This window comes from Chionomys nivalis, chromosome 25, assembly GCF_950005125.1.
Source record: "Chionomys nivalis chromosome 25, mChiNiv1.1, whole genome shotgun sequence".
In the NCBI taxonomy this organism is placed as follows: domain Eukaryota; kingdom Metazoa; phylum Chordata; class Mammalia; order Rodentia; family Cricetidae; genus Chionomys; species Chionomys nivalis.
This window is the reverse complement of record NC_080110.1, coordinates 27,137,559-27,209,402: the sequence shown is the minus strand read 5'-3', so window position 1 is coordinate 27,209,402 and position 71,844 is coordinate 27,137,559. Positions and strand designations below refer to the sequence as shown.

The 71,844-nt window shown below is 43.5% G+C and overlaps 2 protein-coding genes and 1 pseudogene across 2 annotated transcripts; all 3 read left to right on the top strand.

Moving 5' to 3' along the window:
* Positions 1 to 5,707: 5,707 nt before the first annotated feature.
* Positions 5,708 to 11,151, top strand: LOC130866432 (lysozyme C-2-like). Its single transcript, XM_057757885.1, has 4 exons — positions 5,708 to 5,843; positions 7,493 to 7,657; positions 10,555 to 10,633; positions 11,085 to 11,151. Exons 1-4 carry the CDS (start codon positions 5,708 to 5,710, stop codon positions 11,149 to 11,151), a joined length of 447 nt encoding a protein of 148 aa, XP_057613868.1.
* Positions 11,152 to 27,723: 16,572 nt separating this feature from the next.
* On the top strand, positions 27,724 to 33,522 carry LOC130866435 (lysozyme C-2-like; annotated as a pseudogene).
* A 6,590-nt stretch (positions 33,523 to 40,112) lies between these two features.
* Positions 40,113 to 51,978, top strand: Yeats4 (YEATS domain containing 4). The gene is made up of 7 exons (XM_057757838.1): positions 40,113 to 40,346; positions 43,648 to 43,767; positions 44,452 to 44,518; positions 44,614 to 44,708; positions 49,314 to 49,406; positions 49,640 to 49,727; positions 51,282 to 51,978. Exons 1-7 carry the CDS (start codon positions 40,296 to 40,298, stop codon positions 51,449 to 51,451), a joined length of 684 nt encoding a protein of 227 aa, XP_057613821.1. The 5' UTR covers positions 40,113 to 40,295; the 3' UTR covers positions 51,452 to 51,978.
* The last annotated feature ends 19,866 nt before the right edge of the window (positions 51,979 to 71,844 follow it).

The following is a 71,844-nucleotide window of genomic DNA, read 5'->3' as shown; positions in this document are numbered from 1 at the left end:
GAAGACAAGGACAGACACAAGAACCTGCTGGCCTAGAGTAAGAAAGAGGACAGAGAGGAGCAGAGGAAACAGCAGAGAACAGTTCTTTCTGCGGCCCTTGATGAACTTCAGAGCATCAGTGCTGACCCCATACATGGACCAGTTGGACAGAACAAAGGGAAGAAGGAAGCAGCAGAAGGACATCCCCAGGGAGGATGGGTGCAGTCACACCAGGAGCAGAGAGTTCTCTCGCGTGCCTGGGGCAAATGCACAGCAGAGACCAACTAGGCTGTTGCTGCTTAGGCTGAAATAATTACACGTTTGCAACACGCTAATCTGATGTTGTTTTTTGCTTATTTGTGTGCGAGAAACTGGCACAGTATCGGCAGTGTGGTAGAATATCACTGTTTACTGAGGTCTTTGGAGTACGTTGGAAGATCATTTCTGTTAGTGTTGAGCTGCTTCCTGAATCAAAGGGCAACTGGATCAGACTATAGCTCGAATTAAATGTACACGATGTCCAGAGATGGGATGGGGTCTATAGTCTTATGAAGGAAATTCTCTGCCTCCTTTTATCAAATTCTTACTGAGCAGTAGTTTCAACTTCAGAGACATTGGTTATTAAAAATCCAAAAATTGATTATTAATCTTCACATGAAAATATACCGGTTTTAGATTTCACACACCTGAATCTGTGCTGTTTCTTTCTTTCTTTTGCTTCTTTCTTTTTATTTCTTTTTTCTTTTTTTTTTTTTTTTGCAACCCGGGTGTTACAGGGACCACAGAAACACAGAAATGTCACTAGAGGGTTAGGATTAAGGCCTTTTGCCTTTGTTCACAAGAAGTCACCTGACCCAGGAGGCAGGCAGCTGCCACATTAACTGGTTTGTGTCCCCAGTGGTATTGCATTTAGGAAGTAGAAGGCCATTTTGATGCAGTTCCTCATGTCAACTCCATTTTAATATTAATGCAAACAAACAACTCAAAAAGCGGTCCTATAAATTACAATAAAACCAGACTGTGAATATGGACAGCCACTGCAAACCGAAACACTGAAGATGCTCTCACAGTTCCACAGGATTCCGAACAGCAGAAGCTAGAGAACCTGTTCAGGAAAACAAGAGGAGTACAATGCCTAGGACTTTCCAGGACCATCTCACTACCCGATTTTCATTCTCTTTCAAATCAGAAGAAGGAAAACTAATTCAACTATGTGTGGGAGTGACCTAGTTAACCGTAAATGGAAATTTCACGTTGATATTTTTGTAACTCATCATCTTGTCTCTGAACTTTAATTCTTCCTGAGTGTGGAGGCAGTAATGGTCTTTCTGGATGAAAAATAACAGGAAAAACTAATAATATTCCCTATGCAGGAAATTTCAAGAAACTACAGTCAAAAATTAAAATGAAAAAACAGGGGAGCCCTCAGAGTAGGTCCAGTCTCCTCCTGAGACAGACATTCAGTGGTTATAGCTGAAGCTGAGGTCATCATCCAGAAGCGGTAGGCTCCTCCCCTGTGCTTATTCACCTCCAAGACAGGGCAATGTGTGCTCACTTTCTGCAACAACTATGTGCCCTCCAGGAGGCTACTTACATTGTCCTGGGTCTCGTGTAGACATGGGTTGTAGAACATCTCTTAGCTCTCCTAGTCAATTTGTGCTTTTAATGCAATCATATTTTTATTTCATAATATAATTTGTATTTTCTCTCTAATACTTTATTATATCATCATATTGTGGCATCAAACTTGTTCTGTACATGTGATATTTTCCTTTATCTATGAGATACACACTATGGGCCTGTTTTGTGTGTTTCCTGAGCTCCTATTTTCTGAGTCCTTCTTTCTAAATCTTTCCTTTGACCTGTCTTTCACATGGAAGTATGTGTTGATTTTTGGTTGATTTGGTATAGCTTTAACACTAAGAGGTGAAATGGAAAATCTGTGACCCAGAACTGGCAATTTCATTGGTAGTTACAAGTATTAGCATCAAAATGTCTTTTTTCCTTCTGGAGATGATTATCACAGAAAGAAATCTTATTGAATTCTACCTGGAGGTAGTTATGACAGGCAGAAATCAAGCTGCTCCAAAGGGGTGGGTTGAAAAGGGTCCTGGCTTAGGGCTCAGAATGCAGGTTTTGTTTGACTGCCTCTTCTGCATTATCCCTTTATAACTCTCGTTTTACCCACCCTGTCTCTCCGTACTGGTGCTGCTTTACATTTTTATGGGAGGATGTGAACAAAGGTCCACTCAGCCATATAGGACACCAGCAATAGATGAAAGGAACAATTCACCGAAATCCAACTCAGTGAACCAAGGAGCTAGTGGGTTTACGTAGAAAACGTAAACAAGATATTTCTTAAAAAGTCATGAGTAACCTAACAGCTAGCTGCATCACTGAGTTCTCACTCATCATTTATGACCATACCGTGAAAGCTGCATCGTGGGGTTTTCCTTCTCAGATAACGCATATTATACTCAATAACGACCCAGGATCACCAGCAGTTGGGAAAGAACAGAAGGGAATAATGGTTGGAATCCATGATGAGGATTCCAGAATTCTCCCTTTCTCTGCCTACTCGAAGAGGTGATCATCCTATTAATATTGCCTGACTATTCCTAACTAGTTAACTCTGTTCATTGCCAAGACTGCCAGGTGAATGCTCTACAGCAAGATGATGATCATTTTCTGCCTGGAAGAGAGAGTCACACTCTAGCAGCTGGAGATCTACCTGTGCTAGAATGCACTCTACCACTGAGCTACAATCCCAGACCATCTGCTGTGCCTTCAGTCTCAAATCCAGAGTGTGCAGCTCATCCTCTCCAAAGAGTAATTGTGCCATTCTTCCTCTCAGGCTTCTCCCCGCAGGAAAGAAGAGCGAAGCATTGAAATGACTTCTTAGACAGCCTTCCCACCTGCCTTGTTGCTCGTGGGCTGCCATGCAGTGCTGCATCCAGATTCTCTTAGTGTTTTCCAGGTTGTAGGATGAGACCCAGATTGCCTTGTCTCGATCTCTCTTTCCGAGGGCACCTGGGAGTTGTTTCCCCACATCTCATATTCCTGTTCTTCATGTATGGCTTACACTGCTTGTGCTTCTTCATTGTTCCTGCCTTTTTCATGTATTTTTAGGTGAATTGGAGGAGTTGGAGCCCTGTGTCCAGGGTACTTCTTCAAACACAGCTTCCAAGAACCTTCTACAGACAATTGTCCATTGTGGCAAAGCACTGATCTATGAAGCTGTTTTCCACTGTGGGGTCAGAGTGAAATATTTGACAGACCCACAGTCAACTTCCAATTTCCTAGACCTAAAGTCCACAATGCTCATCCTAATTAATTCCCTTATCCTTGGAATCAAGATGAATAAACTATTAGTTATGAGCACATGTGTGTCCTCTTCCATTATAATACAACAAAATTATCTGGGAAACCTAAATATTCTAAAAATCTGATAAAATATGTATTTTCTACAAAAGAAGAGTGACATCTCTGCCCAAATTTTGTGTGCTTGTTGTTTTATTTTTAAGTTGCTCCCTCACCGTTTCAAAGGAAACAAAAATTATAGTTGAATATTGTCACTGCCTCTAACTCCTGTAACAGGAGAAATAATTTTTGAGATCAGCATCACCCCACCCCTGGCCTTTTGAAGTAGTCACACCGGATCGTTGATAGTGGTTTGATTCTGAATTCTGAGTAAATATTTGCTGATTCAACCCCCAAGAAAACATCAGTTCATAACCGTTCCAATGTTTGTAATGAAACATCATTTTAGTCAACAGACTACAAATAGTTGTGCAGATAACAAGTGTATGTTCTGGGGCACTGGGTTAGGACGGGCACAGAGGAGAGAGCTTGTGACCTTTATCTGGTTTCTGTCATTCTAAATTCCCCAAATCCATATCAGTATGTATTTTTAAAGAATCAAAATTACTCTGACAAAAAAAAATATGGCATTTTTAAATTTTTAAATAGGATGCTCAAACAATGTCTTGGAGACACAACTGGCACTTTCTAAGGCCAAGCAGACAGGAACTCCCATTGATGGAAATGGAGTTGGTCAAAAAGATGCCATTTTGTTACTTAGGAGCTTCCTTCCTAGGCTGACCCCATGCGTAATGCTTTGGGAATTCTGGTGGTGTTGTGGTCAAGAATGTGCACAGTTTCCCAAGCTGACAATGTCAGTGTCCCAAGCAACACTCAGTTTGTGTCTATTTCATTTTTAAAGTCCCTTTGTTTCCTAGTGATCTTTTATACTCTATCATGGAAATGAGTTGGGAGAGAGGAAGACACGGTTCTGTGTGAAATATTGGGAAACTTGTTCACATGAGTGTTATTTATACTTAAAAATATTGATTTATGGGTTGGTTGTCTTATTTAGTGTTTCAATTGCTTTGAGGGACACAACAACCATGGCCACTGTCACAAAGGGAAAACATTTCATGGCTTGCATTTTCCAGTCCATTATCACCACAGCCGGGAGCATGTTGGCATGCAGGCAAGTATGACGCTGGCTACATCTTGAATGCAGGCAACAGGAAGGAGATTGTCTCACTGGGAATAATTGAATGGCCAATACTGAGGCAGGAGAGAATAGGCGGATTTCTGTGCAGAGAAAGGAACATGAGTTTGTGTCTGGCATGGCAGGAGATGTCACTGAGATATGGAGAGAGCTGGACCTGCAGAGGAGAGGTAAAGAGTCATGTGGCAGAATGTAGACTATTAGAAACAGGTTAATCCGTGCTGTGAGAACTAGTTGGGAAGAAGCCTAAGCTAAAGGCCAATCTCTCATGCTTAATAGTAAATCTCTGTGTTATTATTTGGGGGCTGGCAGTCAAATGAAAGTTCGACAAAAAAGACTCCATACACACAGCACTGGTTTGAATTATTACTCTGACGTGGACCAGAAAGCCGGCTTTTAACATTATTTTTTCATATGTCAAATGATGACCAGTATATTGTTCTTCTATTCCTTTCCTTATGCTGGAAGATGACTTAAATAAGTATGTGGGAAAAAAAACTGGTTTCTGGGCATGGTAGCACATATCTTTTACCCTAGCACTCAGGAAGCAGAAGAGTTCAAGGACACCATAGTCTACATAGCAATTTCCAGACCAACCAGGCTTGTACGGTGAGACCTTGTCCCAGAAGGAAACCAAGCCAGTGGTATCCACCAGTACAAAATTTATAACACTATCAAGAAAGTCTAGAAAAGGAAACTGATCAAGAAAGTCTAGAAAAGGAAACTGACTAAACAAAGACATACCACAAAAAGTACTGAGATTCATATTGTGGGAAGTTCTGTGTAAGATAATTTCAAGTGAAAAAGACAATACAAATGGTAAATACACAGAAAACCATTTAATTTTAAAAGACTTTTTATTCGTTATTTTAAGCAGTAAAAATTCACACTTTGTTTTCTTTTATATTGGTCATATTCAAAATAAAATAAAATGGGCTTCCTGTTTAGGAGGAGTGCTATCTCCTGGTTCTTTGTAATCAAAGCATTGAACGGTCTCTTTACATCATTATCTATAGACCAGAACGCCTCTGTCCAAACACTGGGAGGAAATAAAAATGTTTTTGAAGTTTGTGGATCAATAAGAACTTTCTGCTTCACACAAAGCTCAAATGGTGGAGACCGCAAACCACTAGAGGATGATGGGAATTAAAAGATGCTTAAATACTGGATCCTGGCTACTCTGGTCAGCTGCTGAGCTGCATCCCAGACAACATGAAGGCACTTCTCATTCTGGAGTTCCTCTTGCTTTCTGTCAGTGTTCAGGCCAAGGTCTATGAACGCTGTGAGTTTGCCAGAATTCTGAAAAGCAACGGAATGGATGGCTACAGGGGAGTCAGCCTGGCAGATTGTAAGTCTCCACTTCTAGACCTTTCCATACATGCACCCCTTTGAAAACAGGAACAAGGAAGCAATGAATGAGAGGGAGCTGGAATCAATGAGTTTTTAGGATTCCTGTGTGCTTGACTAAAGTCGTCAACGTTTGTCTTTTTCCTCAGTGATACTGGGTTGAGGGTTTGTGAGAGGCATCTGTGCCATGCTAAACCAAGAGGACCTGAGGTGCTCTTAAGAGTGTCACGGGGTTTTCCAGTTGCTTCAAACTCAAAGTCCACAGCGGGCTGAGAAAAAGTGGGAGGACTCACTCATTCAGAACTTGAGTTCTCAGAGCCTGGAGTGAGTGGTATCTGTGTTTGTTGCTCTTACCATGGTATGGACCTTTTGAGAGAAAAATTATCAAAGGTTTTGGACTTCCTATGCAGGGCAGAGGAACCCCATTTCCCCCTAGTTGTTGCTTAAATGAGGTCTTCTAAAACTGAGAATGAAATGATTCGCTGTGCTTCTTCACTCTGGGATGTACATTCGTTCTGAAAAATGGAAGAAATCGATGCGTAAAAGGTGTTCATGGCTTACTCCATCTTTGTCATTTAAACTAGTGTGCTTTTCAGATTACTTTAAGTCAGTTAATACTCAATAACTAATTATCAATGAGTGAATGAGCCGAGAGGTATGTGTGGATGGATGGATGGATGGATGGATGGATGGATGGATGGATGGATGGATGGATGGAGGAATGGATGGATGGATGGATGGACAGATGGATGGGTGGACAGTGAGTGGGTCAAAATTGGAGGCATGGGCAGATTTTATTGCAGAATACCCTTTCCTATTCTGATGTTCTTGTTTTCAATATTATCACCAGCCATGTGTGAAGGTACACACTCCTGCAATACAAACAATGGGACGCTGAGGCAGGAGATCGCATGTTCTGTGCAAAATAGGATACTTAGTGACACAGAGAAAAGAATTCTAACTTAACATGCAAATTTTCCTTCATTATTAGAACATTAGATCCTCATTTTTCTAATAGGAACATCTTCTATTAGTTTATGTACTTGATATAAATTTATAAAATCCATCTAATTACTCTTTATGATTCCACTTTAGGCAGAGATGTCTCGAGGATAGATGGGAGAGGGAAAAGCAATGGTAGAAATAACTATTTTATTTGGGGAGCATGATTTCACTGTATAACACTGGCTGGCCTGAAACTTGCTATGTAGACCTGACTGATCTCAATCCCACAATGATTCATCAGCCTCTGCCTCACAACTGCTGGGAATAAAAGTGAGCACCACTGTTACCGGTTCATCTATTTGAGTATTTTTAAAGAGCCTCATCCTGTTTGTTATCAGTGCAAATTGATTTGTCCTCAAAGAGATTCTCTTTGGGGCACTTGAAAGTCACTTGCTGACTAAGTACAGCAGTTTCACCTGCTTGGAAGTCAGAAACAGAAGGATCACTTGAGACCAGAGACTACACTGAAGAACTCAGACAGACCTGGTTTGAACCAGTGGTAGCAAATTTTATAATTTAACCATATAGTTGTAATTATCAAGTAAATCACTTGTAAAATACAGCAAGATCAAAGAGCTAATTTTGGTATCTAATATAAATCATTTGCTGTTGCTGCTTATTGATGAATATTCTTTTTCTTTCTAGGGGTGTGTTTGGCTCAGCATGAGAGTAACTTTAACACTCGAGCTACAAACTACAACTCTCGAGGCCAAAGCACCGACTACGGGATATTTCAGATCAATAGCCGATACTGGTGCAATGATGGCAAAACCCCGAAAGCAGTGAACGCCTGTGGGATATCCTGCAGCGGTAAGACAGGGCAGGATTAGTTCAGAGAGCAAACAGCTCACCTGCCCTAGGTGCAAGAGCAGAGATTCTGTGCAGGATACAACACTGAATGAAACATCAGGAACCTGGGCAGACTGTTAGAAAGCCATTGTAAAGCACACCAAAATTAGCCAAGGAAGACATTAGGCTTAGGGCATAGTATGGTGATAGAATGCCCTGCCTACCAATAAGAGAGCCCTTGATTTCACCTGGGGAGTCTGAGACAGGCAGACCCATGGGGCTCACTGGCCAACCAGCATAGCCTAATCTGTAAGCCAGTTCCAATGGTAGGACCCTGTCTCAGAAACAATGTGTTCCTGCTTCTAGGGAACAGCTCTTGTAGCTGTGCTCTGACTTCTAATACACAAATGTACAGGCTCACTGGTGCACATACCACAACACACAGAGACACACATGCTAAATTAGCAGAAAATTAAGAAATAAAGTGAGAGTACTATTAAAACTCTGTTTTTTTAAGCCTATGCTCACATGCACATATGTACAAATTAATTGTAAGTTGCCTTATTGGTATTTTGTCCTGAAGATTTCCATTTTAGCAGTTTACCTAGGGGTTGTTATGGATATTACTGTAACATTATTTTTGATAAAATGAGTTTTATTATAAAGATTTCTAACATATACAAACGAATATATTACTATAATAAAGACCATATGACAGGGCATGACTAAGTCACTGGCATTTTGTTCAATTGGCTTCCATGTGTATGTTTTTATGCACTATTCGTGTTAAGAGATCTTTGAGTGAATTTCTAATATCAAATTTTGCTTTGAAACTTTTTAATTGACATATCCAAACTATATAATTTATTGATGAACATTATCTCATCTATCAAAATAACATGGATTTATGTATTTAGGAAGAACTTTATTTTTAACAAGAAAAAGAGCTGACAAGCTTCATATCAGGATGGAGGCCTGGGATGGTACACTTGAATTAATAGCATGATGGAACTAATATACAATTTCTGTGCAGGAATTAAGTCAGTCAATGGTGTTCTATTTTTCCAGTGTGGGAAGTGAACTTAAGACTTCCTACATTTTAGTCAAGCACTCTAAACAGTGAACTATTAATTCCTACTCTGTTAAGTTTGGTTTTAAAATTTTTTATTTATTTATTTATTTTTATTTTTATTCTTTTTTAATTAAAATTTCCACCTGTCCCCGTTTCCCATTTCCCTTCCCCTCCTCCCAAATATTGCCCCCTCCCCCCACTCCCCTTTCCCTATCCCCACTCCTCTTCTCCTCCCCCCACTCCATTCCCCCTCCCTCTCGATACTGAAGCAAGGAAGTCAGGACCACGAGGGGTGCACCCACCCACTGTGACAGTGGAACTGATTTATTGGGAGCCCACCAAGGCCAGCTGGACTGGGACTGAATAAGCATGGGTTGAAACTGGACTCTCTGAACATGGCAGACAATGAAGGCTGATGAGAAGCCAAGGACAATGGCACTAGGTTTCGATCCTAATACATGAACTGGCTTTGTGGGAGCTTAGCCTGTTTGGACGATCACCTTCCTGGACGTAGATAGAAGTGGGAGGACTGGTCTTCCCGCAGGACAGGGTTTTAAAAATTTTTAAGAGAAATAGATGGTGGAACATTTTTATAGTCTACAGCACCTATCTTTAAAAACATCGTGTAGACTCTTCTACAGTCACTGAAAGGGATTAGAATCTACAGGGATAGAGGAATATCACTCCTGGGTTGAGAGCTCAGAGTTCATATAACTGGAATGCTTTGGACAGCACTCTTGTAGAGTGTAAATCTATGCTGTAGGTCCATGTTCTCACATAGAAACTTGTAAAGAGTTTTAACATTTATACACAAATTAGGTGATACTTGCCCAGCTTCAGGATAAGTTTGTTACTCAAAGCTACATCCATAGTATCAAATACTGCTCTGAATTCTTATTTTAAAGAGTGAATAAAATTGCAATAGCAATATTCTCTATACTGAAAACACCACACTTACGTTTTGAGTATTTTTTTAAAGTTAACTTATGTTTACAGTGTTCTACGTGCATGCCAGAAAAGGGCACAGAATCATAGTATAGATGGCTGTGAGCCACCACGTGGTTTCTGGGAACTGCATTCAAGATTCTTAACCCTGAGCCATTTCTCCAGCCCCAAGTCTTGAGTCTTAGAGCACCTGGCTCCTTTTATTTTACTGGTTATAAATTGCTAGGAAGAGCTTTATTCACACAAGACTTGTGCATTGTTTTCTTCCTTAAAGTATTCATTTATCTTTACGTGTGTGGGTGTTTTGCCTTAATATAACTGTGCACCACTTGTGTGCCTGGTACCTGTGGATGCCAGAAGAGGGCTGTCATTACCTGGAACTTGAGTTGCAGACACTAGAGAGCTGCCATGTGGGTGCTGGGAATCAAGTCTTCTGGAAGAGCATCCAACACTCTTAGCCGCTGAGCCATGTGTGCAACCTATATTTCTTTACTATCAGTTTCCACAGGTCATTCCAGATGACAGTTCCAGTGTGGTGTTCTCTTTTCCAGTGTGAGAATGAAGAGGAACTTCCTTCACGGTAGCTGACAGTTCTAGAGCCTCCAAGGACTCCTCATTACTTCAATGTGTTCTCTACTTTTTATCAGTGATGCAATATTAAGAACACTCTACTCTCAAGTGTATTCCATCACCCAGGGTCCTGAGAAATGAGAAATAAAATGACTTATACCATGTCAAGTGGATGGAAACGAGAGACACTCTCTCCAATAATCACAGATCATGGACAGCTGTGAAGAAATGTCTTGTTATTCTCTGCTGAGTGCCACAGAAGAAAGCTGCCTGCATCTGAACTAAATGGCTTCTCTAACCGTCCTTGTCATTCCCCACCCCTGTCTTTCAGCTTTGCTCCAGGATGACATCACTCAAGCCATCAAGTGTGCAAAGAGGGTTGTGAGGGACCCACAAGGTGTTAAAGCATGGTATGTGGGAACTTTGGAAGGGGAAACTGCTGGCTCTGTTGATCTATGCAGGGAGCCTTAATGAGGCCCAAGTGTCATTCTGAGCACTGCAGGCACAGCTGGGGCCTTTCTCTACACCGTTAGTTTTAGGGATTTTTTTCTAATTCCGAAAATCCCAAACATGACTACTTTCTTGTCAGGCCTCCAGACTGTGCTCTTGATGTCACATTGACAGTGAGGATGCAGGGCTCTGCTCAGGGTTTGGAGAGGATCAAACCGCAATGTAAACACAGCTCCACCAGTCTGTCGCAGTTTCTGGGTGCAGCTGTAGCCTTTGCTTCACACTGGATCTTGGCCCAGAAACTGATGCCTGTAGCGCCACCTTTACACTATTATCCCGCAAATGTTTGAGTCTGTGTGTGACAGAGGAGACAATTTTAACCATTTCTCCCCTTTCTCACTTCCTCCACAGGGTGGCATGGAGAAAGCGCTGTCAAAACCGAAATCTCACCCCGTATATTCGGAACTGTGGAGTCTAACCACGGAGTGTTTTTACTTCAGCTCATTCTGTCTCTTTCTTGCTCTAGAAGTAGTTATGGGAAAGGTCACACTTCTTTGGTTTCCCCTCAAGCAAGCAGGTTTTAAACAGAAATGGCAGCAGCAAAATGGAGACTGTTTCTGTGAGGCTTAATGCTGACTAATGTGTTCTTTGTTTTAAGCAAAGCCTCCATTTTTCGATTAGCCAGTGCAGCGGATGCTGGTGACAGCGGTCTAACACTTCAGTTGCCACACACATCTCTACACCTCCGTTATCTACCTATGAATTAATTCACATTTAGTTTCATCAGAATTAATCTTCATCTCCTCCTTGTTACATAGAGTTATAACAGATACTTAAATATGTAGTAGATCTCCAGTAAAATGACAGCTGTGTGAGCTCCCAGGCCTTGTGTGTGATCTCAGCAACCAGACAGTTAGAACAGACACTGTGTGGGGCAAGGTGGGTTCTTAAGGAAACAGAACTCTTGAGTGAATAGAACTGAGACTATGTCAACTCAGAAACTTGTTGTCACGAAATGTGTGACTTTTTTTTTTTTAAAAAGTATTGCTTAGAATTGTCTCATTTATATTGGGTAAAATTTAAATTCTCAACTCACGTGTCAGTTTTATCCCTTGAGAGAACGTTCCCATCCTCTTGCCGATCATGAGGTGTTCCAGAGAGATGGGTGGCTGCGCTAGCCCTTGACTTTCTTCAAGTAGCTTCATGCATATTAACTAACTCTGAGACAGATGAGCTTGTATCAGCAAATCTAAAAAAATTGTAAAAAAAACTACAAGTAGCCATTAAATGATTTTCAGTGCACAAGTTGTCTTTGTATCTTCTCATATTCTATCTATGGGGAAATTGTTTATATATTGGAAAAAGGAACATGGTATTCATAATAAGGTCTACATACTCATTCAAGGTTAACCAGCACCTACTTCATCACCTACACATAATCAGCATCTACATTCTCATCTACACATGGCCCACTGTGTCTGTGTTCTCAGCTACACATAACCACTTGTACATTTCTCAGGTAAATTGCAGAAGCAAGCTGACTAATCTCCTTGACCCTAACAGGCCCTTGAGAAAGCAAACCGCTTCTCACTTTAGAGTCTGTTCTAGCCCAGCCTCATCCTCCACACACCCTACATCTCAATCCCTTTGCTCCATCTGGGATTGTGATTTCCTTACTCAGTGTGGAAATGCCCTGGGCTGTATCCCCTACTGATTTTACATTTACTATTGATGTATTTATTCACTGTATAGTCTCTGTCCCTCGAAGCACTTACTCACTCTTAACCATGATCTGAAAATATCAAGTGAAAAATGCCAGAAGCAGCTGGGTGGTGGTGGCGCACGTTTTTAATCCCAGAACTCAGGAGGCATAGGCAGGCGGATCACTTTGAGTTCACAAACAATTTGGTCTACAAAACTAGTTTCAGGACAGTTAGTGCTGTTAGACATAGAACCCCTGTCTCAAAAATCAGAACTAAAACAAACAAACTTTTTTAAATGCCAGGAGTAAACAATTGGTGCTGTGGGAATTTCGTGGCCTTGCTACCTGAGGTCAAACTCAGGGTATACATGATGGGAGGGAAAGTGGACAGCTGCAAGTTCTTGTCTGAACTTCACATGAGCACCAAGGCACACATGTTCATGTCTACACACACACACACACACACACACACACAAAGTTTTTAAAATTTAACTTAAAAAAAATTTTTTTGTTCATGCGTATTTTCCTTGCGTGCATTTCTGTTCACCATGTCTATGTATTAGGTATCATGTTGGATCTTCTTTTGTCAACTTGACAAAAGCTAAAGTCATCTTAGAGAAAGGAACCTCAATTAAGAAAAAGCCTCCATATTTTGGGGTGTGTGTGTGTGTGTGTGTGTTTCCATATGGAACTGAATATTGTCCTTTGAAGTTCTGTGAGAAATCTTGGTGGGGATGGCAATGAATCCACAGATTGCTTTTGGTAGGATGATCATTTTTTCTAAGTTACTGATCCATGCCATGGAAGATCTTTTTAACTTCTGATATCTTCTCCAATTTCTTTCTTCAATGATTTGAAGTTTTTTATCATACAAGTGTCTTACTTGTTTGGTTCAGATAGACCAACATATTTATATCATTTGAGACTATTGCGAGAGTTCTTGTTTCTCTGGTTTCTTGTCAGTCTGTCTGTCATTTGTATATGGGAGGGCTACTGATTTTTGTGAGTTAATTTTGTATCCTGTCACTTTGATGAAAGTGTTTATCAGCACACATGTGGGAGACTTTTAATGACTGCTTCTATTTCACTAAGGATTATAGGTCTGTTTAAATTGCTTATCTGATCTTGATTAACTTGCCATTTAAAGTGGTATGTATTAGGAAAATGAGATATTTCTTTTATATTTTTCCAATTTTTAAAGTCTGTCCTTATGATTCTCTGTATTTGATTGACATCTGTTGTGATGTCGCCCCTTCCACTCCTAGTATTGTTAATTGGGATCTTCTCTCTCTGCATTTTTAGGTAATGTACATCATGGTTTGTCAATCGATGATTTTCTCAAAGAACCAACTTTTGGATTCATTGATTCTTTATAATGTTGTTGTTGTTATTTCTATTTTATTTATTTCAGCCTGAGTTTGGTTAATTTCTTGCCACCCACTCCTTTTGGGTGTGGTTTCTTCTTTTTGTTCTAGAGCAGTGGTTCTCAACCTTTCTAAAGCTGTTGACTCTTTAACAATTCCTCGTGCTATGGTGACCTCCAACCGCAAAATTATCTTCATTGTTGCTTCATAACTGTAATTTCACTACTGTTATGAATCATAACGTAAATAAACACTAAGTTTTCTCATGGGCTTAAGCAACCCCCGTGAAAGGGTCATTTGGGCACCAAAGGGAACACAACTCACAAATTGAGAATCACTGCTTTGGGGGTAACTTGTAGAATCGATCATTCTAGTAGAATGACTAGCCATTTCAGAATGGCCACACTACCTAATCCTACCCAAACAGCCACCACATGGGGTGCAAGAATTCAAATGACAGAGACTCCTGGAGGACAGTTCATTCAAACCACCACAGTGTCATTCTACTGTGAACACAAACATGGGCATCACTGGGCATTTCTCTTGTTTTAGTAGGTTATCTCAGGGACGAATCTTACTGGCTCCTTCCTGCCTGGGAGAAAATTGTGTCCAACAGCCTGGACACTGGAAATCACAATGTCCCCGTGTGGGCTTATTCTCTATGCCATGCCACGGAGGTCCAGCCTCACCAACACTGGCAAGTGTGACTTTGCCAGCCTTTGAACTGCTTGGCCTGGCGGAGGATTAACAGGGACCAGACTTGGTGACTCCCATTAACCATTCTAAGCATAGAGTAATGTTGCAGGTAGTGGGTAAGTCTATTACCTTTTTTTGGACATAAAAGCTACCTACATTTTAACATCTCACTTGGGTCCCACCTTCTCCTCACCAATTTCAGTCATGGGGGTAGACGGGACACACTCCTTCCCACTTATGACCCTCTCACTGTCCTGCATTCTTGCAGGATGACTCTTTTTCTTTTTTCTTATTTTTTTTTATCTTCCTCTTCAACCTTCTCCCATGGTCCCCATGCTCCCAATTTACTCAGGAGATCTTGTCTTTTTATACTTTCTACTTATCATGTAGATCAGATCTATGTAAGTCTCTCTTAGGGTCTTCATTGTTGCCTAGGTTCTCTGGGATTGTGATTTGTAGGTTGGTTTTCTTTGCTTTATGTTTGAAAACCACTTATGAGTGAGTACATATGATAATTGTCTTTCTGGGTTTGGATTACCTCATGCAACATGATGTTTTCTGGCTCCATCCATTTGCCTGTACATTTCAAGATCTCATTATTTTTTTTCTGCTGTGTAGAATTCCATTGTGTAAATGTACCACATTTTCCTTAGCCATTTTCAGTAGAGGGGCACTTAGGTTGTTTCCAGGTTCCAGCTATGACTAACAATGCTCCTGCATTGTTGGTGGGAGTGAAAACTGGTACAGCCCCTTTGATTACTGGTATGGTGATTTCTCAGAAAATTAGGAAACAACCTTTCTCAAGACCAAACAGTACCACTTTGGGGTATATTCCCAAAGGATGCTCAATGGTACCACAAGGACATGTGCTCAATTGTGTTCATAGCAGGGTGATTCTTTTCTCATTCTTTCCTAGTCACACCTGCTTGCCCTGCACCTCTACTTGGTCAAGATATTCTCAGCCGCTTCGGGGCCACATTCACCTTGGCCCCCACACCTTCTCCTGAGACCCACTTTCTTCTCACCTTAATAGCCTCACAAGTTCCTATCCCAGACTGTCCTGTACCTACCCTCCCTGACCCAGTAGAACCCCAAGTATGGGATACTTCCACTCCTGTGGTTGCTTCTCAGCACCAGTCAGTCCTGGTTTGCCTTAAAGACCTTTCATCCTTTCCTTCCAGACCCCAGTTCCCTATTCCTGAAGCCCACCTCCAAGGTCTAAAGCCTTTTATCACCTGCCTCCTATCTCAAGGACTTTTAATTCCTAGCAACTCACCCTGCAACACTCCCATCCTTCCTCTGTGTAAGCCTTCTGGTGCTTACTACTTAGTTTAAGATCACCACCTCATAAATGAGGCAGTCATTGCAATTCACCCAGTGGTTAACAACCCATACAATCTTCTGTCTAATGTCCCTACTGCCATCTCCTACTTTACTGTTCTGGACCTAAAAGATGCCCTCTTTACTGTCCCTTTACACCCTGACTCATACTTTCTCTTTGCCTTCACCTGGGAGAACCCTGACTCCCAGTCCTCCAGACAGCTTACATGGACTGTTCTCCCTCAGGGTTTCCCGGACAGCCCCCATTTCTTTGGCCAAGCTCTGGCTCAGAAGCTCTGAAACTTTGACCTGGGTCCTAGCGTGCTTCTCCAGTATGTTGATGATCTCCTTCTCTGCAGTCCTACATTGTCTCTGTCCCAACAGGCTACCTCTATGCTCTTAAACTTCCTCGGATCCCTGGGATATCGAGTCTCACCAGCTAAGGCTCAGCTGTGCTCTCCCACGGTGGTATATTTGGGTGTTCAACTCAGCCTGGGGTATAAGACCCTCACTCTGACAGTGTACAGGCCCTGCAGACTTTACAGCCCCCAACCACAGAGGTTCAGATCCTCCCATTTTGGGGCCTGCTAGGGTTCTTTAATCATTGGATCCCTAACTTTGCCATTACAGTCAAGCCTCTGTACCAGGCAGCCAGAGAAACCCCCACGGGGCCTCTCACCCACCCAGCCATCATCCACCACCATTTCTCTCTACTAGAGATGCCCTTCTAACAGCCCCTGCTATTGCTCTTCCAGACCCCATGAGACCTTACCACCTTTAAACAGATGAGAAGATAGGAGTGGTTACAGAGTTCTAGCCCAACAGCTTGGGTCTCGCATTGGGCTGTCACCTTTTTATCCAAACAGCTGGATCTTATCTTCTGTGGATGGCAGCCATACTTAAGAGCTCTAGCAGCAGCTGCTGAACTCACTGGGGGGGGTGGGGTGTGGAGCCAGAGGGTCCTCAAGATCACCCTGTCCAGGCCAATCATGGTATATTCCACCCACTGCCTCTCAGATCTTCTGAGTCATTCCTCTCTCTCTCTCTCTCTCTCTCTCTCTCTCTCTCTCTCTCTCTCCCCCACCTTGGGCCTTCACAAGTCCAGGTTTTTCACTTACTGTTTCTAGAAAACCCACAAATTACTTTGACCTCCAGGGCTGCCCTAAACCCCACAACTCTTCTTCCTGTTTCCTCCCCTTCTGGTACCTCCTCTTACTCTTGCCTGAGGCTGTAGAGGCCTTAAGCTCACCTTGGCCAGTCTTCTAGTCCAGCCACTTACAGGTGCGGAACTCACCCTGTTTGTTGATGGAAGTTCCCTTATAAACAAATCAGGAAGGTTCCAGGCAGCGTCTGCAGTAGTCACTTCCAGTAACACAGTTGAAGTGACCCGCCTGCCTAATGGAACCTCCTCACAAAAGGCCGAATTAATTGCCTTGACTAGAGCACTCCAAATAGCCAAGGGCCAATGGGCCAATATTTATACTGACTCTAAATATGCCTTCTTAAATGCCCATACCCATTTTGTACTCTGGAAGGAAAGGAGCTTCCTTATTACCAAGGGTACTCCATACGTAACAGACCCCTTATAGCCAATTTCTTGGAGGCCCTCCAGCTCCCTGCAGAAGTAGCCGTAATTCACTGTCAGGAACACCAATCCTCCAAGGACCCAGTAACCTTAGGCAATGCCAAGGCTGATTCAGTGACCTATGGGCTGGCCTCCAGCTCCTTTGATTCCATAAAACATATCTTGTTTTTGACTCCCTCCTATCAGCCCTGTTACCAACCAGAAGAGAGGAACAAGCTCATTAAAGAGGGGGCCACAAAAACAAAGGATAGATGGTTCTACTTAAATAACCCTCTCATCCTTCCTAGAGATCAGGCATTGTTGATCATTTCACATATCCACCAGACCTTATACATTGGCCCCAAAGCTTTGTTCCATATTTTAGAGCCCCTCTTTGACCCCACCCATCTCAGAGATCATATTTTATAGGTTCACTCCTCCTGCCCGACATGTGCCTAGGCCAATCCCCAGGGGACTCTCCATGTATGTCAGTCTCTGCATTAGCTTCATGGACATCAACCGGGTAAAGACTGGCAGGTTGATTTCACCCATATGCCTACTCATAAAAAACTGTTATCTCCTAACACTTATAAACACTTTCACAGGGTGGATAGAAGCATTTCCGAGCTCCAGGGAAACAGCAGATGTGGTGGCTCAGGTACTCCTGGACCACATCATTCCTCAGTTTGTATATATAATAAATAAATAAATATTTTTAAAAAAGAATACCTAGTTGATTTTTCAATATATAAAACATTTTTCCCCAGAGACAACATATGGGAGTAAACACACACAAGATTTGCATTAAAAAACATTTAATGGTATTTGAAGTTCTTCACAATGTACTTTGATTTGCTGATACAAGCTCATCTGTCTCAGAGTTAGTTAATATGCATGAAGCTACTTGAAGAAAGTCAAGGGCTTGCACAGTATCTAATCTGTCCAGAAGACCCTGTGATCAGCAAGAGGCATGAGAGCATTCTCATAAGGGTTAAAACAGCCTGACACATACATGAGTTAAGAATTTATATCTCAAGTGACATAAGTACGACAGCTCTAGAAAATACTTTTTTGAAACGTCACACATTTCGTGAAAACAAGTTTTTGAGCTGAGGCAGTCTCCATTCTACGCACTCCGAGTTATGTTCCCTTGAAAACCACACAGGCCGCACACTGTGGCACTAACCATCGGGTGCTGGGTCCACACACAAGGCCTTGGAGCTCACCCAGCTGTCATTTTACCCAAAATCAATTTGTCTCCTTAAATATTGGTTGTCCTTGTATCCAACAAGAGAGAGATGAGATTAATTCTGATGAGACTGTGAATGACTTCATAGGTGAAGAACTGATACGGAGATGTGTGTGATGATCTAATGATCTAAGTGTTAGATTCTGTCACCAGCATCAACTGCATTGGCTCACCGAAAAATGGAGGCTTTGCTTAAAACAGTGAACACATTGGTCAGAATTACGTCTCTTAGGAATATGTCTTCATTTTTTTCTCCAGTTTCTGTTTAAAACCTGCTTGTTTGAAGAGGAAACCAAGGAAGTACGACCTTTCCTCTAACATCTAGACAGATACAGAAAGAGCTGGAGTGGAAACACACAATGGTTACACATCACAGTTCCTAATACACGGGGTGAGATCTCAATTTTGACAGCGGATTCCCTATGCCACACTATGGAGGAGCGTGAGACAGGAGAAAATGGTTAAAACTGTGTCCTCTGCCACACACATACTCAAACATTTGGGGAGATATAGTATAACATTTCCACTTATGGTGACTGGGTTGTATTCCAAGATCTAGTGTGAAACACACTTAAAGCTGCACCCAGAAAGTGCTGGTGACTGGTAAAGTATGTCTACATGGCAGTTTGAGCCTCTCCAAACCCTTAGCAGAACACAGGACGCTCAATGTCAGTGTGACATCACATGCACTGTACAGTTAACTGATCTACAGGTAGTCTGGAGGGCTGACTAGGAAGTAGTCATGTATTGGCTTCTCAGAAATCAGAGACATTCCCTAAAACTAACGATGTAGAGAAAGGCCCCAGCTGTGTCTGCAGGGCTCAGAATGACACTCGGGTCTCAGAAGACTCAGTGCGTAGATCAACAGAACCAGCCGTTTCCCCATCCAAGTTCCTACATACCATGATTTAATGCCTTGTGGACCTTCACAACCCTCCTTGCACAGTCTATGGCTTTAGTGATGTCATCCTGGAGCAAAGCTGAGAGACAGGAGTGAGGAATGACCAGGACTGCTTTAGAACCCATTTTCAGTTCAGACTCAGACAGCTTTCTTCTGTGACACTGAGCAATACATACAAGAAATTAATTTCCTAGCATCCGTGCATCTGTGATTATGGACAGATTGTAATTAAAGACATATTCTCTTGATTCTATCCACATGACATGGTATAACTCATTTAACTTCTCATTTATGAAGTCCCTGGGGGCTGGGATATACCTGAGTGATAGAGTGTTCTTAGGATTCCAGCACTGATAAAAAGTAAAGAACACATTGCAGTAAGGAGGGGGGACTGGAGGAGGTGGCACTGTCATCTACCATGAAAGAAATTCCTCTTTCTTCTCACACTGGAAAAGTGAACATACTGGAACTATCACCTAGGACTGCAGTGGAAATTCGTCCTAAAGAAAACAGCAACCAGACAGTGATGGTGAGCATCTTTAATCCCAGCACTTGGGAGGCAGAGACAAGTGGATCTCTGTGATTCGAGGCCAGTCTGGTATATAAGTGAGTTCCAGACAGGTTCCAAAGTCAAAGAGAAACCCTGTCAAAAAAAAAAAAAAATAGAAAGAAAGGCAGGCAGGAAGAAAGAAGAAAAGGGAGAAAGGAATTTTATTCAACCTTTAAAATAAGAATTCAGGTCAGTACTTGCTACTATGGATGGAGTTTTGAGTAATGACCATCTCATGAAGCTGGGCAAGTATAATTTAATTTGCGTATAATTATAAAATCTTTACATGTTTCTTTGCGAGTACATATTGCATGACATAGCTCTACATGAGCCTCCAGCATAGATTTCCCTCTAGAGGAATGTCGGCACAGGTTTCCAGTCACATCTCCTCTCTGAGCACCTAGTCAGGAGTGATATTCCTCTTTGCTTCTAGTCTCTAATAACTATCCACGACTGTAGATGAGTGTACAAAATGTTTCACGATTTCTCTCTCTCCTTTTTAACAACAATTTTAACAGAGTAGGAATTAATAGTCCACTCTTTAGAGCACTTGACTCAAATGTCACAAGTCTTGGGTTCAATTTCCACATTGAAAAATAGAACAGCATAGAATAATTAAATTCATACACTAAAAGTTATATGTTACCTCTATCATGGCATGAGTTCAAGTTCTACCATCTAAGTCCTCAATCCTGATAAACCTTGTTTGATTCTCATTAAAAATAAGTTTTATCTTAAATACATAAATTCATGTTAATTTGGATCACATATGTCTGTCCATAAATTAGATTGTTTGAACATGTGAGCTAAAGAGTTTAAAAACAAAAATGATATTAGTGATTCACTCTAAAATCTCTCAATACAAAGAGTACATCAATACATACACATAGAAGCCAGTTGGATAAATGCCATTGACTCAGTGGTAATATCTTTATTTGCATAAGATAGAAATCATTTTAATTAAATTCATGGTGTGGGAGGACCTTCTGAATATGTGTTGTTTTTATTGATTAATAAATAAAGAAACTGCCTTGGCCTGTTGATAGGGCAGAGTAGAACAAGGCAGGGAAAATTATACTGAATGCTGGGAGAAGAAGGCAGAGTCAGAGAGAAGCCATGTAGCCCTACCAGAGACAGTCGTCAGAACTTTACCTGGTAAGCCGCAGCCTTGTGGTGATGCACAGATTAATGGGGGTGGGCTAAATTAATATGTAAGAGCTAGCCAATAAGAAAGTAGAGCTAACAGGCCAAGCAGTGATTTAATTAATACAGTTTCTGTTTGGTTATTTTGGGTCTGAGATGCCTAGCAGCAGGGAAACAAACAAGCGGTCTCCTACTACACCCACACATCCAACCACCAATGAATCCATACATACAAATCTCTGCTTACTCATCGGTAGACAATCAGTTATGAGTCTTCACTGCCTTAATCAATCAGAAAAGCACACTAATTACGATGACATAGAGAGAGTAAGCCACGAACAACTTTTTGTCATCCATGTCTTCCATTGTGCAGAATGAAAAGCCATCCCAAAGTGAAGAAGTGTACAAATAACTCCATTCTCAGGTTCAGGATACCTCATTTCAAGAGCAACAAGGGGAAAATGGGATCCCTTAGCCCTGCATAGGAAGTTCAAAAATTTGGATAAATTTTTCTCTCAAAAGGTTGATACTATGATAAGAGAAATGAAGATAGATAACCAATCACTCAGGCTCTCGGGACTCAAATTCTGAATAACTGAGTCCTCCCCTGTGAACTATTTTCTCAGCACCCTGTGGACTATTGAACACGAAGCAACTGGAAAACCTAGTGGCACTCCAAGAGCACCTTGGGCCCTGCCGCCTTAGCCTGGCACAGGTGTCCCTTCATGCCCTCCCCCATTATCTCTGATAGAAAAGTCAATGCTGATGTTTTTAATCAAATTAAGTCAAACACACGGAAATCCTAATGCTTATTGACTGAAGCTCCTTCTCTGCTCACTCATGGCTTCCTTGTACCTGTTGTACATGGGGTGCTTATCTGGATGGGTCAAGATTTATAGTTTGCTAGGCTCATTCCCTTATAACCATCAATTCGATTTCTTTTCAGAGTTCTTGAAAACTCACAAGGTTCATCGTAGACCTTGGCCTGGACAGTGACAGAGAGCAAGAGGAAACTCAGGGTGAGGAGACTCTTCATGTTGTCTGGGAATCAACTCACCAGCGGCCCTGAACTCCAGGTCCCAGCATTTAAGCATCTTTTAACTCCTTTCATCTGTGAGTGGTTTGGGAGCTCTACTTTTTGAGGTTTGTGCAAAGCTGAAAGTTCTAATTGATCCAAAACGTAAAAGCACTTTTTATTTTCACTCAGTGTTTCAACAGAGAGCTTCTGGTCTATAGAGAATGATGAAATGATACCGTTTAAAGACTTGGCTCACAAAAACCAGGTGATAACACTCCTCGTATACAAGAAGCCCATATTATTTTATCTTGAATGTGACCAATATGAAAAGAAGTGGTTGGGTTTTACAGCTAAAAATAAGGTGTGACTATAAACCAACAGCCTCTTAAAATTTAATTTGTTAAATAAAAAAGATCACTAACTATCTCCTCGGTGTATGTCCTAACCCAGTGTTCCAGAACACACAGCTGTTATTTATACACCTTTGTGCATTCTGTTCACTAAATCTATTTTTCATTACAAACATGTGAACAGTTATGAACTTGTGCTCTCTTGTAGGTTGAATTGGTAAATATTTACTCAGCATCCATAGGCAAAACACTATCAATGATACAGGGTGACTACTTCAAAGGCCAGTAGTGGTTCCAATCTCAAAAGTTATTTCTGCTGGTACAGGAGTTAGAGGCAGTGACTGTTGTAATATGAGCGGTCTACAAGTGACAATATTCAGTTATAATTTTTGTTTCATTTGAAGTAGTCAGCAAGCAACTTAAAAATACAACAGCAAGCAGACATGATTGGGCACAGAGATTTCACTCTCTTTTTGTAGGAAATATGCATTATGACACTTTTTTTTTTGGTTGTGTAGCGATCCCAGAAAGATTTGTTATATTATAATATAAAAGAACATACAATGTGCTCATAATTAATACTTTATTTATCTTTTTTCCAAAGATAAAGGAAATTATGATGAGCATTGTGGGCTTTAGACTTCTGAAAAAGGAAGCTGACTGCGGGTCTGTCAGATATTTGCCTGTGCCCTCGGTGAAAACCTGCTTCAAAGGCCAAGGCTTTGTCACAATGCACGATAGTGTATAAAATACACTCGGAATCTGTGTCTGAAGAAGTGTCCTGGACACAGGGCTCCAACTTTCTCAATTTATCTGAAAATACATGAAAAAGGCAGGAACGAAGAAGAAACACAGGAGGTATAACCCATACATGAAGAGCAGGAGTTTGAGATGTGGGGAAACAATCCCTAAGGGTCCACTGAAGGAGAGATCAAGGAAAGACAGTCTGGGTCTCACCCTCCAAAGTGGAAAACAGTAGGAGAAAGCACTGCATGGCAGCCCACGGACACCAGGACAGCTTAGAAGGTTGTCAAAGAAGTCATTTCAATGCTTCACTCTTCTTTCCCATGAAGGAGAAGCCTCAGAGGGAGAATGGCACAATCACTCTTTGGAGAGGATGAACTGGACACTCAGGATCTGAGTCTCAAGGCACAGCAGATGGGCTGGGATATATCTCAGCGGTAGAGTGCATTCTAGCACAGGTAGAACTCCAGCTGCTGGAGTGTGACTCTCTCTTCCAGGCAGAAAATGATCATCATCTTGGTGTAGAGAGATCACCTGCTGGCCTTGGCAATGAGCAGAGTCAACTAGTAAGGAATAGGCAGGCAATGATAATAGGAGGTCAGCACTTCTAGTAGGCAGAGGAAGAGAGAATCCATGGTCCTCATCATGGACTCCACCCATTATACCCTTCTGCCTTTTCCCAACTTCCAGTCATCCTGGGTCATTATTGGGTATAATAGGCGTTAGCTGGGAGGGGAAACTCCATGATGAACTTTCATGATGTGGTCATTCATGATTGGTGGGAACTCAGTGATGCAGGTAGCTGTTTCACTTACTTCTGACTCTTTAAGGAATATCTTCTTTACGTTCTGTACCTAGCCGTGGGCTGTAGTGATAACCGTTAGATAAGAATGGTGGTTGATGTGACAGGTGCTGAGATGTATTTCAGGTAAGCAGGTACTTTTGATAATGGCGGCCACCACAACAGGGAATCCATCTCAGGATGGATTAGAAGGAGGAGTACAGGGAACTCATGGAAGTCCTCACTTATACAAGTTTCCTGAGGGGTTCGGTGTTCTAAGACATGTGACGTTACTATCAGAAATGAGGCCATAACTCAAGGGTGTGGGTGAACATCAGGGCTGTGCCTGCTTGCAGAGGCAGAGATTAAAGAAGGAATATTAACTTTACACTGTTCTTATGGCTAAAGAGAGATTGAGACCCATGTATTGGGGAAGGTGTAGCTGCTTTGTCTTACAGTGACCATGTGAAGAGCAGCAGGCTAGGACCTAAAATTCACTGATTTAGTTACAGGATATGAAGGAAAGAATTCCATAGGACAGAAAATAAAAAGACGTGTGGGTCCAAAGATAGGGTCATTCCCCCTGATCTAACTTCTTCCAGTTGGACTGCCATGCTGTGGGGAATCTTCTCCCTCCTCACCTTCATCCTGTGCTCATCAGATGTTGGTGCTTGGACCACAGGTTTGAATCTGTACTCCTGCTTTAGAAGACATTATACACAAGACTCCAAATAGCATGTTAAAGAGTATTCTAGATTAATTGGATCAGCATGTAGATTAGACAGGGGCCTTAAATATAAGAATCAAAATGTATATTAAAGGAATAGCCATAGGTATAAGCCAGGAGATCTTAGAGTTTTGAAGCCTCCTGTCCGGTGACACTGATGCCTATTGTCTGATTCTGATACTTTTTTTATTTTTATTTTTATTTTTTTGATTTTTTTCGAGACAGGGTTTCTCCGTAGCTTTTTGGTTCCTGTCCCGGAATTAGCTCTTCTAGACCAGGCTGGCCTCGAACTCACAAAGATCCGCCTGCCTCTGCCTCCCGAGTGCTGGGATTAAAGGCGTGCGCCACCACCGCCTGGCTTCCGATTCTGATTCTTAAAGCACAAACAGTTGTCTTTTGATTCTCTTACTTGACTAGACTGGCATGACTCCTCCCACTCCGTTAGTGGGAAATATAGTGTCTAAAGTATTTATCTAGCAGCTACACTGAGCTAGGCATGCCCGGTACCCAGACATCAGGTTGAGGGAGACCCAAGGGACACATCATCCTCCTTGTCCTCACAGAAGTTATGGGAAGTTCATCATGCTGACTGGAACATGATTCATGGTGTGGTGACCTCTACAGAAAGAGTGACAGCGTTTATGGGAGGCAAACATGTGGTAATCCTGGGAGAGAGGTACCCCTAAGCCTAGGTTATAAGCAGCCTGTGTTTCATGCTAGATCTTGGCCCAGAACCCAACCACCTTTAGGGTCACTTTTACACTATTTTCCATCAAATCTTTGAGTATGGTTTGTGCTCAGGATACAATTTGAACCATTTTCCCCTGTCTCGCTTTCCCTCACTGGGTGGCATGGAGAATCCATTGTCAAAGCCACGATCTCACCCAGTGTATTCGGAGCTGTGATGTGTAACCATTGTGTGTTTCCACTTCAAATCATTCTGCCTCTTTCTTGCTCTAGAAGTAGTTAGGGGAAAGGTCACACTTCCTTGGTTTCGCCTTCAAACAAGCAGGCTTTGAACAGAAACAGGAGCAAAATGAAAACGCTTTCCTAAGAGGCTTCATGCTGACTAATGTGTTCACTGTCTTCTGCAAATCCTCCATTTTTTGGCTAGTCAATGTAGCAGACGCTGGTGACAGTAATCTAAAACATTGATCGTCACACACATCTCTATACTTCGGTTCTTCACCTAAGATGTCATCCACACTAACTTTCATGAGAATTAATCTTCCTTTCCCCCAGTTGGATACACATATAATAAATATTTAAGGACAGTTGATCTTGGGTAAAATGTCAGCTGTGTGAGCTCCCAGGCCTTGTGTGTGGGCTCAGCACCCAGACAGTAAGAACAGCCACTGTGTGAGGCAAAGTGGGTTTTTAAGGGAAGAGAACTCTGGGTGGATAGAAATGAATCTGCTGGGCTCGAGAGATGGCTCAGTGGTTAAGAGCATTGCCTGCTCTTCCAAAGGTCCTGAGTTCAATTCCCAGCAACCACATGGTGGCTCACAACCATCTGTAATGAGGTCTGGTGCCCTCTTCTGGCCTGCAGACATACACACAGACAGAATATTGTATACATAATAAATAAATAAATAAATAAATAAATAAATAAATAAATATTCTAAAAAAAAGAAGTGAATCTGCCTCAACTCAGAAACCTGCAATGAAATGTATGACCTTTCAGAAATATTTTCTTAGATTTGGCCACTTATATTGCTTAAAAAGTGATTCTTAACTCTTGTGTCAGTCTGTAAGCCTGGAGAGAATGTTCCCATCTGATCATGTCATGAGGCATTCAGGACTGACTTGTGACTGTGCTAGCCCTTAGCTTTCCTAGCCTAGCTTCATGCATTTTAACTAACTCTGAATCAGATGACCTTGTACCAGCAATAGTAAGGGTGTTGAGAAAACTATAAATAACCATTAAATTATTTCATTGCACGACTCATCTTTGTATACGCTCACATGCTCTCTCTGGGGAAATGTTTATATATTGGAAAAATCTACATGGCACTCTTAATAGGGCACACATGCTCATCAGAGCATTACTTGGGGACTGAAGGTCAAAAAAAATGACACAAAGACCCGATACACAGAGCTCTGGATTAAACTGTTACTCTGGGTGTGGACAGAAAGCTTACAGGGCTTTAAAGTCACTGTTTCTTTTATCAAATGATGACCTGTATACTGGTTTTCTATTCCTTTGCTTATGCTCAGACAGAACTTAACTTAAAAGGAAAAAAAAAAACCACCTGGTTGCTGTGCATGGTAGCACATATGTTTAACCCAGCACTCGGGAGGCAGAACAGTTCAAGTACACTATACTAATAACAATTTACAAACCAGTCAGGTCTGCACAGTGATACCTTCCCTAAAAAAAAAAAATACAGTAGTTTGCAAGAATATAAAATTTAAAATACTATCAAGAAGGTCTACAGAAGGAAACTATGCAAAGACATATAATAATAGATAATAAGAGATTTATTATGTGGAAAGGTCTATGTGAGATAGTTTGAAGTGAAAAACACAATACAAAATGGTAAATAAACAAAAAAACCAATTAAATTTTAAAAGACATTTGACTTATAGTCACACCTTATTTTAAGCAGTAAAGTGTAACTGCTTTTTTCTTTTTATTGGTCATATTCAAGATAAAATAATATGGGCTTCCTGTTTAGGAGGAATGCAATCTGGTTCTCTGTGAGCCAAGTCTTTACACGGTCTCATTTCATCATTGTCTATATGTCAGAACATCTCTGTTCACACACTGGGAGAAAATAAAAATTTATTTGCAAGTTTGTGGATCAATAAGAACTTCCTGCTTTGTACAAAGTTCACAGGGAAGATCCTCCAAACCACTAGAGGATGAAGGGAGTTAAAAGATGCTTAAATACTGGTGTTGGTTTGCTCTGGGCAGCTGCTGAGTTGATTCTCAGGCAAAATGAAGGCTCTCCTAGCCCTAGGGTTGCTCTTGCTTTTGTTACTGTTCAGGCCAAGGTCTATACACGCTGCAAGTTTGCCAAACTTCTGAAAAAACATGGAATGGATGGCTACGAGGGAGTCAGCCTGGCAGACTGTAAGTCTCTTCTTCCATCAGCAACCCCTACAGAACAGGTATAAGAAAGCCATGAGTGAGCGGAGCAGGACCCAGAGTCAATAAGCTTGTAGGATTGCCGTGTGCTTGGCTTGGGTGATTGAAAACACCAGCATTTGTCTTTTTCATCACAGATACTGGGGTGAGGAGAGCATGGGAGGGGCATCTGTGCCAGGCTAAGGCAATAGAACCTGAGGCGCTCTTAAGAGTGTCACTGGGTTTTCAGGTAGCTTCAGACTCGAAAGTCCACAGGGGGCTGAGAATACAAGGGAGAACTCAGAGCTGGAGTTCTCAGAGCTGGAGTGACTGACATTTGTCTTCATTCCTTTCGCTATGGTACGGAGAGTTTTAGAGAAATGTTTTGAAGTTTTTTGAACTTCCTCTGCAGGACAGAAGGTTCCGATTTCCCCTGGAGGCTGCTTAAATGATGTCTGACACTGTGGATGCAATGATTTAGTGTGCTTCTTCACTCTGAGATGGCCTTTCCTTCTACACAGTGGAAGACATGGATGAAGAAAAGTTGTTCGTGGCTTACTCCCATGATCACATTATAACTAGTGTGGTTTTCAGATTAGATTAAGACAGTTACTACTCAATAACTAATTGTCCATGAACAAGTGATCCAAGAGATGCATGTGTGGATGAATGGAAGATTTGGTGAATGGATGGATGGATGGATGGATGGTTGGATGGATGGATGGATGGATGGATGGATGGATGGATGGATGGATGGATGAATGATTGGGTAGATGGTTGGGTAGATGGTTGGGGTAGATGATGGTTGGGTAGATGGTTGGGTAGATGGTTGGGTAGATGGTTGGGTAGATGGTTGGGTAGATGGTTGGGTAGATGGTTGGATAGATGGTTGGGTAGATTGATAGAGGTATAACTTGATTGGATTTCAGAATAGTCTTTTCTATTCTAATTGCTTTCAATATTCTCATCAGCCATTTGTGAGACTACCCACTCGTGGAATTCAAGCAATGGGACGCTGAGACAGGAGACTGCATGTTCTGTGCAAAACCAGGATACTTAGTGCCACAGAGAAGAAAAAATAATTCTAATTTAACATGCAAATTCACTTTGGTTATTAGAGCATTATCTTAGGAAATCCTTAGTTTTCTCATAGGAAATCTTCTATTAGCATATGTAATTTGATATTAATGTATTAAATTCGCCTAATTATGCTTTATAATCTATTTTTGGCAGAGGCGTTTTGAGGCTAGATGGAAAGGGAGAAACAGTGGAAGAAATGGCTATTTTATTTTCGGGAGCAGGGGGACTGGTTTCATTCTATAGCTCTGTTTGGCCTGGAACTCGCTATGTAAACCAGGCTGTCTCAATCCCACACAGATTGACCAGACTCTACCTAACCACTGCTGGGAATATAATTGTGTACCACTGTGTCTGTTTTATATAATTGAATATTTTGAACGGACCTTATCCTGTTTATTCTCAGTGCAAATCGATTTGTCTTCAAATAGATTCCGTTTGGAGCACATGAAATTTTTCACTGGCTGACAGGGACAGCAGTTCTACCTACTAGAAAGGCAGAGGCAGGAGGATCATTAAGACCAGGGACTACCCTAAGGAATACAGACAGACCTGATCTGAACATGTAGTAACATATTTTATATTTTAATCATATGTTTATACTTACAAATAAATCACTTGTAAAACACAGCAAGAGAAGAAGCTAATTTGGTATCCAGTGTAAATCATTTGGTGTCGCTGCTTACTGATGAATATTCTTTTCTTTCTAGGGGTGTGTTTGGCTCAGCATAAGAGCAATTTTAACACAAAAACTACAAACTACAACTCTGGAGGCCAAAGCACCAACTACGGGATATTTCAGATCAATAGCCGATACTGGTGCAATGATGGCAAAACCCCGAAAGCAGTGAACGCCTGTGGGATATCCTGCAGCGGTAAGACAGGGCAGGATTAGTTCAGAGAGCAAACAGCTCACCTGCTCTAGGTGCAAGAGCAGAGATTCTGTGCAGGAGACAGCACTGAAGCAAACATCAGGAACCTGCGCAGACTGTCCTGACTGTTAGAAAGTCATTGTCCTTCACATCGAAATTAGCCAAGGAAGACATTAGGCTTAGAGCATAGTGTGCTGATAGAATGCCCTGGCTACCAGTCAGAGGGCCCTGGGTTCCACCTCCAAAATCCATAAATTACAAACCAAATAGTAACTGGGAAGAGAGCTCAGACAGGAGTCCCCTAAACCAAAATTTGACCCTTAGCATCCACATAAATTTTGGTGAAATTCACTTTTTTGGTAATAAAATCATTGTGTTTGTATTTTTATTTTTTATTGAATTTATTGAGCTATTAATTTTCTCTGCTCCCCTCTCTTTCTCTCCCCCCCCCCTTCTCCCCTTTCCCATTATCCTCATGCTCCCAATTTGCTCAGGAGATCTTGTCTTTTTTTTAACTTCCCATTAGATATATGTATGACTCTCTTAGGGTCCTCTTTAATGTCTAGGTTCTCTGGGCTTGTGAACTCTAGGATGGTTTTGTTTGTTTGTTTGTTTTGGGGGGTTCTTTTCTGCTTAATGTCTAAAAGTCACTTATGAATAAGTATATATGATATTTGTCTTTCTGGGTCTCGGTTACCTCACTCAATATGATGTTTTCTAGATCTATTCATTTGTCCGCAAATTTAAAGATGTCATTTTTTTATCCTGAGTGGCATGCTTTTGTAAGTCCAGGCCTGCAGAGTCTGAGAAAGGCAGATCCGTGTGGCTCCCTGACCAGCCAGCATAGTAGCCTAATCTGTAAGACAGTTCCAATGGCAGACCTTATCTAAGAAACAATGGGGACTGCTCCTAAGGAACAGGTCCTGTACCTGTCCTCTGAATTCTACATAATAATAGACACATGTTCCAGTTCACAGCTGCACATACCACCAGACACAGAGACACACATGTTAAAATAGTAGAAAATCAAAAAATAAACAGCTGGTATCATTAAAGCTTGATGTTTTCATTAAAAATATACTCGCATGTACTTACTCATACACATAATTAAAATGAATAAAAGCAAATATTTACAACAAATTGTCATTTTATAACAAGAATGTTTCTGGGATATATATGCAGTAAGTAATTGTAAGTGGCCTTATTGGTGTTCTGTTCTGAAGATTTCCATTCTAACAGTTTATTTATGGCTAGTTATAAATATTGTTGTAGGGGCCTTCTAACCTAATAGATTTTATTATAAAAATTTCTAGCATATAGGAATGAAGATATTACTATAATAAAGCTCATATGACAGGGTACTGTGAAGTCCTGGCATTTTGTCCAACTGGCTCCTTTTTGTATGCATTGATGTGCTCTTCATGTTGAGAGATCTTAGAGTGAATTGCTAATATCAAATTTTGTTTTAAAATGCTTTTGTTTGCATATTCAAACAATTAACTCCTAGATGGACATTATCTCATCTAACAAAATAACACAGATTTATGTTTTTAAGAAGAAACATGTTATCAACAAGAAACGGGGCACACATGGTTAATATCAGGATGGAGGCTTGGGATGGAAGAACTTGAATTCATACCATGGTGGAAGTAATATGCAATTTCTGTGCATGAATTTAATCAGCCAATGTCGTTCTATTTTTCCAGTGTAGGAAGTGAACCCAAGACTTGGTACATTTTAGTCAAGCACTAAACAGTGAACTATTAATTCCTACTCTGCTAAATTTGGTTGTTAAAATTTTCAAGAGAAATAGATGGTGGAATATTTCTGTCGTCTCCTTAGCCTATCTGCAAAAGTGTTTTGTAGACTCATCTACAGTCATTGAAAGGGATTAGAATCTACAGGGATACAGGAATATCACTATTATGACTATTTAGAGAGTTCATATACCTGGGAACCTCTGGAAAATACTCTTCTAGATTATACATCTATTCTGTAGGTTCATGTAGAGATATATAACGTACATATGTACTCACATAGAAACATGTAAAGATTTTCTGTTTATACACAAATTATACTTGCACAATTTTGAGAGATGGTTATTTCTCAAAACTACATTCATAGTAACAAATATTGACCTGAATTCATTCTCATTTTAAAGAGTGAATAAAGTTGCAGTACAAATATTCTCTATGTTAAAAACATTACAAATAGGTATAGAAATTTTTTAAATTATTTATTTATCATGGTTACAGTGTTCTACCTGCATGCCAGAAGAGGTCAGAGGATCTTATTATAGATGGTTATGAGCCTCCATATGGTTGCTGGGAATGGAACTATAGATTCTGGGGCTCACCCAGTGCTCTTCAGCCTGAGCGTCAGGTCTGGAGTGTCAGAGCACCTGGCTCTGTTTATTTTGCTGGTATAAATTACTAGGAAGAACTTTATTCACCCAAAGCCTGTACATTGTTTGCATTCATAAAGTATTCATTTATCTTTATGTGTGTGGGTGTTTTGCCTGCATATAGGATTGCTTGTGTGCCTGGTGCCTGTGGAAGTCAGAAGAGGGTTTCCATCTAATAGAACTGGCATCACAGACACTAAAGAGCCGCCATGTGGGTGCTGGGAATCAAGTAGTCTGGAAGAGCATCCAATGCTCTTAGCCATTGAGCCATCTGTGCGGTATCTGTTTTCTTAGGATGAATTTTCCAATGGTAGACTCAGGTGACTGTTATTAGCATGTTCTAATTTCCAGTGTGAGAAGGAAGAGGAACTTCCCCCATGGTAGCTGACAGTCACACAGCCTCCAGGGACTCCTCGTTACTTCAATGTGTTCTTTGGTTTTTATCAGTTCCGGAATCCTAAGAACACTCTACTCTCAAGTCTCTTCCATCTCCCAGGGTCTTGAGAAATGAGAAATAAAATGACTTATACCATGTCAAGTGGATGGAAACAAGAGACACTCTCTCCAATAATCACAGATCATGGACAGCTGTGAAGAAATTTCTTGTTATTCTCTGCTCAGTATCACAGGAGAAAGCTGCCTACATCTGAACTAAATGGCTTCTCTAACCGTCCTTGTCATTCCCCACCCCTGTCTTTCAGTTTTGCTCCAGGATGACATCACTCAAGCCATCAAGTGTGCAAAGAAGGTTGTGAGGGACCCACAAGGCGTTAAAGCATGGTATGTGGGAACTTTGGAAGGGGAAACTGTGGGCTCTGTTGATCTATGCAATGAGCCTTAATGAGGCCCAAGTGTCATTCTGAGCACTGCAGGCACAGCTGGGATCTTTCTCTACATCGTTAGTTTTAGGGGATTTCTCTGAATTCTGAGAATCCCATACATGAATCCTTCCTTCTCAGTCCTCCATACTATCTGTAGAATGAGCTACTGTTCTGTTCCTGAGACATCCCATTGACAGTGAGCATCCAGTGCTCTGCTCAGGGTCAGGAGGAATAAACTGCCCTGCAGACATAGCTCCATCGTCAGTAGCCATTTCTGCCTGCAGCTGTAGCCGTGTTCCACACTAGATGCTGGCCCAGAAACAATCACCATTAGTGTCACCGGTACACTGCTTCTCCCCAAGGTTAGAGAACGTGTGTGACAGAGGAGAGGAGTTTAACCATTTCTCCCCCGTCTCATTTCCTCCACAGGGTGGCATGGAGAACCCACTGTCTAAACCAAGATCTCTCCAAGTACATCAAGGACTGTGGAGTCTAGCCGCTGTGCATTTTCACTTCAGCTCATCCTCTCTCTTTCTGCTCTAGCAGTAGTTATGGGAAAGGTCACACTTTCTTGGTTTTCCCTTCAAACAATCAGGGTAAACCAGGACAGGAGCAAAATGGAGCCTGTTTCCTAAGTGGCTTACTGCTACCTTATGTGCTCATTGTTTTAAGGAAAACCTCCATTTTTTGGTTAACTGACGCAGCAGATGCCGGTGACAGTGGTCAAACATTTTATCATCCCCAGTATTCGGGAGGCAGAGGCAGGCGGATCTCTGTGAGTTCGAGGTCAGCCTGGTCTACAAGAGCTAGTTCCAGGACAGGCTCCAAAGCTACAGAGAAACCCTGTCTCGAAAAACAAAAAAAAAAAAAAAAAAAAAAAGAAAGAAAAAAAAAAAGAAAAAAAAAACACTTTATCATCATACACATCTGTAAATTCTTCACCTATGATATCATTTATATTATGTTCCATCATAATTAATCTCCATTGTTGTATACACAGGCAACAAATTCTTAAGGAGATAATTTGATATTGGGTAAAATGGCAGCTGCATGAGCTGCAAGGCCTCGTGTGTGGCTCCAGCACCGAGTCAGTTAGAACACTGCTGTGTGGGGCACGTTTGTTTAAGGGGACAGAACTCAGAGTGCATAGAGCTGAGACTGCCTCAGCTTAGAAACTTGTCAAGAGATGTGTGACCTTTTCAAAAAGTAGAGAACTGTCCCATTTATACCACTTAAAAATACAAATTCTTAACTCACAGTCAGGCTTTTTTAATCCTTAGGAGAATCCTCACATGCTGATCAGGAGGTATTCCAGAGAGATGGGTGACTGCACTAGCCCTTGACTTTCTTCAAGTAGCTTCATGCATATTAACTAACTCTCAGACAGATGAGCTTGTATCAGCAAATCTAAGCGCATTGTGAAAAACTTCAAATACCATTAAATGATTTTTGATGCAAATCTTGTTTGTGCTTACTATCACATATTGTCTCTTGGTGAAAATTGTTTATCTTTTGGAGAAATCAACTAGGTATTCTTTTTTTTTTTAAATATTTATTTATTTATTATGTATACAATATTCTGTCTGTGTGTATGCCTGCAGGCCAGAAGAGGGCACCAGACCCCATTACAGATGGTTGTGAGCCACCATGTGGTTGCTGGGAATTGAACTCAGGACCTTTGGAAGAGCAGGCAATGCTCTTAACCTCTGAGCCATCTCTCCAGCCCCTCAACTAGGTATTCTTAATACAGCAAACCTAATCACCTACATTTAGCCAGAACCTACATCCTAACCTACACATAGCCATTGGCTACATCCTCATCTACACATATCCTGTGCCTACACTCCCATCTGCATGCAACCCACTGAATATTGCTGGTGTAATATTCAAAAGTAAACAGACCAATGTCCCTTGTCCCTAATAAATCCTTGACAAAGCAATTCCCAGATTATGACATCTTGCAGTCATGCAGACATGAAGACACTGCTACAGTGACAGCCATTCCCTGTGTGCTTTTCTAGCATTTTTGAGGCATTTTAAAGTGCATGAGAAACATCACAGTTTATAAAAGGTACAGGGGTGTTTTTTTGCATTTTGTTCTACGTGTATGGATGTCTTTCCCCACATTTATGCACCACATGCATCAGTGCCCTTAAGAGCCACAAGAGGGCACCAGATCCCCTGTGAATAAGGAGCAGAAGAGTGTAAACTGCTGTGTTCAGAAGGAACCTGGGTCTCCTGCAAGAGCAGACATCTTACATGCATTCTCAGGAAATTTTTTCTCAGTAATTTCCCCTCGGTCTAACAGAATAAAGCTGGCTAGATCTGAGCAAATTCTGTGGCCGTCCCTTTGTCCCTCACTCCTGTCTTTCAGCTTCACTGCAAATGACACCTCTCAAGTCATAGCCAGAGCAGACTCTTCTGAGGGAGTGGTTTAAGTTTTAAGAAGGAAAATTTGTCCCCTTATTGCAGCTACATGCAGTAGATCACTTCATTCTTTAACAAACTGTTTATGGCAACTCTTTAGAATCTTATTTTTTACTTTGTCCTTGTTTTAAGCTTATCCAAGGCTTTAATATCCATTCACTTAATAGCCGTATGGGTCTAACTCCAGACCATACTATATTCTATGAAATACTTTGTTTTTCCAAATCATTTGAAGTGTTTGTACTATAAAGACGATTGGAAGGGGTGCTAAGAAATGCTATCTTCTGGATATGGCAGTTGGACCAATAAATTCTCAGCAGCAATGGCTTTCTGCTAGTCCCATTAGCATTTCAACCTGGCTGAGGGAGGAGTGTATGAGGCTCCACCCCTCCCCAAGGAGCTATCAGCAGTTAATGGTTGTTGAGGGTGAGTGGGAGAGAGGCGGTCCATTCCTCAGGGTTAGTCACTGGTAATCTCCCTTGCTCAAGAGATTAGCACTCACCCAAGGAAATGTAAGCAACACTCACTTATGCTGCAGACACACATAAATAAAAGTCCTTAAGTGAGAAGAGGGCATGATGGGAAGGAGTTCAGAGGGAAGAGGACGGAGATAGGAGAAGATATTGGGGAGGAATAAGAACAAAGTACATTGTATGTGTGCATAAAACTGTGAAAGGCTGAGTAAGTTTAAAGAACCCAGGTCAGGGCTGGAGAGATGGCTCAGCAGTTACGAGCATTGCTGCTCTTCCAAAGGTCCTGAGTTCAATTCCCAGCAACCACATGATGGCTCACAACCATCTGTAATGAGGTCTGGTGCCCTCTTCTGGCCTTCAGGCAGAAAGAATATTGTATACATAATAAATAAATAAATATTAAAAAAAAAAAAAGAACCTAGGGCCTCATACACTGAAAGAAAAGAAGCAATGCTACATAATGTCCTCCCCCTCCAAGTTGCCAAAACTATTGGTAACATCCCTGGGCTGCTGCTATTTTCTTTCTGATTTGGTTGAAGGACTTTGGCTCTTGTTAAAAGTGATGTCTCCGCATGCAATTGCAATCCCAATCCCAGCACACTCAATGCTCCAAACTGTTTGTCCTCTTTGCTACATGACATCTATCATGATACCTAATACCCCAGGGACCTGTCATCCAAACACCAGACAAAGTTCTCCAACAAGTTCATCTTCTGTTCCCACTAGTACAGGATGTGAGTGTGAAAGATCTGGACACGATCATCTGCTGCATTCTCACATCCTGTCTCAGTCAGTGTTCTGTTGCTGTGAAGAGACACCATGACCATGGACCCTCCTATACAGAAAAACACTTAACTGAGGCTGGCTTACAGTTTCAGAGGTTTATTTTATTATCATCATGGCTGGGCATGGCGGCATGCAGGCAGACATGGGGCTGGAGAAGGAGCTGAGAGTTTTACGTCTTAATCCACTTGCAAGAGGAAGTAAACTGTCCTGTACTGGTTGTTGTTTGATCATAGGAGACCTCTAAGTCTATCCCCATAGTGACATACACCTCCAAAAGAGCCATACCTCCTCCAAAAAGGATAGACCTCCTCCAACAAGGACACGACTCCTAACGGTACCACTGCCTTTAGGAGACACAATCAAACACTTGACTCCACGGGACTGTTAGTTTCTACCTGGGCAGCAGCATGCCTCTCCCATCAGAGCAGTTACATCATCACTTGTCTCCAGGTGCCTTTCCTCTGTCAGCTATGTGACAAGTGCACCCCTTAAAAGTGCCCACCAGACACTGTTGGCTCTCATACCTCTTGCTCATCTCTCGACTGTCTTTTTCCTTCTGTCTCCTCCCTGTCCTCTCTGTCATCCGTCTGTCTGTCTGCATCTCTAATGTTCCTTTCCGTCATGGCCCTTCACTCTTTGACTCTTTTCCTCCCCCAATAAACCTCTTGTACTAACTGTTCTTAATGTGGCCAGTGTAAGCCTTCCCTGCAGCTTAGATCTCTATCCATTCTCTTCAACTATACAAACAATGTAAAGTAAATATTCCATCTTTAGCTCTGCCTCTGCAAGCAGGCACAGTCCTGATGCTCACCCACACCCTTGAGTTATGGCCTCGTTTCTGAGAGTAAAGCCATGTATCTTAGAACACCTATCTCCTCTGGAAAGTTGTAAATGTGAGGACTTCTATGTGTTCCCTGTATTTGTCCTTCTAATCCATCCTGAGATGGATTACCTGCTGTGGGGACCGCCATTATTAAAAGTACATGTTTTCCTGAAAAGTATCTCAGCACCTGTCTTACCAACCAGCATCCTTATCTAACAGTTATCTCTGCAGCCCACGGCTATGGTGCCATGAAGAGAAGGACAGACACAAGAACCTGCTGGCCTAGAGTAAGAAAGAGGACAGAGAGGAGGAGAGTAAACAGCAGAGAACAGTTCTTTCTGCGGCCCTTGATGAACTTCAGAGCATCAGTGCAGATCCCATACATGGACCAGTTGGACAGAACAAAGGGAAGAAGGAAGCAGCAGAAGGGCAGCCCCAGGGAGGATGGGTGCAGGCAGCACCAGGAGCAGAAAATTCTCTCATGTGCCTGGGCAAATGCACAGCAGAGCACAACTAGGCTGTTGCTGCTTAGGCTGTGGCATCAATCACAGGTCTGTAACACGCCAACCTGATACTGAGTTTTGTTTGTGTTTTGCTAGAAACTGGCACAGTGTTAGCAGTGTGATAGAAACAACACTGTTGCCGGTTGTGGTGGCGCACGCCAGTGGAATTTGCTGAAGGAGGCAGAGGCAGGAGGATCACGAATTCGAGGCCAGCCTGGGCTACACATATTATTTAAAAAAATTAAAAAGAAAAAATATAAAAATTTTTTTAAAAAAAGAAAAACACACGGTTTACTCAGGCCTCTGGCATATGTTGAAAGATCATTTCGTCCGTGTTGTTTCCTAATGCAGAGGCTACTGGAGTCAGACTATTTAATCTGAGTCAGCTCAAATTAAAGGTCGGTGATATTCAGAGACAGGATGGGGTCTGAAGACTTGGAAAGGGAACGCTCTGCCTCTTTATGTCTAATTTTCACTGAGCAGGCATTCCAACTGCAGAGACATTGGTTACTAAAAGGCCAGAAAGTGATCATTAATTTTCATATGAAAATATACTGGTTTTGGATTTGACCCACCCAAATTCTGCGCTGTTTCCTAGCAACCCAGGTATTTACAGGGACTACCAAAATGCCACTTCTCAGTGAGGGCTAAGGCCTCCTACTTGCTCCCACAAGAAGTCACCTGATTCAGGATGCAGGCAGCAGCCTAATAAAGTGGTCTGTGTCCCCGGGATGCTGCAGTTAGAAAGTAGAAGGCCATTTTCATGCAGTTTCTCATGTCGCGTTAATTTTACTATTAACAGAAAGCAGTGTTTCAGAAACAAACTCAAAAAGTGGTCCTATAAATGACAGTGACACAAAACTGAATCAGAGGACCCTGCAAACATCAAAGCGTCGGAGATGTCCTCACCATCCCGTGGGTTTGTACTACGGAATCCAGAAACATTTTCATAAAGGAAAAATAGGTGTAGTATCATGTGTGGGACTCCCAGGGACCATCTCACGTCCCCATTTAAATCAGAACAAGCAAATCTAAATCGCCTAAATGTGTAGGAGTGAACGTGTTCATCATAAATGGCAATTTCACAGCAGTATTGTTCTAACTCATCAAACCTGTCTCTGGGCTTCAATTCTTCTTGAGCGTGGAGGCAGTAATGGTCTTTCTGAATTAAAGACAGAGGGAAAACCACACCACATTCCCTGTGTGGGAATTTCCAAGTGTCTCAAGAAGCTTGTCAAAAAAATAAATAAACATAAAACAGGGGAACCCTCAGAGTAGGTGCAGTCTCTGCTTGAGACAGACATTCAGTGGTTATTGCTAAGCTGAGGTCATCATCCAGAAGCAGTAGGCTCCTCCCATGAGACAGAGCAATGTGTGCTCTCTTTCCCAAACAACTATACGCCCTCCAGGAGGCTTCTTGCCTTGCCCTGGGCCTCATGTAGACTTGGGTTGTAGAACATCTCTTAGCTCTCCTAGTAAATGTTCTTAGGACACTCACATTTTTATTTTATAATAAAATTTATATTTTTCCCTCTAGTGATTTATTGTAGCGTCGAAGTTGTTCCAAGCATGTGATATTTTCTTCTGTCTATAAAATACACATTACAGGCCGTGTTACACTGTGTTTCCTGAGCTGTTTCTTCTGAGCTCTTCTTTCTAAATGTTTACATTGACTTGTCTCTCATAGTAATAGATTTGGGAAAGTATGTGGTGATTTTTTTTAATATTTATTTATTATGAATACAATATTCTGTCTGCATGCATGCCATGTATGCCTGAAAGCCAGAAGAGGGCACCAGACCCCATTACAGATGGTTGTGAGCCACCATGTGGTTGCTGGGAATTGAACTCAGGACCTTTGGAAGAGCAGCCAGTGCTCTTAACCTCTGAGCCATCTTTCCAGCCCGTATGTGGTGATTTTTTTGATTGACTTTACATCTCTACAAGTCCTCGACCGGCTCTCTCCAGAGACAGCAGCAGCAGTCGGGCGCGTGCGCAGTGTACGTCTGAGGTCGTTGCGCTTGCGCACGCGTCGCCGTCCCGCCCCCCACCACCACCACGCGCCACACACACCCCTTCCGCTCCGCTCTCCCACCGCGGGGCTGAATGGCCGACCGCGCCGCCGCGGGTGTGGAGGAGGCAGTTGGGCGCCGCGAGCCCAGGTGACTCGCCCATCTCCAGTCTGAACCCCTCGGCCCGGGCGACCCCGCCGGCCTGAGCTCTTTCCTGGCGGCCGCGGCTCCTTCCCTGGGACAATATGTTTAAAAGAATGGCGGAATTTGGGCCTGACTCCGGCGGGAGAGTGAAGGTCAGTGCGCAGGCGCGGCGCGGAGGCCGCCGAGTCCCCTCGGGCGCTCGGCTGGCCCCGCCCCGCTCGGCGTTCATTGGGCCCCGAGTCACCCGTCACCGCCTTCCGTCCCGCCGAAAAACAAAAGATTCCGGGTTTGGTTGGGACAGTCTGTGGAGCCTACAGAGCTGGGAACGGCGGTACCTGGCTAGATTCTCCCAAGCTTATCATTCCCGACGTCGTCAGAGAAGCACTTAGCTTCTTTCGTGTTTAGTGAACCTGTGTCCCCATCATAATGTTGGAGATTGTGACATTTAATTCCCACACGTTTATTTTAGCATCTAGTATATATTATTGATAAGGGGTGGAGGTCAGAGTACAACTTGCGGGAGTCGGTTCTCTGGGATCACCATGTGCGTGGGTCCTTGATGCCAGTCCCTGATCCTCCAGGCGTCATTGCCCAGTGTGCCATGTCTCCAGCTCCCAACTCGCACTCTCCCACCTTCCGATGTCACTGGCTAATTTTTAAGGCCGGATCAACTGGTTCCTGACGCCCCTTCCCCTATTAACTCCTACTTATAAATCCATCACAGAAATTTTTTTTCTCAGAAGTCACTTTTATACCATCTACTTAAGTTTTGTTTTGTTTTGTTTTAATCTTTTTTGGTTTTGCAAGACAAGGTTTCTCTGTAACTTTAGAGCCTGTCCTGGAAACTAGCTCTTGTAGACCAGGCTGGCCTCGAACTCACAGAGATCCGCCTGCCTCTGCCTCCCGAGTGCTGGGATTAAAGGCGTGCGCCTCCACTGCCCGGCTTTTATAAATCTTTATCAGCACCATATTATTTTTATAGTACCTCAGTCATAGTGTCTATACATCCATAGCTGTTTTAATATTAAATGTGAAGTGATAATTCCTCAACACTCTCAAAGCCACTGAAATGTAATAGGAGAAAGAAATGCCAGATTATGTTTGTGTTAGTATCAGAGGCTTCATAGATTCATACATTTGCCTAAGCTAAGAACTTGAGTTGATTTTGAAGTGATTACAGAACAAGGGGTCAAAGTGAAAACTTGACTCTGCACATGTCCGTGGCGGCCACAGTGCTGTCAGTGGTACTTGCCACATAAAAGCTGCTTGCCTTCTCTTGAATTGACTTGAAAGCACTTTTACTAAGTTTACCGATTGTTTATATGGGTACGGGCATGCTCCAGCATGGGTGTGGAGGTCAGAGGATAGCTTTTTCTCCTGTTCTGTGAGTCCCGGGAACCAGGCCCTGGGCATCAGGCACAGTGGCAAGGTACCTTTGCCTGCTGAGTCATTCGTTACACTGACTCAGAATTGTCTGTAGGCACACAGGTTCTGATATAGTTAACTGTCTGGCTGTGGTTTGATGTTTTTCCGTATGCTTCCTTTTTCTTTATTCTTTGCTGTTTACTACACTAATATGCTCTCTGTCCTTTGGGTATTTCTATTATTGGACAGAATGTCTTAGATCTATGTGCAAAACTTGGTATTTTTAATAACAACTTTCCGTCATAACCTGTCGGAACAGCCTTTACCCCAACCAGAAGTGATGAAAGCACCCTAGAGCTGAGCATACCTGTAGTGGACACGCTCATGGCCATCGCCTAGCGTGCTTCACGCATTTTTGCCGTGTTTACTTTCATTAATATTTACTGTAACATTTATTCTTAATTCTGTTTTTTTGAGTCTCTTCCTAAGCATTCTGAAATGGAGAGTTGGACTTTGGAGTTGTAGCTCTGTCTTGTGTTAGTTTCTTGTTGTTGTAACAAAGTACCTGAAAGGAACCATTGTAAAAGAACAGTTTATTTAGGCTCTTGGCTTCAGAGGTATCATAATCCGAACGCCTGAATTTGTGCAGCTCTCACCACAGAAGCCGTGGACAGAAAGGGGAACTGGATCCTTTGGTTTAGTTTTATGCAGAGATCAGCAGTTGGAGAAGGCAGCAGATCAACACCCACCACACTGCCTTCCATTTCCTCTGTAGCCATTTCGATGGCAGGAGAGCAGGAGAAAGGAAGCCCATCATTTTGAGCTTAGTTTTGCCCCTCTAGTCAGGTGGTCAGCCATGTTTCTTCTTACCATTCCTTTCATTCTTCCCTGTCCTCTTGAAGTGCCGAGTCTAGTTAAGTATCCGCTGGTGTCAACCTTGTCCTTTTCCAGAAACATCTAGGCCGAGGGACTTAACTCAGAACAAACCCATCAGCAGCACACATACCAAACATTTAGTAACATATGCAGATCCCCTTTTTCTATATGGAATACAAATGTGTTTATAATACAGAATATAAAATGTCCCTATTTGTCCCCACTGTCCTCCATCGGTTTCTACCTGTGGTCATCTAGCCAACTATAGACTTGAGGCGAGGCTGAACATCATGGCAGGGAGCACACAGCAGAGCAAAGCTGCTGATCTCTGTATCTGGGGAAGGGATGGGGGAGCCACCAACAAGATGGACCCTTTAGAGACCCAACCCAAGTGGCCTGCTTGCTCCCACAGGGCACCACATCCTACTAATTCATTGATAAGGTTAGTGCCCCTGTGAACCAGACCTCTCAGTGGTCCTGGCTGGGGACCAAGTTTTCAACAATAAGCCTTTTGGGAGGTACTTTATATCCAAATTGTAATTTACATTCTGATGACAATGGAAAATGTTTGCCCAAAATCCTCTCATGAACTGTCTGGGTTTGTGTGCTGTGCTTTGGTAAATACTGCCATAAATTAATTTAAAAGATGTTTACCTGCAAGCGATACCAGTCAAATGCATTGTTTTTCTTTAATCAAATATTCATGTGCCTTACCTACATGGTGATGTAGATGACAACATTCAAGCCATCTTTTAAGCGGTGGGACAGCTCGGCGGGTAAAGGCACTTGCTGCCAAGCCCGATGACCTGCATTCAGGCCTCAGGACCTGCATGGTGGAAGGAAGAGAATCTACCCTGCAGGCCGTCCCTCCTCCACATGCACTGCTCACTGCAGAATGTGCACACAGATGCACAGGACAGCAAACATTTCTATTATGTGGGTGCTGGGACCAAACCTAGTCCTCTGCAAGAGCAGCAAGAGCTTCAGCTGCTGGACTGTCTCTCCAGCGCTCAGATGGGAAGGCTGGAATTAATTTGATACTTGGCTCTTGTGTTAACTTGAAATGAGTGTGAAAATGGGTTGAAGAGATCTCTGTCCTAACTAAACCCTTAAGCTGTTAGACGCTGTTCCCTAAAACAAGCTGCCAATGCTCATAGTATTTATTCAGGTGACGGTAAAATACTTAGTGATTTTAAACTTGTTTTCTTTTAGGGGGTTACCATCGTTAAGCCAATAGTCTATGGTAATGTTGCCCGATATTTTGGGAAGAAAAGAGAAGAAGATGGACACACCCACCAGTGGACAGTATACGTGAAACCATATAGAAATGAGGTGTGCATTTGTTTTTCTATAGTTATTTTGAAGTCTAGTTTGTTTGCTTGACAGTAAATTATAAAATTCTATGTAATGACTTTCCAAGAATGAAGCGAGCCCATTTTAGAATTCTCACCCCACCCCATAATTCTTCATTTAATTAATTAATGTAATTCAAGATGTTTTCTGATCGAGGTAAGAGGCTAGAGAGATGACTCAGCGGTTAGGAGCAAGTAATACTCATGGAGTGTGGTCTCCAGCACCACACAGGGCAGCTCAGAGTGTCCGTAATTACAGCCCTGGCAGTCCAGAGCCCTGGGCTCCTTGGGCATCTAAGAGCACATTACATGCACGAGCACTCACACATACACACATTCACACAAACATGTCCACATATCAACATGCACGTGTACATACATATGAACACTGGCCATTGTTTCGTTTGGTGTGCTGGGAGAGGAAATCAAGCATGCTTCCTGAACTACATTGCTGCGCTTTCTAAACACTTCGTTCTGATGTGGCGTCTAGCCATGTTGTCCAGGCTGCCCTGAAACTCACTCACCCTTCCTCAGCTTCTGGGTCAGCTAGGCTTACAGGCATGTCTCACTATTATGTTCTGTAAACTTCAAGAAAAGTATATTTTACAAAATTGTATGATATGCTAAGTGAGTTTCCATTGGCGCACTAATTTCTCTGTTTTAGGATATGTCAGCGTATGTGAAGAAAATCCAGTTTAAATTACATGAAAGCTATGGCAATCCTTTAAGAGGTATGTTACAGTTTTTGGTTCATCATATACATAATTATAAAAGGAAAGGAACTACATCAGTAATTTGCAGTTGTTTCTTTTTCTTCCCTCTCCAGTCGTTACTAAGCCGCCCTATGAAATTACTGAAACAGGATGGGGTGAATTTGAAATAATCATCAAAATATTTTTCATCGATCCTAATGAAAGACCTGTGAGTAACGTCGACCCCTGCAGATAGAGGGAGAGCATTTAGTGCCTGTGAGTAACGTCGACCCCTGCAGATAGAGGGAGAGCATTTAGTGCCTGTGAGTAACGTCGACCCCTGCAGATAGAGGGAGAGCATTTAGTGCCTGTGAGTAACGTCGACCCCTGCAGATAGAGGGAGAGCATTTAGTGCCTGTGAGTAACGTCGACCCCTGCAGATAGAGGGAGAGCATTTAGTGCCTGTGAGTAACGTCGACCCCTGCAGATAGAGGGAGAGCATTTAGTGCCTGTGAGTAACGTCGACCCCTGCAGATAGAGGGAGAGCATTTAGTGCCTGTGAGTAACGTCGACCCCTGCAGATAGAGGGAGAGCATTTAGTGCCTGTGAGTAACGTCGACCCCTGCAGATAGAGGGAGAGCATTTAGTGCCTGTGAGTAACGTCGACCCCTGCAGATAGAGCGAGAGCATTTAGTGCCTGTGAGTAACGTCGACCCCTGCAGATAGAGCGAGAGCATTTAGTGCCTGTGAGTAACGTCGACCCCTGCAGATAGAGGGAGAGCATTTAGTGCCTGTGAGTAACGTCGACCCCTGCAGATAGAGGGAGAGCATTTAGTGCCTGTGAGTAACGTCGACCCCTGCAGATAGAGGGAGAGCATTTAGTGCCTGTGAGTAACGTCGACCCCTGCAGATAGAGCGAGAGCATTTAGTGCCTGTGAGTAACGTCGACCCCTGCAGATAGAGCGAGAGCATTTAGTGCCTGTGAGTAACGTCGACCCCTGCAGATAGAGGGAGAGCATTTAGTGCCTGTGAGTAACGTCGACCCCTGCAGATAGAGGGAGAGCATTTAGTGCCTGTGAGTAACGTCGACCCCTGCAGATAGAGGGAGAGCATTTAGTGCCTGTGAGTAACGTCGACCCCTGCAGATAGAGGGAGAGCATTTAGTGCCTGTGAGTAACGTCGACCCCTGCAGATAGAGGGAGAGCATTTAGTGCCTGTGAGTAACGTCGACCCCTGCAGATAGAGGGAGAGCATTTAGTGCCTGTGAGTAACGTCGACCCCTGCAGATAGAGGGAGAGCATTTAGTGCCTGTGAGTAACGTCGACCCCTGCAGATAGAGGGAGAGCATTTAGTGCCTGTGAGTAACGTCGACCCCTGCAGATAGAGGGAGAGCATTTAGTGCCTGTGAGTAACGTCGACCCCTGCAGATAGAGCGAGAGCATTTAGTGCCTGTGAGTAACGTCGACCCCTGCAGATAGAGCGAGAGCATTTAGTGCCTGTGAGTAACGTCGACCCCTGCAGATAGAGGGAGAGCATTTAGTGCCTGTGAGTAACGTCGACCCCTGCAGATAGAGGGAGAGCATTTAGTGCCTGTGAGTAACGTCGACCCCTGCAGATAGAGGGAGAGCATTTAGTGCCTGTGAGTAACGTCGACCCCTGCAGATAGAGCGAGAGCATTTAGTGCCTGTGAGTAACGTCGACCCCTGCAGATAGAGCGAGAGCATTTAGTGCCTGTGAGTAACGTCGACCCCTGCAGATAGAGGGAGAGCATTTAGTGCCTGTGAGTAACGTCGACCCCTGCAGATAGAGGGAGAGCATTTAGTGCCTGTGAGTAACGTCGACCCCTGCAGATAGAGGGAGAGCATTTAGTGCCTGTGAGTAACGTCGACCCCTGCAGATAGAGCGAGAGCATTTAGTGCCTGTGAGTAACGTCGACCCCTGCAGATAGAGGGAGAGCATTTAGTGCCTGTGAGTAACGTCGACCCCTGCAGATAGAGCGAGAGCATTTAGTGCCTGTGAGTAACGTCGACCCCTGCAGATAGAGCGAGAGCATTTAGTGCCTGTGAGTAACGTCGACCCCTGCAGATAGAGGGAGAGCATTTAGTGCCTGTGAGTAACGTCGACCCCTGCAGATAGAGGGAGAGCATTTAGTGCCTGTGAGTAACGTCGACCCCTGCAGATAGAGGGAGAGCATTTAGTGCCTGTGAGTAACGTCGACCCCTGCAGATAGAGGGAGAGCATTTAGTGCCTGTGAGTAACGTCGACCCCTGCAGATAGAGGGAGAGCATTTAGTGCCTGTGAGTAACGTCGACCCCTGCAGATAGAGGGAGAGCATTTAGTGCCTGTGAGTAACGTCGACCCCTGCAGATAGAGGGAGAGCATTTAGTACCTGTGAGTAACGTCGACCCCTGCAGATAGAGGGAGAGCATTTAGTACCTGTGAGTAACGTCGACCCCTGCAGATAGAGGGAGAGCATTTAGTACCTGTGAGTAACGTCGACCCCTGCAGATAGAGGGAGAGCATTTAGTACCTGTGAGTAACGTCGACCCCTGCAGATAGAGGGAAAGCATTTAGTGCCTGTGAGTAACGTTGACCTCTGCAGATAGAGGGAGAACATTTAGTACCTGTGAGTAACGTTGACCCCTGCAGATAGAGGGAGAACATTTAGTACCTGTGAGTAACGTTGACCTCTGCAGATAGAGGGAGAACATTTAGTAGGTGAGCATGTGTCATGCTTACCAAAGAGCTGCTGTGTCCTTGACCCCCGGGTACACGTACGTCCTGGTGATCTCGCCCTAAGTTAAAATTTCCCTTGTTATTTAGGATCTTTGAGTTTAGAAAGAAACTAAAATTTCTGAAGGTGGTGGGGGTGGCGCTAAGGTCCTGGCAAAGCTGAATGTAAACAAACCTTACAGCCCCAGTGGCTCAGGCTGGTTAGTCTCAGCACCTTCAGAGCCTTGCCAGCCTGAGTGAGCCACAGAGTAAGACCCTATAACAGGAAACAAAAAGATAGGAGAATTGAAAATGGGCGTGGTGAGGAAGCCCCAGCGACCCCAGCACTCAGGAGGTGCAGACAGGAGCTCAAGGTTATCTGCTACTGCTCATCTCAAGGAGACAAAGATGGAAAATGCACAGGGAGGTGGTGGCGCACGCCTTTAATTCCAACACTCAGAAGGCAGAGGCAGGTGGATCTCTGTGAGTTCAAGGCCAGCCTGGTCTACAGAGTGAATTCCGGGACAGCTAGGACTATTACACAGAGAAACCCTGTCTCAAAAAAACAAAAAGCAGAGTATCCTCCCTGCCCGAAACCAAGTGATTCAGGAGTCAGAGTCAACCAGGCCCAATGGGATGTGGGCCCTTCTGGATGTATAGGGCACCTTCTCTACCGATGTAGACCCCATGAGGCCATGTTCATTGTCATGATGTCACCTTCAGTGCCACCTCTGTCTTGGTATCCAGTGAAAAAGGAAGGTCAGCAGGACTGCCCACCCCATGATCTTCTCTATTTTTCTTTTTCCAAAAAATTTTTACATTTATTTATTTGTATGTGTGGCGTGCACATACGGTTCCATCCTTCCATCCTGTGCTCTCTCGGGTTGCAGACGTGTGGCGTGCACATACGGTCTTGTGCTCTTGGGTTGTAGACACTCGGTCCCAGGAAATCTCAAATACATCGTGAACGTGACCACATAACTCACCTTCTCACTTAGGATAGTTTGCTGCTGTTTTCGCCAGGCCCTGGGGATTTGCCTTCTCCCCTCGCACACTCACCCCCCAAGCTAGGAATAAACCAGACGCTCGTACTCCTGAACTGTAGTCTGAGCCTGGGAAATGCCTTTTGACAGGAGGGTATTTCCACTGGCTAAGCCCTATCCAGAGAAGGCATCTGTAAGTTGATTTCATCTGTTAAATGTAGTGGCAGATGTGTTCATTTTCCTCTACAGAATATACTTACTGTTTTGTGGTTGTTTGGAAGACTCCTGTTTCCTTACGGTGATTTTAGCTAACCTTGCAGGAAGTTCTGTGGCCTCTGGATGGGTTTGGACCGTGAGCTGTGCAGCTTTGCCAGCTCCTGATTGATCAAGTAATGGGTCATGTGCTGCGGTGCACAGCTTCTCCTGAGGCCTTGGGACAGTTACCTGCCGGCTGTTTGTGTGCCTCTGGGAGAGTATCTGGCTCCCACTGGAGATATTAGTATTAATTATTCTTTTAGAAAACTATCTCCTTCCCCTCCCCACAGTCTCATTATGCAGCCCAGGCTGCTGACATAGAACTCAGAAACACTCCTGCCTCAGCCTCCCGTGTGCTGGGATTACAGGTATTGTCCACCACACCCAGCTGCAGATCCTTGTTCCCAAGGAAATTTGTAAACTTTAATATTCACAGAAAACTATTTAAATTCCCATAGCTATATGTATGCTGTTTGGGTATAGTTACTCTCTAGAGATGCTTGCATAAACCCTCACCTCTCCTCTGAGATGTGGACAGACGGTTACCTGGTAGAAAACCAAGGACAGAAAGTTTGGGGGATTTGTCACTAAGTCACAACTGCAGCAAGATCTGGAATTTGATATATTTACTAATTCCATCCCATAATTAGCTAAAGACATGACAAGGTCAGCCAGGCCTAGTGGCACATGCTTGTAATTCCAGCACTTGAGTAGTGGAGGTAGGAGGATCAGCAGTTCAAGGCCTGCCTTCTGCTAGTGAGTTTGAGGCCAGCCTGGAGGGTCTCAGAACTCAGAGAGAGGAGAGAGGGAGGACAGGCGGGTGGGAGGAATGTTTCAGGTGTTGATGGGTGCCCTGAGAAGATGACCCCTGCTCTGCTCCACAGGTGACCCTGTATCACTTACTGAAGCTCTTCCAGTCTGACACCAATGCGATGCTGGGCAAGAAGACGGTCGTTTCTGAATTCTACGATGAAATGGTAGACTTCATAATGGGGGGCTTTCTAACCCTCGGGTGTGGTGTGGGGTCAGAGCACAGCTTTGGGAGTTGTTCTCTCCTTGCGCTGTGTGGGACGGAACTCAGCTCTGAGGCTTGGCAGCAAACACCTTCACCTGCTGAGCATTCTGGCCCACCCCTGCAGTGAGTTTTAAAAGCACTTCAGTTGGAGACCTTTGGAGTTAACTGGTCTTTCTTTCTCATTTTATCCCTAAGATATTTCAAGACCCAACAGCAATGATGCAACAACTGCTGACCACGTCTCGCCAGCTGACGTTAGGAGCCTATAAACATGAGACTGAATGTAAGTGCTTCAGTGTCTTCTGTAATGGCGCAATAATTGTTCATTAGTGGCTTTTTTAAGGTAAGTTCCTTAGCAGTTAATAAAACAAGCTGGGTATTACCGTAGATGGCAGCAATGAGCTAAAAAAGGAGCGTAGTCACTAGTATTTCCTGTGCCTCTTTAGGTGATAGATGCTTTATCTCTAGTTGTTCCTCTTCATCCTCAAACCTGTGTGGAATGCCCAAGTTTTAACTGTCATGTGGTAGAAGGAATGAGGGGGGACTCAGAAGTAGCTGAGGTTAGGCCGCAGGGAGTGAGGATATGTTTGAACTCAAGTCTACCTTGTGCCCGTTAGTGAGTCATGCTTGTTAGAGCAGCTGCACCTGGCCAGCAGCAGTTACCTAAGGCTTCCACAAGATGGCGATGTTGGCTGCAGGCAGGAGTTTTTCTTTGTCAAGATCATACCATACTAGCCAACTGGCATGTTTAAGCAGATGTATATCAGTTTGTAGTTAAGACATTTATTTGGTAATTTTTGATGTATCCAGCGAAATTTTTGCTTTTGCATTGCTGGGGTTTGGATCCAGCACGTCACCTAAGCATACTCTACCACAGACAACATCGCCAGCCTCCAGACATTTTTTAAAAATAACATTCTTTTGTCAACATAAATAGTTGTAGTAATAGTAAAGCATTTTATATATATCACACCATATTCTAGGTACTTTCTACACATTGGTTCATGTAAGATCTCCTGGACGGGGTTGGGGAGGTGGCTTGGTTGGTGAGTTACTCGTGCACAAGGACCTGAGTTTGGATCGCCAGCACCTCTGTAAGATGCTGGGTATGGTGGTGTGTGCCTACCATCCGGGAGCTGGTGGCTCAGAAGAGGAGTTCATTGGGGCTTGCCAGCCAGCTGTTCTTGACAGTCAGTGAGCTCCAGGCTTGGTGAGAGACCCTGTCTCAGAACAGTGAGTTAGAGAGCCATGGAGGAGAACCCCTGAAGTTGCTTTCGGCCTGCACACACATGTGTACACACACGTGCACACACTGCACACACACGTGCACACACTACACAGTCTTCTCTACAAATAACGTGAGGGCTGTGCCATTATCGTTTATGCCATAGATGAGGACGTGAGTATAGAACTGTGCCGTGGTTAGTAGAGCGAGGCTTCAAATTTAGTGGAAAAGCTAGAGGCTCGTTTTGGTGATATGATTTTTTTATGTAAATTGCATCTATGAATTAGTTAAGAATATTTTGGGTTGGTTCATTGGCATTTCTTGGGTTTGTATGCCCCTTAGTCTGAAGTACTATGTATCTGGAGATAAATAAAGAAATAGTGTCTCAAAGCCTTAACTGTGAGTAGCTGTAGTTTAGTTTTTCTAGAAAACAGCTTGGAGCCTCTGTTGGAAGTTTAGACTCCCTACCCTCCCAACCCTCTGTGTCCCATGTTCTGTGTCCTAAGTGTCCCCTCTCGTCCTGGAAACAGCAGCCCTGAAATGCTGTTTGTTCCTCTGTGCTGCATCTCAGCATTAGAGGGACCAATTCTCAGCTCACGTATTTTTCTTCAGTCGCAGAACTTGAAGTGAAAACCAGAGAAAAATTAGAAGCTGCTAAGAAGAAAACAAGCTTTGAAATTGCGGAGCTTAAGGAAAGATTAAAAGCAAGTCGTGAAACTATAAATTGTCTGAAAAATGAAATCAGAAAACTTGAAGAAGATGATCAGACAAAAGACATATGAGTGACTGGCAGGAAGTTCAGCCAGAAGCAGGCGGGTGCCGCAGGAGGACAGACATGGTGCAGGCTGTGATGTTCGTGGGGAGCCGCGTGGGCGTTAGCCAGCTGTGATTTCAGCAGTGAAGTCCGAGTACTCTGACTGCTCAAGCGTCTCTCCTGGGCGGTCCGTCTGTTCTGAGAGTTGATGCTGTGTGGCATTCCATGATTAAGCACAACTTTTAAAGTTTTTATTTTGCTCTTGTTTTTTAATTAGGACTATAGTTTATTTTCCTTTATGCAAGCATCCAAATTTTGTTACAAAGTCTAACGTGTACATATTTTATACTTGTGTATTAGTACTAAGGAGAACTAGTGTGTGTATTTAATTCCTCTGGTTCCTGCCTGCCTACCCCATTCTACCTCTTTTGTGGACGATGTATCTGGTAAGTATTCAATAAATGTACTTTCCTGCAGTTATGTCTGCCTCCTATGACTTCTCCAGGACTTTTCCACCATGTAATTTTAAATAAATATTTGGGTTTTTTTCTTTCTTGAGAATCTCATCCAGTGTGTTTGAACATATTCACCCTCACCTCCTCCCCTTAGCTCCCCAGATCCACCCTACCTCCCTGTTTCCCCAACTTCATGTCCCCTTTTTTAATTTAACTTATCAACTCCAGATTGCTCTCTGTATGCTTCTGGGAGTGAAAATCTTGACACATCCTTAAAGAAAACTGACTCCCTCTCTAGAGCTCCTCAGTTAGGGGCGGGACCTCCTGGGGACATTTCCTCCTAACACCTAGATCATGATATAGCAGCAGAAATGATGTAGCACAGAAATGACCCGGAAGTGACACGTATGAGAGACTGAAGATGAGGTAAGGTCTGTGTCTCTGAGTGTGTCGTGGTGAGCAAGAGTGAACCACCGCGATCCTAATGTAAAAATGGATGGTTGAAGTCTGAGCTGTTTTGTTTTGAGACAGGGTCTCACTGTGTAGCCCTGGATGACTTTGAACTCAGAGATGTGCCTGCCTCTGTCACCCAAATTCTGGGATGAAAGGCTTGTACTGGCTTGGGGATTTTTGACATTAGGGATGGTTGGGAGTGCAAGTGTGTAATAGCACAGGAGAACTTTCTGGGGTCCTTGCCTCCCACTTTGTTGAGGCAGGGTCCCCTGTTTCTGCTGCTGCACTCCAGGTTAGCAGGCCTGTGAGCCTCCACAGGACTCCTTTTCTGCCTCCCACCCTAGCGCAGGAGCACTGAGATGGAGATGTGCCCGGCACATCCAGCTTTGACTATGACTCGGAGGGCTCAGCGTGGGTCATCAGAATCGCACAGCTGGTGGCTTTACCTGCTGAGCCATCTCCTGGGACTAAGTCCAGATATAGGCCTTTTGCTGGACTTTCTGATCTGGTTTTTTTTTTTTTTTGGTTGTTTGCTTGTCGTAAGTTTTAGTTACTTTTATTAATCTTTTTTTAAATCCTTAAAAACGTAAGAGATATTCAGTGACATTATGCCATTCTAGTTTATGCCATAAATGAGGACTTGAGTATAGAACTGTATCGTGGTTAGTAGAGCCAGATTTCAAACTTAGACAGTTTTGCTCTTTTTTGGAAAAGCTAGAGGCTTATTTTGGTGATACGATTTTTCATATGTCTTTTGTCTGATCATCTTCTTCAAGTTTTCTGATTTCATTTTTTAGACAATTTATAGTTTCACGACTTGCTTTTAATCTTTCCTTAAATGATACTGAGATCGATGGTAGTAATCCCATATAACACACTGCTTGCAAATTCCCGCCCGACGGGCCCTCCTCCACCACAGAATTTTGCTCACTCTCTCCCTGTCTGGCTTCCCTAGGCTATCTGTTCTCTATCTTCAACGAAGCTTCATTGCCCCTTAGTAATTCCTTAGTGGATCATTATGGTCTGTGATTTTCCGGTCAACTTGGTCTATACCTGCTTTGTTCACTGAATGAGCACAGTTGTAACTGAAAGGGACCTTAGGCTATACTTAAATCAGTACATATCTGATAATGAAATTAAGCCTCAAAAAACATAAACTAGGCTGGGCAGTAGTAGCGCACGCCTTTTTTTTTTTTTTTTTTTTTTGGTTTTTCGAGACAGGGTTTCTCTGTGACTTTGAAGCCTGTCCCAGAACTAGCTCTTGTAGACCAGGCTGGCACGCCTTTAATCCCAGCACTCAGGAGGCAGAGGCAGGCGGATCTCTGTGAGTTCGAGACCAGCCTGGTCTACAGAGCTAGTTCCAGGACATGTTCCAAAGCCACAGAGAAACCCTGTCTCGAAAAACCAAAAAAAAAAAAAAAGAAAGAAAAAGAAAAGAAAAAAAAGGAAAAGCATTGTAAATGACAGCAGTTGCCATGGGATCAGGCCCTAAGGCAAGGCTGGCGAGAGCCAACCAGTCAGTGAGAAAGTTGGAGACAAAGTTCTCCCAGACCACAGAGGCACCAGAGTAGTTCTAGACAACACGATTATTTCTGACTTAGGGACGGTGACATTCTTGGAAAGTATGTGGACTAATGTCACTGTTGAAATTGTGGCTTTTAAAGCTGCCCGAACCACCAACATTCTGAACTATTTCATCACGTAAATAACTTCCATGTCTCCCTTTTCTAATAAGCCGATGACACCCATCGTCTCGGAAGCTTAGTTTTGCTGCACTGTAATACACATTCCCGAGGGAAAAAATGTTAAACAAACAAACCAAACCCTTCTCTGGCGAAGCAGCTTGGGCTCAGGGAAACTGTGGCTATCCCTCTTTAAGCCTGCCGTGTCTGAAATTGGCACTAACGGCTTTCCAAATTCCAGCGCTGCCTCAGGTGCACACCGCTATTACCAGATGCTGAGGAAGCCCATGCTTCAAGCCAAGCCTCCTAGCTGGCCCCACGCTTCCTCCTGCTTTGGACCTCGGGATCCAGGGATTGTTCCGAAATCTAAGACTTTAGGATGTGGCACAAATGTATTTGTTTCATTGAGGCTTTTAAGTAGCCAAGCTACTTAAAAATGATTATTTTTATTCTTAGGAGTATGTCCCTGTTTGTGCATGTGCACACCACTTGTACGGCCTTTGGAGGCCAGTTTAGGGTGTAACTGTATCTGTATCCACAACTCCCCTGGGACTGGAGTCACAGAGGGTTGTGAGATTCCATGTGGATGCTAGAAATGGAACCTGGGTCCTCTGAAATAGTAACCTCCGCTTCTAACCACTAAGCCACCTCCCCAAAGTCTCGGAATTTCTTTCCTGCCTTTTGCTTTGTTTTGTTTTTCAAGACAGGGAAGACAGGGTTTCTCTGACTGTCCCGGAACTCACCCTGCTGACCAGGCTGGCCTTGAACTCAGAGATCTGCCTGCCTCTGCCTCCTGAATGTGCCACCACTGCCCACATATGCCCCATCTTTTGAGTTGAGGATAACAGAACTTTTTCTGAAGAGACTCAGGCAGTAAATATCTGTTTTTGCCAGTTGGGGACCTCTGCTATTGTGTGAAAGCAGTCCCACATAGCAAATGCATGCAACTATCCAATAAAAAGAGCTTTATTGACACTGAATTTGAGTAACAATTTTTCATGTCAAAATATTTTCCTTCATTTGTTTTAACATTGAAAACTATATGTAATAAGTGATATATATTACACAGGAGTGTGTGTGTGTGTGTGTGTGTGTGTGTGTGTACATCATCCACTATTCACAGGCCACATATAAGATTAGGCAGCCAGGCTTAGCCCGAGGGCTTGTTTTTCACCGTTCACTCGGAAACGCACAGGGACATGTTGACCACAAGAGGGCGATATACACTTTCTCATGGAATTCAGAGTTTGTCGCTGGGCTCTTGCAAAAGTCCCGAGCAGAAGGGATTAGTCCAAGCTACCCTACCTAAAAAAAGGATTGCTTAGAGCCTGTGGGATGGCTTACAGGATGAATCAGACTGACCGAGCTCAGTCCCTAGGACCCACATTGTAGGAGAGAACCAACTCCCATATGTTGTCCTCAGACAGGCAGATAAGCATGCACACGCCACACACACTTCACCCCACCCCCGACACACACACACACACACACACACACACACACACAAAATAAATAGATGTAAAAGGAAATGTCATGGAACTCTGAAGAATCATGAAGCACAAGTACATCAGCTGATTTTTTTTTCCCCAGTGGAACGTTACCGGAGACTTGCCCTCACCCCTCTCATGGGCGCAGAGAAAGTGTTGTGTCCTGCCGAATCTGCTTCCTAACCCGCTAAGACATTACAGAGGACATCGGCTTCTTCCTTACCTCTGGGGCCCACACCATCTTCAGTGTTCAGAGTTTATCTGACCCTGAGCATCATTTGGAGGGTCTGTTTATTTGTTTTTTTGAGATTGGGGGGTCTCAGCAACTATCCCAGGTTGGCCTTGAACTCAAATCATCTTTGCTAACATCAACCGCCACACCTGACTGAATTCCTTCCTCCCTTCCCCCTCCCTCCCTCCCTCCATTTCTCCCTCCCTTCTTCCCTCCCTCTCTCTTTACATCCTCCCTTCCTCCCTCCCTCCCTCTCCCTTCCCTTCTTCCCTTCTTCAGTCCTGCTCACTAGCTCTGTCTTTTCCAGCATCTTTTTCTTCATTGAGTCTATAAATATTTAATTTAGCCGGCAGTGGTGGCGCACACCTTTAATCCCAGCAATCGGGAGGCAGAGGCAGGCGGATCTCTGTGAGTTCGAGACCAGCCTGGTCTTACAAAGGGAGTTCCAGGACAGGCTCCAAAGTTACAGAGAAACCCTGTCTCGAAAAACAAAAAACAAACAAACAAAAAATGTTTAATTTATTTTATTAGTTACTTGGGGTTTGGTTTTGTTAGAGACAGGGTCTCATGTAATTCAGGCCTGGAACTTGGTAAGTAGCAGAGAATAGCTTTAAACACTCCTGACACTCTTGTCTTGGCCTCCCCAGTACTGGGATCACAGGTTGTATTACCACAAACGATGGGTAACTTTAAATTTTTCCAGTTGTCTACCCTGAACCGGCTTTTAAGGAATTCTCGCTTATCCGTGGTTGTAAGCAATATTTTATGCTAATCATTCAAAGCCTACATGCCTACGCTAAGCCCCAGACTAAATTAAATCACTTCTAGATAATATATCTGGATATTCCGCAGTCACTTTCATCAGAACATTCCTGAAGCGTAAGTCATCTCCTATTTTAGTCTTCCTCCCTCGCGAGCACCCCATCCTGGCACACACCAGCTGCCTTGTTGTCTGTGGTAGACAGCACCCCTCCAGCACAGGCTTCTCGGGGGAGAATTACTATTATAAACCTCGCTCACAGAAATGGGTCCTGTGGCCATGCTTGAGTTTGGATTTAGGGCATTTGTAATCATCCCGGCCGTTATCATCTTTTGGGATCATCGTCAGGCATTACTGTTGCCCAGGTTAGGGCTGGTGTGACTCTGTGCACGGAGAGGAGGCTTTGGTGGAGGGGTTCAGAATGTGGGCTCTGGAGACTTCAAAGTCTGAACGATGCCTCTGTGGCTGGCTTTGTGACCCCAGGCGAGTTATTTACTTAGCTCCTCCGTGCCTCACTTTGTTCATGCTTAAAGTGGGCATAATTATAGTGACCTCATAAAAGATCAAATAAGATGATGTATGCCAAGAACTGGACATAGAACTTAGAATGCAAAAAAGTAAGTGTGTTGTTTTTCAAATGGCTTTATTAGAGTTTAATTTATATATTGTTTCGAGCTCGCTTGTGTCTCCTCCAAAATTTGTATGTTGAATCCCAAGCCCCCAGTACCTCAGAATGTATATGAAGATTAAGCATTTAAATATGTAATTAAGCTAAAATGAGGTCATTAGATTAAAATGGGATCTAATTCAATATAACTGATATCCTTTATTTAGTTAGTTAGTAGTTAGTTTGCTTTTGAGACAGTGTCTCACAATGTAGCCCTGACTGGCCTGGTGCTGACTATGTAGACAAGGCTAGCCTCGAACTCACAGAGACCCACCTGTGTCTGCCTCCTGAGTGCTGGGATTAAAAGTGTGCCACAACCAGTAGTGGTATACTTTTAATTCCAGCAATTCCAGGAAGGCTGAGGCGGGAGGTTCAAGGTCAGCCCAGGCAACACAGTAAGATCCTATCTCAAAAACAAAAAACAACAAACCCAAAACAAAAACAGAAAAAGAAGAAGGAATCAGAGGAGGGGGAGGAGAAAGAAGTAAGCGGAGGAAGAAGAAGAGGAAGAGGATTTGGAATCAGAAGACAGTGAACCACAGACATGGGGTACATGCGTACACCCAGATAGACCTGGGACAGGTTTCCCTCACAGCTTTCCTAGTGAGTGGGCCTTGCTGGCACTTTGATCTCCTACTTTCTGCCTCCAAGGTTGCATAAGAATAAATCGGTGTTGTTCAAGCCACCCAGCGCGTGATGTTCCATCAGCTCCAGCAAATTGGCACCTGCGCCATAAATATCGCCCACTTGACGTACAATTCAGGGATTCTGTAGTAAACTTAGAATTATATACAACCATTACCACAGTCTAATTTTAGAATATTTGCATCGCCTCTAAAAGAAACTTTGTGCCTATTTGCAGCCCCGGCCCGTCCACCTTCAGCCCCAGGCAAGCATTGCGTTCCTTCCTGTCTATACATCTGCCTTTTCTGAACATTTCTTATAACTGTCTGCTACGGTTAACAAATGTTGTACGTCAGAACCAACCCACTCCATGCCTTCCATCTCCTTAAAAACTTAAAAATAACGAGCCCGAGTTGTGAGCCTTGTGGCTTCTATACAGTTACACCACCCTATTATAGTTTCTTTGTGATGTAGGTAAGAGGAAATGTATATGGGCCTCGGAAGAGCTGGGATGAGGATTGAGATACTCAAGACCAAGGGTCTGCAAGATGGCCCACTGAGTAAAGGTGCTGGCCATCGAGCCCCAAAACCTGTTCTGTCCCTGGAACCCATGTGATGAAAGGAGAGAACACTGACTTCTGTAGGCTACATACACACACACACACACACACATATATACATTTGTAAAGAACAACAAAGAGTCGGGTGGTAGTGGCACATGCCTTTAATCCCAGCTCTCGGGCGGTAAGGGCAGGCAAATCTTTGTGAGTTCGAGGCCAAACTGGCCTACATAGTTTAAAAATAATTTTATGACTGGGGTCACCACAACATGAGGAACCGTAGTAAAGGGTCACAGCAGTAGGAAAGCTTGAGAACCACTGACATCGTAGGTTCTGGTTAGCCAAAGTGACATGGTTGAGACCATGTCCAAAAAAGAAAAGAAAAAGAGAAATGACCGCTGTAGTTAGGCACGGTGACACTGCGTGGCTGTTCTTGCAGAGCACAGAGGTGAAGTAAGGGGGTCAGCAGCTCAAGGACACCTTCAGCCACAGGTGGAATTTGAGGCCTGCCCGGGGCACATGGACTCTGTTTCTAAAGCGAAACATCATCAGTATCCATGGTGAGGCCTGAAATATCAGCTATTCTCTGAGCTGTGTGTGCACAGCAATAGCTAAACAAGACATTCTGTTAGGACCACATCTAGGGGGTCACAGCCTGGACAGCGCAGGGTCCAAATGGCCAAGGACAGTGCTGAGGACGCGCAGAGAGGCACAGCACAAAGTGTCTGTGCTGGCTACCTCTTAGCAATTTCACACAAGCTCGAGTCACCTTGCAAGGAAAAAAAAATCCTCTTTTGAAGAATGGCTTCCATCAGTCCGGTCTAGGGAGAAGCCAAGTCATTCTCTTAACTTCTGATGGATGGAAAAGGACCCAGCCCACTATGAGCAGTGCCGTCTTCAGGTAGGTGGGTCTGAGCTGTAGAAGGAAGGTAGCAGAGCATCAGCTTGGGAGCGATGTCAGCAGTGGTTCTCGGTGGCCTCTGCTTCACTTGCCGCCTCTAGGCTCCTGCCTGAATCCTTGCCTTTCCTTTCCTCGATGATGTAGATTGTGACCAACACGCCCATTAGACCCTCCACAAGTTGTCGGGTTGACAGAAAAACTAGGACCGCTCCTTTTGTAGAAAATGAATTTTTCTAAAAGGTGACCTCATGTAGCCCAGCCGGTTTCGAACTTACAATGTAGTTGAGGACAATCTTGGATTTCCGACTTTCTTGCCTCCACCTCCCATGTGCTGGCTGGGATATAGCTATGTGCCACCGTATCTTTGCTCTTCTCATCTAGCAAGCATGACATCCCCTTAGTAAGCTTCAAGCCACATAAACTAGGAAAACGTGTAGTGATATATGTGTAGACGCGGATGTTTGAGCCAGACTGATTGACGATCAACTGACGGTCAACTGACCAGAGGTGCCAGGAATGGGTTTGCATGGCTTTGTATTTACACGGCTTTCTTTTTCGAAGAAATGTTTGACCTGGAGTTTTGTCAATAAATTGATAAATAAGTTGATTCTCAATTTGTCAAACAATCAATAAAGTGGCAAGGAAGAATGTCTTTAAGGAATCACAGTGAGCGGGGGAACCAAAAGTCTAAGAAATCACACCTGCATCCGTTTTTTTCCTAATCGCTGTGATAGACCCGACAAGAAGCACCTTCGGGAGGAAGGATTTACATTGGTTCATTCTAGAAGGCCCAGGCCATCACAGTGAGGAAAACATGGCGGTACAAACAGCTGCCGGCTCCGGTGACAGGAGACAGCGAGAGACTTCTTGTTCACTTCTCCCCTGAGAAGTGGGGTTTGGCTATAAACCTTCAGACGTGACAAGCAGGACTCACTTCCTCCAGGTAGGTCCCACCTATCTGCCAAAAGTTCCAGACCCTCCCCAAAAAAGTCCCACTAGCCTGGGAATGAGTGTTCAAAAACATGAGCCTATGGGGGATGTTTTACAGGCAAATTACAGTGTCACCCAAAGTCTTGTAGGGTGTATGCAGGCATTCACAAGGAGGAGCAAAGGAATGATTCTAAAGCCATAGATGTCTGTAAGATATGAGCACAACTTCATATGCAGAGGGACAGCACCTGGACACTGCAACCAGGAAGACGGAAGGCCAGGGGACATGGGAAACTACCATTTGGCATTGATAGTCCCTTTAATTTGTGTGTGGCAGAGTGCTTGCCTTCACATATGTTACATGCACCGAGGTGCTTGTGAACCCAAAAATTTGAGTCGCAGATGGGCGCTGGAACTGAACCTGGGTCCTCCGCAAGAGCGAGTACTGCAAACTGCCGAGTCCTCTCTCCTCCCATCTCCTTTTTTTCCAGCCAGGATCTCACTAGAAAGCCCTGGCCGACTTGAAACTTGTTATATAAACCAAGCTAGCTCTGAATCCACAAAGATTTCAGCCAGACAATGGTGGCGCACGCCTTTAATCCCAGTACTTGGGAAGCAGAGGCCGAGGCCGGTGGATTTCTGTGAGTTCAAGGCCAGTCTGGTCTACAAGAGCTAGTTCCAGGACAGCTAGGACTGTTACACAGAGAAACCCTGTCTCAAAAATAAATAAGTAAATAAGTAAATAAAATGCAAAGATCTTCCCGCTTGTCTCCCAAGTGTGTTGGGATTAAAGTTATGTGCCAGCATGCCTGGCTAATCTTTCCAATTTAAGTGCCCACAAATCCTATGTACTCAATAGTTGTAAACCATAAATTAGTATCAAACACTGAATACAGTTATGTGTTAGATAGTAGCATGTTAGTTAACACTAGACTGCATATAGCATGGTATCCCATAAGATTAAAATGTAGCTAAAACATTTCTAGTGACCTCAGAGCCATCCTGATGATAGGACGCAACGAGTCACTTGCACATTGGTGACAAGACTGTTCTGCTAACAGCACCAAAGCATAACACATACAATAATGTATGAGCAGAGTATTCCATAATGATAGAAACCACATTAGGTATTTACTAGACACAACTTTTTATAGTTACTTTACAGTATTTCTTCTCATTGTTTTTTTCCTCCTGAGATAGAATCTCCTGTGACCCAGGCTGGCCCTCCAGTTGACTATGTAGCCAAGGATGGCCTTGAGCTTCTGTTTTATTCCGCCTCTACCTCCTTTGTGCTAAGATCACAGGCCTGCAGTATCACACCCAATTTTATGTTGTTCTGGGACCGAACCCAAAAACCGAGCATGCTAGGTAAAGACTCTCCCAAATAAACTACATCCCAGCCCTCCTTTTACACACACACACACACACACACACACACACGATGCTTACACTGGGAATGCCTGTAATTCTGATATTCAGGAGGGTGAAGCAGGAGAATCTCTTGTTAAAAGCCAGACTGAGCTACACAGTAAGTTATAGGCTGGCTTGGGCTAGGCAGTGAGACTGTTATCCACAAATAAATAAATCTCATATCAAATGACCGATGCCTACATCACGTTTTGTGGTGTTTGAGAAAAGCACCTAATGACACATCTTTCAGAAGACATCCCTGTCATCAGGTGATGGGAGTGTCACTATACTTAGGGTTGGCAGGGAGAGGGACCATTTCATAGCAAGTGTGACTCCAAAGGCCTAAATGGGAGAGCCACCTCTGTCTTTGCTAAGGAAGGCTACAGCTACGAACGCGAAGGCTGTGCTGTGAGCACAGCAAAGGAAGCCTGGGTGCAGAGACAAGAGCAGATGTGATGGATGCTGGCGGGAGACGGCTGAGAAAGCTCTGTGGGCAGGGTCTGGCCAGGGACCCCAGCAGGAATGTCAGCCGTCGATGCTGTGAGCCCTGCTGCCCCAAGATGGCATCTCCCACTCTGAGGAATCTGTGTGGAGCGTACAAAGGCTTGAAATACATTTTTAGAAGGTCAGTTCACATCTGTTTTCTATTTGTCATGTTTTGTCAGCACTTCTGTGAGAACAGAGCCATTACACCAGGCCAGGAAGCCAGAGGCAGCCAGATCCTGCAAGCCTGGCACCTCCCAGGTCCTTGATCTGTGTCCCCCCCCCCCCCCGCGGCCCCAGCCCCCAAAGAAAAAGAGCTGGAAATGCCGATATACCCCCCAGTTCAACTCTCAGTTTCTGCCATAGTCACTCACTCCCTTGCAGACTGCTCCCAAGAACAAGCACAAGGAAGAATTCAAGCCTGTCAATCACTTGTTCTCCCTCACCACCGATCAAATCCACGACAAACAACTTAGAGGCCTCAATCCTCTGATGTGTTTATCATCTGGCAAGCAAGAAAAAGAAAATTCCCCAATTTTTTTTTATTTCTATTTACAGTCTTCTCTAGCCAGGAACCTGGAGTCTGTCCAAGAGACGCACGGCAAATCAACCAGCTTCAGGAAAATCCCCGAGCTAAGCAACGGCGTTGCCTAGTTGTGCTTATCAGAGTAGAGATTTCCCAATAGTGCTTATCTTGAAGCATTTATCAGGAGCAAGGAGAGCTCGCCGTGGATCTGGTTCAAAGGGCAGCTGAGCAAGCAAGCTGGGTCACATTCCCTTGTCTCCTTGAGTCCCCCACGACCGGGCTGACTTCAACGGGGTTGATTTGAAATTACAAGGCTTCCATGACAGTTTAGTCCTTCATGGGTCAGTAACAACAAACTTCCAGGGCCTAATTTTAATTTGATGGATGTATTTCATGAAGCACGCAGGAGTACAAAGTCATCCTTGACTACCTGACGCGTGAAAGTCTTCTCAAAACAAACAAAACAAAACATAAAGCAACATTTGGTATTTGGCGAGAGACAGACAGTAGCCAGTCTGCTTAAAACCAAAGGAACTAACATCATGGTAAATATTTTTGAGGTATCTGAGCAGATGAAAAATGATGACCTGGATTAGGAGTCTAGCCCATTTGCTGTGTTTGCCTTCCACGCACAAAGCTCTGGTCTGCTCTCCAGCACCAGATAAAATGGGGTCTAGTGCTGCATGCCTCCAATCTTAGCACTGGCAACGTGGAGGCAGGAGGATCGGAAGTTTAAGGTCCTTAGCTCTGGAGAAAGTTTGAGGCCGCCAACTCTACGTGAGGTCCTGACTGAAAAAGAAAAGGAATGGCCAGTTATCATTCCTAACCTTCTGTGTCAGGAGGCAAGCATTCTGTGATCACGAACCCTTTGCTCTTCAAGTCTGATGACCAGTGCTTTGTGTTATGTTTAGAAGTAGGCTGGAAATGAAGAAAACACACTATTGGTCACTGTCATGTGCATCATGTCTAGGATTGCTCATTGGTCCTGCTGGAAAACACAGCAACCACTAGTTATGTGAAAACAGTCCCCAGGGAAGACACCAGGGCTTGGTTTAATATTGTTTGGTTTTTTTTTTGCATACCCCCTCAGTAAGAAATATTCTTAATATTTCTTAATATCTCCCCTACACACACACACACACAACCAAACAGAACACCAAAAGCGTCTGCAAGAAGACGTGCCTGAAAAAAATTGTTGTTGGTAAGACCTCGTTTCAGGGTACAGAGAGCGTTCAGCTAAGATACATAGCCAGGTGAACCAGTGAAATGAATTATATTTAATATTTCTGGCTTTCTTATTTATCTTCATCAACCAAGCTAGCTATATTCTAGAGATGAAATCGAAGATCATTCTGGTTGGAGGCAGATGCTGTGGTTTGTGTTGGAGCAGAGAAGCCCTTCCCATAGGGAACGCAACTTTGGCAGATGATGGCAGGCTTCTGTTCAGTGAACAGAGATTTCCAAAGCTAAGTCACACTGGAACTTCAGATCCTGGGTTTGCGAGATGCATGGGACGGTTTGCTAGTTTTCAGATCTACATCGCATTCAATTGCCGACTTTCTATCCTTGTTTTGCTTCCCTTCTGGGGTGCTTGAGGTTGACCTATGAACCTCACACATGTGAGGCAATCATCATACCTGAGCTTCACCCCCAGCCCTGTACCCTCTTTTTAAAAAAATGTCAATAATACATAAATGTTCCTCTAAAATATTCACCTGTCAACAAAAAGATGTACGTATACTAGGATTGACTCTTAACTGTTTTGGTTTGGTTTGGTTTGGTTTTTCGAGACAGGGTTTCTCTGCAACTTTGGAATCTATCCTGAAACTTGCTCTGTAGACCCTTACCATCGTTATAACCGCCTGGGAGTTATCTTAAAGCTGGATGTGATGGTTCGGATCTATAATCCCAGTATTTGAGAGGCTGGTATAGAGGATAGAAGGGAGTTCAAGCCCAGCCTGAGATGTAGATAGTGAGTTCCAGCCTAGCCTGGGCTACAGAGTGGAGCCCTGTCTCAACAAAACAAAACAAAACAAGACAGCAAATAAATAAATAATGTTTTCCTCCAATCATTTTCTGCCCATCTCTTGAATGTCCAGTTCAAATGCCACAGCCCCTGGGGCTTCACTCTCGCACTGTAGGTCAATATCCATGAATGAAGCCTCTCTATACTTCACATGTATTTCCAGAGTCGCCAAGATGGCCCAGTGGGTAAAGGTGCCTGCTGCCAAGCCCGATAACTTAAGTTTGATCCCTCATCTCTGGAATCCACGTGGTGGAAGAAAAGAACTGACTTGGGAAAGTTGTTCCCTGTCCTACACGCACACACACACACACACACACACGTGACAAAATTATCTATTGTGCTCATTATACCTCACTGTGATGTTTGCTGTGCTTACTAGTTTGAAATAGAGGGGGTGGATGGTGTTATCGGTTCAGCTTTGAGACGGACTTCGTACGATGCTGAAAGGACCTCCCCATCACAGAAAGGCAGACCTGCAGGAATCAAAGATGGCATGAAGCAGGCAAGCATACAGAGAGCTGCCCTGGTCCATCTTTTCTATGGGCGACAGCGGTGCGGACCGGGTCTCCCAGCTGTCGGAGCACTTTTTGAACTTCTTTGCTCACTGTTGCAACCTGTCGCATCCTTGCAAACACTTGAACTGTGATCACGTGTGTGATTAAATCCCTGCTTTTCAGTGGGAGCTGCTGTCATGAATTCCACAGGTGATTTATGAGTTATGAGTGTACATGCTGGGGAGGTTAATTTGATCGACTTGATTGGCTAGGAGAGCCTATGGGATTAGTGGAGCACACCTCTGGGTGTGGCTGGGATGGCGTTTTCAGAGACAAATGAATCAAGAGGACTCTGACTTGCTGCGTGGGTTAATCCCTTGACAGGGTCATTTTTTTTTTTTTTTTGTCTAAAAAGGACTGAAATCTTTATTTCAAAGTAAATTGCCTGATTTTGTTATTGTTGAGCAAAGGTGGCATTGCATATCCTAGGCTGGTTTCAGTCCAGTTTGAGCTAGACTGAGAAAACATGATCCTCTATTATCTTCGTCCCAACTGTTGGGATTACTGCTGGTGTGCCACTGAGAATTACCAATTCTAAAGAAACCAACCCAGGAAACATCCAATGGATCGTGTCTGCTATTCGAGCTGCCAGTTTTAGAAATCCTCGCTCTTGGGGTTTGGTCTGTGGGGTTTGATGACAGGCCAGGAATATTCCCAGATGTAAGACAGTAAAAGGGCACATTTTAGGGCTGGGAAGAGAACAAAGTGCTCCAAAAGGAAAACTGGAGATTCTGCAGAAAGTGGTCCAAGGACAGGTGAAAGGCACAAGACTCTTGGGAAAGAGAGACATCTTGGCCCTTTAGGTGGGAAGGATGTTATGGATTTCGGAGGAGGAGGGTTTTGGTGGATGAGAGAAGATGAAGGGCTTGACACGAGTGTACGAGTGAACTCTAAGGAGTGGTGGTTGAGCTCTCTCAAGCCCCCGCTCTCAAGGAAGGAGGAGTAGGTTGTATGGGAAAGACTGAGACCATGCATGCATATTCATTTCGCCAACTGTACCCTATGCGTGTCCAAGGGCAATGGCATTAAGTTCGTCATGTTATCATGGGAGACAGAGTAGAGGCTGCAGTTACCAGAGACAGCTGTGACATGGGTGTCTTGCACATCTGTATGCATCCACTGCATGTGCTGCATGACTACATGAGTTAGTATCAACACAGCAGTTAGGACCTTTTCTCACAGCATCTAACAGACCCCATGACCTTCACCAAGTCCACGTAAGGAGCCGAGGTGGGAGACTAATGACAAACTATTCGCCGGGCGATGGTGGCGCATGCCTTTAATCCCAGCACTCGGGAGGCAGAGGCAGGCGGATCTCTGTGAGTTCAAGACCAGCCTGGTCTACAGAGCTAGTTCCAGGACAGGCTCCAAAGCCACAGAGAAACCCTGTCTCAAAAAACCAAAAAAAAAAAGAGCTGGGCGGTGGTGGCGCACGCCTTTAATCTCAGCACTCGGGAGGCAGAGGCAGGCGGATCTCTGTGAGTTCGAGACCAGGCTGGTCTAGAAGAGCTAGTTCCAGGACAGGAACCAAAAGCTACGGAGAAACCCTGTCTCGAAAAATCCAAAAAAAAAAAAAAAAAAAAAAGACAAACTATTCTCGCCAGGCGGTGGTGGCTCAAGCCTTTAATCCCAGCACTCTGGAGGCAGATGGATCTTTGTGAGTTCAAGGCCAGCCTGGTCTATAAGAGCTAGTTCTAGGACAGGCTCCAAAGCTACAGAGAAACCCTGTCTCAAACAAACAAACAAAGAAAAACCCAAAAACAAACAAACAAAAATCCCTATTTTCTAGGAAATATGAGATGTTGGAAAAAATACTTTAAGATATTTTAAATTTTTGTTTATGTGTATGGATGTGTGCCTGCTGGCATTGTCTGTGCAGCACTTGTGGGGAGGGGAGGTACCTTTGGAGGTCAGAAGAGGGTGTCACGTCCCCTGGAACTGTGACTACAGATAGCTGGGAACCAGGAGCTGAACCTGGGTCCTTTGCAAGAGCAACAAATGCTCTTAACTACTGAGACATCTCTCCACAAACTATATTAGAGAGAGAGAAAGAGAGAGAGAGAGAGAGAGAGAGAGAGAGAGAGAGAGAGAGAGAGAGAGAGAGAAGGAGGGAGGGAAAAAGGAAAAAGGGAGGAAGTGGTCAGGTAGAGGTGTAGTTCAGTAGTAGTGTGTACTTATCACATGCAAGACCCTGGGTTTAAGTTTCAGCACCAAATAAAACATTAGAAATTGATGTCTCCTTTCAAAATAAAGGAGGAGCCAGAGCCTAGGCCGTGGGAGGTAGTAGGGTAAGGAGGGTTTGAAGAGTTCCCAGAGCTTGGAGGCAGTAAGTAACAAATCAAAGATCTACCTGGAACTGAGAGCACACATCTGGAGGGATTTTCCATTTAATCAGCATTTTAAATTTTCCATTGTTTCTGGGTATTTTCTTATTGTTGTTTTGAGACAGGGTCTCCCCTGGTATCCCAGGCTGGCCTTGAACTATCTGTCCTCTTGCTTCAGGCTCCAAAGGCCAGGGATTATAGGTGCTCACCACCACACCCAGCTTGCTCAGCATTTCCAAAGTGCCTCCTGCATTCCGGACACTAAGCTAAGCCCTCGGGATTTTCTGTTAAATGGAAAAAGATGAAGAAATAAGCAATTGCCACAGGGCTGTAAATGCCATACAAGGGTTATTAGCAGGACACTATTGGGAAATCAAAGCAGAGGCATTCTGCAAGGATTGCTAGGAGAAGGTATTAAAGTTTATATCTAAAAGAAGAGATGTACAGGTTAAGAAGCTACTGGGAAAATTCCAGGGAGTCTCTCTCTCTCTCTCTCTCTCTCTCTCTCTCTCTCTCTCTCTCTCATGCTTTGTGTGTGTGTATATATATACACCATATATATGATTTAATTTATATATTGTGTATTATAATTATGTATATAATGTATAAATGTATATAATATAAATATATCATCTTTATCACTAGAGGTTAGGACCAGCAGGATGCATCCTGGGAATTTTAGCTAGTTCCATGGGTCTGAAACAGAGTTGCTCCTGGCAGAGCAAGAGAGGATGAAATTGAAAAGTTGACATGAGGGAGGGAGCATGAATGGTCTCGAGAAACCTGGACTTGACCTATGGACAAGGAAGGGCATGACCGTAACTTCGTCAGTTTGTCCGAAGAGGTGCATTGGCCGGAAGCAGGAACATTAAGAGGGAAGCTGATCCTGATGTGCAGTTATATGCTCATCAGCAGATAGCTCTTAATGGATTGAAGTGAATCACGTCGCTCTTAAATCTCTTTATCCTGTGAGTAATCCAAGGTTGTACAGCCATCTTAGCCCAGTACGTGTAATGGGTGCCTACAAGACACTTCCGGTAAGTGCTTCTATTCTGAAAGAAAAATACTGAAAAAGAAAGCTTCTGTTGCTCCCTTCCTGTTTTTGTTTTCTGCCTATTGCTCTGTAAAGATGTGACAGTTAGAGCTACAACAACCCTTTTGGGATTATGAGGCAATAAACGTAAGAATGGGAGCTGGAACAGTAAAGATGGCAGAACACAAGATGGACCATGGCTCTTGGGGACACTTTTAGTTTCCAAAATATCTTTGGGATGGCCTGCCTTGAACTTCCCAAGTTATTATGAGTACTCTTAATGTCTTAAACCATAAGGAGTTAGATTGTCGTTGCTGTTAATTACTGCAGTACCTTATCTGTGGCCATCAGAGGAGTCTTATAGGCCACCTTGGAGCAGGGTCCCTAGTGTGTAGCCGTTTCCACGCGAACAAGGGAAGTACCATCTTGGATCCATCTTCATCTCTCGCCAGCTTTCACTTCCAGGTCTCATCTAGATCTCAATAAGGTATTTTACCCGTTCATGCCCCTTTCTTTGCAGCTCTGCACTCTCCGAGACAGAACTCACTGCTCTCACCCAGTGTCCCAGGCTCGACACTTGTGTACTAAATTAGTATTGATCACGAGCCATTGATTATTATCGATCAAAAGTCTTGCTTTTTTTTTTTTAACTGACAGAAAGGCTGGAAACCAATAGACTCTAATAGGATTTGAGACAGGAGAATCAAAACAACAAAGAGAACATTAGACGTTTTCTTCGAGTTCTGGGTACTGAAGCCAAGGCTTCACGCATGCGAAGTGGCGGTTCTACTGCTGAGCTAGCCCCACTGCCCCCATGTATTGTTCTGTGTTCTATGCTTCCCCAGGCTGCTTTGCTGGCTCCCGAGTAGGCTACTAAAAGAGTTGCTCTGGTGCCTATGGCTCCCAGCTTGAGGATAAGCTCTGGCAAGGCCTCCATCCTACCCACGCAGCTAGAGTTCCAGCAGAACCAGTTCTCCCGACTGCACGACCTGGCGGGTGATATCTCAGCCTCTTCCTCCCTTCAGGACTCAGAAGCAACAGTGTGCCTTAGGCCAAGACTTCCCTGGTGTCTGCCTGGAGGGGGTCTTAGCTTATAATGTTTGGCAGTGTCTAAGGGTTTCCTTCCTGTAGGGTCTTCTTTGACCAGATCAACTGCAGGAGAGCCAGCACATTGCCCTGCCTCTTGCTCGTGGGTAGACCTGCTCTCGCATGGACTCCGAAGAACTGGCGAGTGTTTCTGCTGAGCCGTCTCAGGAACGTGTCTCAGGAACTCCTACCACGTCGCTGGGTCTTGGCTCCGCTTCTGTCTATGACTGATTTTTTATTATTCACTCTTGTTGACCTAGAATTGTAACCTTTCCCTTCTAGTAAAACATTAGCATAGACTCTTGCCTCAACCTTTGTTTTCAAGAACAAAAGAAAGAATAGCTATTGTTCAGAATCTGTGTGTGTGTGTGTATGCATGTGTGTGTGTGTGTGTGTAAATGCCTCAGCAAGTGTGAAGAGGTCAGACCATAGCTTTGTGGAATCAGGTGTATCCTTCCCTTTCGTGTAGGTTCTGGGGATTGAATTCAAATCTTTTTTTTTTCATTTTTATTTTTTTTTTTATTTTTATTTATTTATTTTGGTTTTTCGAGACAGGGTTTCTCTGTGGTTTTGGAGCCTGTCCTGGAACTAGCTCTTGTAGACCAGGCTGGTCTTGAACTCACAGAGATCTGCCTGCCTCTGCCTCCCGAGTGCTGGGATTAAAGGCGTGCGCCACCACCGCCCGGCTGAATTCAAATCTTCAGGCCTGTGGAACTAGTGACTTTATTTGTTGAGTATTCTCACCAACCCCCAGACCAATCATTTAAATTACGTATTTGCAGATACTTCCTCAGTTTAAAACCTTTTTGAAGGTGAGAGTTGTGTGTGTTTATAATCCTGCACTTGAGAGGCTGAGGCAGAGAAATGTAAATTTGAGCCCAGGTTGAACTATCTAATAAGTCACTGTCTCCAAATTAGTGAGTATATAATAAATAAGTTTTTTAAAACTTCCTTTTCAAAATATAGGCAGCAAAGGATGCCAAAGTGGCACAGCATCTTTGTAATGTTGCTCGTTGAACTAAGCCATTATTAACCAAAAGGCATTTCTTAAAAATTAGCACTGATACGTGCCTGTGGGCTCAGCTACTTGGGAGGCAGGATCACCCAAAACCAGGACTTTGGGACCAGCCGGGACAACATGCTGAGACTCTAAAAGAAAAGATATCCGTTTAAAAACCCGCTTTACTATCTTAAAGAAGGCGGAATAAAGTCTCAAGGGCATGTGGTAAACAAGTAGGATCAGCAAACATTTAATTGTCTTCGACTTTCAACATTGAGATGCCAGTTTGAGTTTGATAGCAGTGTCTTTAAAGAGCATATTTCTCAATGCACCAAGCCTGTGTTGACAAGTTTTTTGAAGGCGTGTTGGAAGAATAATTGACACGTAATTATTTTTTGCTTGATGTTTGGTTTATCTTAATGCCATCTAATATCAATAAAAATTACAGCAGATGATGAGTGTCTGGGTTCTTTTCTCCTGACAGATATGAAATATTATACACTTTTAAGCGTTATTCTGTTTAGCATAGAGATGTCTCTTTGCTGCACTTGAATTTGTTTCATATTGAATACATTGAGGGATTACACAGCATTAACAAAGAAATCCTGAGGGGGGGAATAAGCCTTGAATCCTAGGGGCAGCATACCTACCTTGAATTTGTGAATGTCTCTGTCTATAAGAGGCTGGGATTATTAACAGCAATAAATTAAAGGCACTATCCAATCAAGAGACTAACTATAAAATCTTATTTGATGTAAGAAACAGACGCCAGATTTCAGCTGATTGTTTAGTGGTCTAGAACAGTGTCATGGAAGCACACTGAGAAATAAACTGCTTAAAGACAGTGGTTCCCAACCTGTGTGTCGCCACCCTCTGGGGGTCAAACGACCCTTTCACGGGGATCGCCTAAGATCATCAGAAAAACAGATAACTTACACTACGATTCATAAAAGTAACAAAATTGCCAGGCAGTGACTCAGTTGTTACCCTCAGAACAAGAAGGATAAAGAAAACCTTTGGATTTATCTAAAAATGGGTTCTTCCAAAACACAGGTTCTCCCATTCCAATTCCTAGCGATCATAGACTAACGAGGTCTGGAGACTAGTAGGGAAGTGGATAAAGGCATGGAAAGAAGGAATAACTGGGCTAGAGAGATGACTGAGAGGTTAAAAACACAGGCTGAGTCCAGAGGTCCTGAGTTCAATTCCCAGCATCCATATGGTGATT

Bases quoted from the DNA above. Each gene is read 5' to 3' on its own strand.
- LOC130866432 (XM_057757885.1), top strand. From the start codon at position 5,708: ATGAAGGCACTTCTCATTCTGGAGTTCCTCTTGCTTTCTGTCAGTGTT. The intron at 5,844-7,492 runs GTAAGTCTCCAC...TTTTCTTTCTAG, and splicing joins GGGAGTCAGCCTGGCAGATT to GGGTGTGTTTGGCTCAGCAT. The intron at 10,634-11,084 runs GTATGTGGGAAC...CTTCCTCCACAG, and splicing joins CCACAAGGTGTTAAAGCATG to GGTGGCATGGAGAAAGCGCT.
- Yeats4 (XM_057757838.1), top strand. From the start codon at position 40,296: ATGTTTAAAAGAATGGCGGAATTTGGGCCTGACTCCGGCGGGAGAGTG. The intron at 40,347-43,647 runs GTCAGTGCGCAG...GTTTTCTTTTAG, and splicing joins ACTCCGGCGGGAGAGTGAAG to GGGGTTACCATCGTTAAGCC. The intron at 49,728-51,281 runs GTAAGTGCTTCA...ATTTTTCTTCAG, and splicing joins CTATAAACATGAGACTGAAT to TCGCAGAACTTGAAGTGAAA.